Here is a 66,403-nt window from a genome sequence, read left to right as displayed (position 1 = left end):
GGCTTTGGAAAAATCCCCAAAAATAACAGAGATCCTTAATCAACGCGATCATAACTTTTTAAGAGGCTGTTGACTGAAGGCAACCGGATTTGCAGCCCGGAAAGTTGCCCGAGCTGGCAAAGTTTCGCATTCTGGCGGCACTCGAAATGCGCTGCGTTTCCGCTGCAGTTTCACCTGTCCCGTCCCGTCCTATGCCATTCCATCCCATTCTGTCCCAGTTCTGTTCCAATCCTGTCCCGCCTGGCACTACACGTGGCCACAGACTCGGCAGCTCTGCACTTGGCAGTTGCAAGTTGGCCGAAGGAGCTGGAGGATTGGAGGCGTGGGGGCGGAGCCATTGCCGCTCTGGCAAACATTTTGTTGGCCGGAATGTTGCTGCTGCACTGCAACAATATATTATGCGCTAAGCTCCTCAACTATGCAGCCGGCGGATGGGTGGCCATTTGGCTTCGGCTTGGCTTTGGCTTTCGCTGTGGCTATGGCTTTGGCTCTGGTTAACCGACTACCGTTTTGTAATTTATTTAAGTAATAAAATAAATATACGTACGTTATATGGTACGTACGTTGCGCACCTGGCCGTCTGAATTGCCTGTGCTCGGGATGCTGCTGGATGTGGATGTGGATGTGGATGTTGCTGCGTGGATGCCGCTCCATGGACGTGGATATGGATGCGATGCTGACGGTGGGTTTGTTGTCAAGCGAAAGTGCGCTTCAAGTGCACCAAGCACCCACTTGGCCAAAGTGAATTTAGTGTCAAGTGCAGGAAAATGTGAAAAGCAGATGCGAGTTAGTTTTTCATATTTAAGCAGCACTTCACCCGGCAGCAGCAGCAGCAGCAACAACAACAACGCGCCGAGCCACTCACACTGGTCGGTTGTCTATGCAAAATGGATTACTTTTGGCCTTCGGGAGGTCGTACTTCTTATGTCCATTAGCCGCCTTTCTTTCGGGATCGAGGAGGAAGGAGCGGCTAGATGCTTTCGCTTTTTTTCTCTGAGCTAATATAAGTTGGTTTTAATTGCGAATGGCTTGTATCAAGCCAAAAATTTATGCAAGCACTTTGAGAACCAAATTTTGCCTTTAAATTAGAGATTGCTATATGCAGGTGCGTGCCCCGTGCACTGAAACCAGAAATGATATTTCCTTTATTTGCATTTGTGCTTTTTTTTTAAGATTTCGATGTAGTTGGCTATGTATGGAATTCATGTGAATTTCAAATCGTTAGCCAGGTTAACTTCACTTTAACACATTTATTTAAAGCCCGTAGCGTTACAAATTCCGTCTAGAGTTTTCAATTTCGGAATATTGGACTGAAGTAATATCGAAATGGAGGAGTATTCGCGCGAACCGTGTCCTTTTCGCATCGTGGACGATTGTGGCGGCGCATTCACGATGGGCTGCTTCGGAGGCGGTCTCTTCCAGGGACTAAAGGGATTCCGGAATGCACCGCAAGGGCTCAAACGACGGTTCGCCGGCGGATTGGCGGCCGTAAAGGCCAGATCGCCGACCATTGGCGGAAATTTTGCCGCATGGGGCTGCGTCTTCAGCATCGTGGACTGCAGCCTGGTGCACCTGCGCCAGAAGGAGGATCCGTGGAACTCGATCATGAGCGGGGCGATCGCCGGTGGGCTTCTGTCCTCCCGGAACGGAGTAGCCGCCATGTTCGGAAGCGCCATCATCGGCGGAGTTCTGCTCTCAATGATCGAGGGCGTGGGCATTCTGTTCACCCGCATCTCCGCCGAGCAGTTCCGCAATTCTGATCCGCAGAGCGATCTGGAAAGAGCAGGCGCGTTTGCGTCTGGATCCGGAGCGGGATCAGGCGACATCAATTCTGCACCGGGCTTTGAATTCCCCGCCGCGCAGCAGGCCAACGCAACAAGCTAAATTTCTGTTCTCATTCTGCCCCTCAAGCCGGAACCTTAATGAATAATTACAATTACTTTCGCTGTTTGCATTCGCTCTATGACTTTGTGTGCCTCCAACTGCTCGTAGAAATCAAAATTTCAAGCTTAATATATTTTGTATATATATATATTAGGCAACATCCAAAAGCTTCGGTCTTCAATTTTCACTCAAATCTGCTTAGAGCCGGTGATTGTTTTCTGCAGATATTGCACCACTGTGCACCATCTAGCAGCGGCGAGAGGGTGGCAGATCGAGGACCAGGACTTTTGGTTCGGGGCAGGGATTTCAGCCGGCAGCTCCTTCAGAGCAAAACAATGACGCGCCGCATTTAGAAGCCTTTCGCTCTCGCTGCCGCACATGCCTCACCGCACCGCCCTTAACCCCATGGTGCCCTCCGAGCGCCAGGACACCGTGCAGCTCCCTACCCATTCCTGCCCCAAGGTGCTCGTTCCGTTGCGGATGTCGTTGACTTTTCAAGTCGCATTAGAAGCGACACGGCGGCGTCGTCATCGCGGCCGTTGGTTGGGTGTTTGGGTGGGCGTTTGATTGGGTGGGGCATAAAAATACATGTAAGAGGCTTTCAGCTTATTGTTTGGCACTGTCGCGTTTTTATGATTGCACGCAAGACTCTCTGGCCACGCCTCCTCCTTGTTCCTCCTGCTCTCCTCCTCCAGCTCCTCTGTCGTATGGCGTCTGGCTTTGGGCCCTTGTCTCGGCTTAATTTTATTGATATTACACGTACTTGACGTCGACGACCAGGTCGAAAACAGCCATACCCATACCCATGCCCATTCCCATTTCCATTTCCATTCGCATTCGCATTCCCATCGTTTGGCTATTAATTTTTACGGCTTACGACTTACGGCTGCCTCGCATAAGCGGCCGGTAGATGGCGCTCCGCAGTTGATCAATTTTTTATATCTATTGGCACTTACTTGCCGCGATATATTATATATTTATGCCTCGTCCTGCTTGTGCAAATCCAATTACGTTTTCATAATCAGGAATCAAGAGCTCCAAGTGTTCCCACTTTATTCACCTTATCCACATTTAGTGGGTATGTTTTATGGTTTGATATGAACAGTTTTTCTTTTTCGAAACTTCGAACACATTCAATGCGATTCAACACAATTCTTGCGCGTCGAACTGAGAAGAAACTTTTAAAGATTCTTGCAACTTTTCTTCCGTAATTACTAGGAAAATCTTAATGAAATTCTTTTCGGCCACATATTTCTCGCTGGTATTTCCCCGATTGGCTCCTTTATTTTGTATTCTAACAACAACTATTCTTTAACATGTGTATTATGTAGTTGTTGTTCCTGCTCTTATTGTTGTGGGGCAATAAAAATGCTACAACTTAATTAATTAAGTGCAAATGATAAAAATGACCAAACAGCACGAAACACACACACACACACACACAGGCTCACAAACACACACTTGGCAAACAGAGAGAGAAAAAACTAATTAAGTTTTATGTGCAATTTTCGTGGCTGAAAAGTTTCGTTTGTGTGGCAATTGTGTGGTGTCCGAAGGAGGGGCGTGTGGCAAAGGGGGCGTGGCTGGGGCACGGAGCTCCACGTTACGTTGCCGTCACGTTCTGTTATTTATTTTGATAGTTTGTTGTAGCTGCAGCGCCCCCATACTTTCTCCCCAACTCGCCCACTTCCCCCGGCTTTCTCCACTTTCTCCCCATCCCGCGCTCTACGTTTTTCCATCTCTTTCGGCGGGAAATCTGTGCGCTGACATTTGCCGCGATTAATGAAAGTTAAGCTTTTGTCCGAAGTCTTTAATTTGTGGCCATTAGAGGGCGGCCAACGCCAACAAATATACGAGTATATGTACGTGGGATGACGCACACACATAGAGAATAGAATGATCTCATCATGAGACTCCAATTCGACATGTCGTTTTTGCTTACTTTATCTAAAAGTGCAAGAGTTAAGTTTATTAACTCTTATATTAACTTATTAAGTCAGATATATGCTAAACTTGGCTAAAATTTTGAATTTGGTTCCCCATTTTCCCAGTAAGCACTGCAGGACAATTCCACGTGGCGGCGACTCCAGTTGCGAAAAATTGCATTGCCTACTTATGTGGGCAACATCAGAGGATCTCGTTGCCAAATTGAGTAGCGCATTACGGCGAGTGGGTGGTTTTCCGGGATGGCTCTTCCAGCGGCAGTGCTGGAAAAACACATGCCTGCCCCGACGCTTGTTTACATGCGTTTGGCGCACTCGCCAGATAAATCAGAAGCAACAACAGAGCATCAGAGCAGCAACATCGCAGCAGCAACATCACAACAGCAGCAGCGGCAGCAACAACAACTGCAGCTGCAACATCAACAGACCCGCTCTGATTTAGTCAACGCTGATTGTTAGAGTAAGAACTGCAACCACGACATGGGTAAATTTGCAAAACAAACTCTTCCTTTTTCCACATCCCAGTTTTTCCATTTTCCCACAGGTGTGGTCAGCCTAATAGTGGTGGTGAAATGTTTTGGAAAAACTGTACAAATAAATGTCGTGGCTTATTGCAAATAAAAATATTTGCTGGTTGGTTGTGGGAAATTTAAGAAATGCCATTAAATATTTTTGAACAGAATGGTTGTCACCAGTTACTAACTAACTAGTTATACCTCTATATTTTTACAAAGCAACTCCAGGCATTTAGTTGAAAGCTATGAAGCTTACATATCAGCATCTTGAACGCAACATGTGGCATTGCGTAACTTGGAGTCGCTTGGCAAGCCCTGATCCGCACCATTATTATCCTTGGCCCAGCTGTACGTATGTCTGTGTGTTCAGAGTCTCCGATTGCAGCTCGAATTTAGTTGCATTCAAAGCCCACTAGCAACATTGAGAAGTTGTTGAAAAATATTTGTCCTCCGCCATGCAGAACTTGCAGCTTGGGCCCTGCACCCCGCGCTGCACGGATGTGGATGTGTGCTGGAAAACTTTCGACTTCAGTACACAACTTACCTCAACTTCTGCTGTGGCACAAAAAATTTGTTAACTTTGGCCAAAAGGAGGGCGTAAGGACGAAAACTTTTGCATTCGCCGGCAGTTGAAGTTGGCCGGAGAGTAATTGAGGCACTCGAGGGCGAAAGGAGCCGAGTCCACTTCTCGCAAATCGTCCGTTTTTGCAGGTGATAAATTTTGAAAGGCATTTTAATTGATTTCGACAAATGGAATTAAATTCGGGCGCGCAGGAGGTGTGAGACACATCAAATATTAAACGTTCTGCCATTTGAATTATCAAATTTCGCTTGCGCCTTGCCTCCATGTGAGTTTCAATTATAAATTTACCTATTTGCTCGAAAAAGTTTTTGTGTGGCATTTAGCAGGGCAACTATGAATGGGCGGGGGCGGTGGGCGTGGCATCGGGCCGGAACTCAAATACCGAAATGCTCAAATACAAAACGAGATACAAATGAAGACGGAGATGCAGATGGCACAGACGATGGAATGGTAATGAATAAATTTCCAAGCAGTTGAAATGTTGAACCAAGCGAAGTTTCTGCTTTGTTTTGGCGCCGCAGCTCAAGAAACACACAAAATGAGCAGGCGGCTACAACGGGGCACTGAATGAAAATCTTAGCCCAATCTTCCGGAACAAATTTCACTTTTTTACGCAATAAACTAGCAAAGGAGTAACTTTCTGCTATGTCAACATAATCGATGGTAAGCTATAGAGTTGCTCCAAATATCGATTTTATTTGCACCACTCTTCCGTGCACATCTAAGCGTTTCTTTCAGTGCACTCGCATCCGAGAAATATGCAATAGTTGGCAGCAACTGGAGCCGCATGCGGCTTGTGGTGGCATCTTACTTGCTGCACACTTTGTCGACACCGGCGGGGCGGAATTAGAGTGGCAATGGGAGAGGGGAGGGGGGAGTGGCAAGGCGGACAGGGGAGCAGGGTTCCTGTTCAAGTTGTGCAGCGAAAGCCACAAAAATAAGGAACGACGACAAAGTACGGCCCTCTTGTCGGCCGCCTCTGTGCAAAAATTAGAACCGCAAATCATTTTGAAAACAATGCATATGCCATGTCATATAAGTGGGCGAGAGACTTTTCCGGGGCGCTTCCAGGGAACTGCACAGAATCCTCATCTATCTGGGAAACAGCCACAAAACAAGTCGGATATCCGAGATTCTTCCCATGCTAATTAGTCGGGCTGCGGTTTTTAATTGGGATTAGAAACTGCCGAAGGAGCAACTTTCAACTACTTCAGGAATAATCGCGAGAAACGCTCGTTGTCATAAGCTCATTAGGCCAACCAGATGAAAATTATTCACTTTTGTTAAGGCCGATATAATTGAATTCCAAATACCACAAACACAAGAACCCTTAGGCACGCTCTAGGAATGGTTTTAAAAAAATGTATACGAATTTTCCAATATCCTTGCCTTTGTGTGACTTTCAGGAACTTTACCCAAAAAGGTGCCAAAAGAGTATCCTTTGAGTTGTCAGATTCCCCAGTCTTGGCGATAATAATATTCGAATTTGCCACAAAAGCAATGATTAGAAAGATGAACATGTGGACTAGAGAAGCCGCAAAAGAGTTTCTAAGCCAACCCATTGGAGGCATCGGCTCCGGATTCGGTTTGGGATTGGGATTGGGAGTGGGCTTGGTTGGCCATGTTAATGTGGGCTCAGACATGTCTAACACTCTTTTGCCTAGTCGCCCCCTTTCTTTTGCGTCTTTCACCCCACCACTTGCAATTTAATATTCATTTTGTGAAAAGCCCATTTACATTTTGCGTTTGCCCTTTTTCGTTTTTGTCCTGCCACTCCAGCTCCTTTTCCCACTCCGTCGTCAACTGCGACTCCAAGACCTTCCCCACATTCTGTTTCTGCTTCTGTTGCCATGCATGTGTGTTGCACTTTCTTTGCTCGACCCCATTTCCCCGTACCCCAAGGACCCACTGCTCAACACGGCGTATGCGTAATCTAAGCAGGGCAGAGCAGAGCTAAGCTGGGCTCTCCACGTTCCAGTACCCGTTTTTTGCCAGTGCCTTTTGTTTGTCTTAATTCAACCGCAAAGGCACAAGGATGCGGGATGTAGGGATACTGGGACAGGGATTTGCGTCCGTTGACCACTTGAAAAGATTTTTAACCCGCTGCCTGCTGCTGGCCCCCTTGTTGGCCCCCACCGACTACTTCGCCACCACTCCACTCCACTGTGGGTCGGAAAACCTGCTGCAGCTGTTGATTTATACGCACTGGACCATGTCAATGTCGATGCCGAGCGCCCTGAGGGAAGCAATCATCGCCGGGTGCCATAACCAGATGCCCATGGAGTCCCTGCACAGCGCGAAAGTTCGAATCCCGCAAATGCTTTCTGTCCTTTTAAAAACAAGCAAATCCTAGCCTGGGTATCACTTTAAACTCTGTGGTTAGACAACTAAAAGTAGGGATCTGGTGATTACTTTTCGTCAAATGCTAGGATACAGTTCTCAAACTAATGTAGAAAAACCAAATATACTACATACCTCCCAAAATTATGAGAATTTTAAGTCTCTAAGTTTTCTAACCGTGTAAGCCCGAATCCCATTCAAGCTCGTTGTGGCTCTTCGCTTGGTTGGTTTTCGGCTGCTTGGGTCTGGCAAACAACAAGCGATCCCACTAAACACCCACAATTAGCCGATGGGAAATTGTTTTGCGGACTATCTCGGCGATAGTTATTAAAATACTTATGGACAGTTAAATGTTTAATCAATGTCCTGCCATATGTGATAATTGGGGCGTGGCAGGGTGCGCTGCAAATATTTGGCCGCCGGCCACAAAAACCGGTTTTACTGCCGACCAGCGAAAATGCAATTGAAATGCAAATATTAATTACAATCAAATGGGCAGCCAGGTGCAATCGAGCACTTGCTGGCACAAGGGCTTGCTGATGGGTCGCAAGTTGTCGAGCGAACCTCGCATTTGCGCCTCATGAACCGTTCACGCAACGTGTCGCGTTGTAAATAGAATTTGTGCATAATAAAATTATGCATTCATAAAGCAGTTGCATTCGGAGTGCCGAGTGCCGAGCATGGCCATAAAACACTCGCTGAATGCAATTTTAGCCACCTCCACCGCCATCGCCCCTTCCCCTTGGCGCTGCTCTTCTGATCTTCCCTATTTAGTTGTGCCCCCTCTGCGAATGCATGCACACAAAGCAGTGCCATGGAAACCGGTGCATCGTCTGTCCGATTCTCCGCCATCGCCGCCTCGCCATTGAAGCCGGAATAGTGGGGAGTCCTTTTGAAAGGCAGCGTCATCGACCGTGAGTCCATTTGGCCGAGCCGAAGATGCGACCCCCCGGTGGCTTCCAAAGGGGAACCGCACATGCCTTTTGGAATTGAAATAATCATCATCATCATCATCCTCATCGTCATCTTTTCCTAGCCCGGGGCATCTGCCCAATGCTCCACTGCTCTATGGCAACAGCCAACGAATAATGACTTTAACTCCACCGGACCAACTTCAGACTATTTTCCAAGTCTTGATGGAGTTTCGCTGGGCTGGAGGCGCAATTTCATAGCGATTTTGGCTCAGGAAGTCTTAAAAATAGTAAATTGATTAGCAGCGGACTGAGTTCTATCTTTTTCAAAGTTGTTCAAAGAAGCTTCGCACGAACCAGTATACATAACTAGTTGGGTTATATCAATGAAAACTTTAAATGACTTTAAGATATGAGTAAGATTCTCAAGCGTAGCCCGTATCCAGCCCACCTGATTCCTGTTGCTCCCGCCTGCCGTATCCTGGTTGTCCAACATCCTTGACTAATTCCACAACTCTGAGGGACAGCTAAGTCAGGCCCTCTTTCGGAATGGGTTCCGTCCCGTTTACTTGGATTTCCGAAGAGATTTCGGACGGGGGCGACGTCCATAAACGGATTATAATGCGTGAACCCGCCCCCTTTCCGACCACCCAACGCCTACTTATGCCTGCCCATTGCCGGGCAGTTAAACCGCTTACGGAAATTCTGTTCCTTGCTCCCCGGGCTTATTTTTAACGGTGCACTATGCAAAATATTTTATATTAAGGTCGTAGCGTAAGCCACCTTGTTCGAAATACCTTTTTCTTGAATGAGCCGCACACGTTTTTCCAGCGAGTAAATATATATATGGTATATATATTCTCTTTCCATATTTTGTAGATATAGTCAAAAACTGGCGATTGCGACTAAATCACACAGCATAACTTGTCTCGAATGAAATGAATATGGGATTCCCCGAGTGTACCATCCTGCCGCCCATCCGCGGTGCTTTCTGCGCTTTGTCGAGGCAAAAGTCCATTTTGTCACGTTTTATATTGATATTTAAAAAAAACAACATGCGGAGGGGCGGAGGGGCGGAGGGATGGCAAGGAGGGCGGAAAGCCGGAAAGGGCGGACCGCCGCGGCAACAACTAACAACTAAACAAAATGGCAAAACAAATTTCTGCGCGTTTTGCTCCGCTCAGCACGTAGGCAGGGGCGTTGCAGGGGCTCGGCAGAGGGGGAGGTCGATGGCTTTTCACGTGGCAGCCACGTAGCAAATGGCAGCGGCGGACGGAAATTGCAATTGAGTGCAAATTGCAAGAAGAAAAGGGTCCCATCCCCGTCCCACCACCCTCCACTTCCACTCCGCTCCTACTGCCCAATTTTCACCCACTTCCTGTAGCCCTCTTCCTTTGACCCCGCCATCGCCGCCCACTTTCTCCTTCGATTTTCGTGTACTTCCTGCCGAGAGCCCACTACATTTTTAATGCCACCACTGGCCCGCAGTGATTTCCGAGCCCCACACACTCCGCTAATGAATAAATCTGGCCATCTTGAGCCGTTGGGCCGTGGAGGCGGCTTTAATGATTAACCATCGGCAAGGCTGCGTTGCATTCACCGCCCAGTTTCTGCCACTGTAGCACCCCTCCGCCCTCCGCCACCCACCACCCATATTCAACTTTGGTGGGTCGCATGTTTGCTTGCTCTCGGCGCCTTTAACTTCATCGTCCTTTGTCACGTTCTGGGTGCGATTTTTATCGCCCGCAAGTTGCGCGGAAAAACAGGAGGCTTTAATTAATTTCCACACCGAAAATCAAACCGTTTTGACCTCTTCACAGCCTGGTTACTTCCCTCAATAGGCTTACATCGGATAAGTTCGCCTTGTTTATTAAAGTGATTTCCTTTAACCTTTAAATTAAATGAAACAGGGGACAGTTTTCCAGTGTACATCAATTAATTTAAATGAATTTAAGCAATGACAAATTTAAAGTGTAAGGTGCATTTGTGATGTTTTTGATAGATTGTGCGAATTTGGAACTGTAGTTTTATAGAGTATATGGAAACAATTAACAAGTTAAAAACAAAAGTTATCATATAAGTTATCCATAGCCCATAATAATGGGCTATCATCCTCGACGAAGCCATATTTTACTAGATCTCGATATCATCATGAAACTACTCTCGGTTTGGCCAGTCCTCAAAATCGTAATATAACTCCCTCATGGCATAAGCTTCCTGCTTCCACCGCTCAATGATCAATAGATTCACCTCCACGCCCATCTCCGCAAGATTGTCAACGATCGGCAGCACACATTTCTTTATCTTGAACCGTTAATGGGCTCTACCCGTCGCATTATTATCGAACAACCCGAAAAGTCTTGGACAAACGACCGTCACACATAAGACTATAGGAGGGATTGCATTTCTCAATGTATTAAGTCTTTGGTTTTTCTTGCTCGCACTGGAAAACTTACCGATCCTAATTAGCAAAAGGATGTTGGTGTACAAGACGATTTTGCGCACTACCACCTGGGCAAGCAACATCAAAAGAAGATCAATGATTTCAGTTTGAAAGATGATGAACTGCAGCGTGACCAAGCAGCGATGTGCTGCTTTGATGTGCACATTGACATCGGCGCGGATCAGCCACTCGTAAAGCTGGACTCGCACATACGGCCGGATGAATTTGTAGATCAATATGTTGCTCAGGATCGTCATGCCGAGTATGGCCAGATGCTGCAACGGATTGATGTTTTGAAGGGCCTCGATGGCTTCGAGGATCAGGAAGCCTAGGCTCAAAAATATGTAGATCCACTCGTTGCGCACGAGCAAACCAAACAGAATTTGGGGCCAGGTGAGGGCTGTAATCATCTGATAGACCTCATGGAACGTGTATTTTTGTGGGCGAGAACCCGACTCCACCACGTCCGGGATGTTACCCATGGCACTGGGTGCAGCTGGCCTTATCGCATCCTGCTGTTCATTTCCAAATGTGTCGTCTGGTATATCCATTATTCTCATTTGTCGTCTTTCTTGCTTAACAACCTTTTTATGGAAAAACTTGTAAAAAATTAAAACTAATTCGATTTCGATGTTCAGCCAACGGAGCTCTGGCTGTAACTGAATAGAACGTAAACCTGTAATAGATCCCAAATGACATTCTATGGAGTACTTTCTCAAGGCCTATTTATATGTACTACCAATACTTTACACAAAAATGTTACCAGAAATTTATGCAAAATCTTAAATATGTAAGCGGGTAAGTACCTATTAATTGTGCTCCCGACTTTTGATAACTAAAACTATGATGTTTTCTTGGCCAAGCGTAAAGACTTCTGGGCTGGCCAATAAATTTATTCATGGCCCTGGGGAGACGAGGGAGCTCTGGTCCGCTTTTCGACGTCCAAATATTTCTAAATATTTGCTCAGTTCGTCCGAACAAAGGACCCACGAGGACAAAGGAACGCGCTGTGTTTGGACATGCTGCGTATGCGTAATAAATAACTAAAATCCCATTCGAAGCCGAATTGCGAGGAAACAATTGGTTGGAAGTCCGAAATTGTAAAATGCCAGTAGCAAACTAAATGGAAATAGTAAATTGGAAATTGGAATCGCTGTTGCCGCTAATGAAATGCGATAAAATGAACCGAAATCTAACCGAAATGATGCCGACTTTCAAAGGCAAAGGGGCGATGGCCAGCGCGATCTATTGCAAACATTTTGTGCGGAAATTGGTAAAACTCTTTGATGTCAAAATGCGGAGAGGGATTTCAGGGGGCGGCGATTGCCTTTTCCTGGCTAATTTCCAGTGTCAGCTCGAAACGTAAATCAAAACTGCAGCTTCAAGTGGCTCACTAATTAGATTAACTTGCAGCAGCGGCGAAAAACCGACGCACACACAGTGAGTCGCAAAAAGCTGTTGACTATTTCGCAATTTGTTTTTGCAGCCGGATGGTAAAATTCGTACACTTGGATGAAATGCTGTGCAGAAGCTTTAAAAATATTCTGAAAGTAAGCTATGCTTGTAGGATATCAAGTATACGACTGCTTAGATGAGAAATCCGACTGCTCACATTTTTGTACCTTTTTCACATAAATATATGGAAAAGAAGACAAATATTTTATCCGCTGTGCAGCAGAGCTCAGATATTTTTGACTTGGCGCCAGCGAATTATGCTCGAGTTTCTTGCCCGTGTCTCCGTTGCTGCCATCTCTTGCTTAATTATTTCCTTGGCTAGAGCAAACAATCAACATAATTTCTGACACGCCTCCCACGCCCCCCGGCCAGGCGGGCCCCCGTTTTGCAGCTCCTTTTCATTTTCGCCTTGTCTGCGACATAATGAAAAATGTGGAAAGTTGCAAGTTGGCAATACAAAAAGCAGGCGGAGGCCCCTCATTAGCTGCACTTGAAGAACCACCTCCTAAAATCAATGGCCTTTAATCGCCTGCCCATTTTCCATTTTCCTCATAACTGAACTTTTCCCAAAACAAGCACAAACAAAACAAGAGAGAATGCTAGAGTCAGGTTCCCCGACTATCAGATACCCGTTACTCAACTAGTGGAAAGGTGAAAGTGTTATCGATAGATTTTGGGAAATTAAATGAAAATAAATTTAGAAATTGTTCAAAAAGTGTGTTTTAGGCGGTTTGTAGGCTTTAGAGTGGGCGTGGCAGCATGGGTCAACAAACTTGCGCTGCGTCTATGTCTCTAGAGTCTGTATGTATAATCTCAACTTCCTATATAGGTCCTCCTATATTATAGTTCCTGAGCTCTCGAAGCTCATACGGGCGGACAATGGCCAGATCCTGATCAATAATATATATACTTTATATGGTCGGTAACGCTTCCTTCTACCTGTTACATACTTTTCAGCGAATCTAGGTTACCCTTTTACTCTACGTGTAACGGGTATACCAAACACAAGGGGATAACAGGTGGAAAAGGGGTCGTTGTATTGGGTTAGCAAAACGGCCTTTCCCAACACTTTCCCTCGTTTTCATTTACATTTCGGTTTCAATATTACCAAAAGCTGCATAAATTATCTTTACAACCTAAGCTGTTTTTCCGACTTTTCTCGCATGTGACCGCGTGTGGCTGTGGTTGTGTGCGGGTTTCCCAACTATAACTATCGATCTCACTTCAACCTCCTGGGTCCTGACTTTCCGTCTGTCCATCTGTCCGTCTGCTGGCCCATATGCAAACCGGCAATAAAATCTAAATATTTTGCATATAAATCAAATCGATGGAAATTTTCGGGACAAAGCGAAGGTGCCATGTGTGTGTGCTGCAGATAGAGGGGCATCGGGCATCGGGCATGGGTTGGGCAAGGCGAGGGGGCGTTGAAGGACCCCACTAGAGTTGCCAATGCAGCTGAACAAGGGGGTTGCAACGGAGCGTCCAGTGCTGGCGGTCATAAATTAGAAAAGCTATTGAATGAAATCAGTTTTCATATTTTGCAACATAATTTTTAAATAAAGATATTATTTTCGGCGCTAATTAAAATTTTAGCGACGCTCCACCTTTAAAGGAATCCGACGCAAGCTTAATTCCGGCAAACTAAGATTTCATGTATGACTTTTAAATTTTGAAAATGTATGTCTTATCGAAAAAATTTTTCAATAATTTCTTAATATACGAACACTTATGTATGTATATGTATATGTTTATACTCAGGTTATTAAAATATTGAATAAAATCGATAGACTTTTCTGAAAGAGACCCCATTTGACAAAAGGCTACCGTTTTCTTGTTCTCCCATCTAAGTCAGCGGAATGTTCCTAGTTTGGGCAGACGCATTTGGCTAGAACCAGGCCAAGTGCGCATCAGTGGGGTCAGGTCCAGGGGTTGACTGCCTCTGCCGAGTGTTTTGTGGCCGTGGAGCCCAAACTCCTTGGCTGTGGATAAATGCAGATGCAAATGCTCCGGAACAAATTGCGAGGAGTCGCGCCGATACCTCTACCGTATGTGTCCTCCCAGCTGGGCGATCACGTAGCCATAAGCGGGAATAGCTACCAATCAGTCGGGCCGATTCTATGAAATGGGCGCACACACTGCCTGTGGCAGGTCCTTGAAATGTCCTGCGACTACGTTCGGTAATCACGCGTGACGTCTCAGTTTTGTACTGGATTATTTGCTTACATCAGCACGTATTGATTGATTGATGGGGTAGTATTTTATTTCCGAATTAAGTGGGGGATGTTCAGAGAAGGAAGATGAGCTTAATTCCTTAAAGGCTTAAAGCGCGCGAAAGGTGGCTTGCAGTGCTTGCGATGCCTGAAAAAATAAGCACTTCATATAGTTTATCCTTTCGCATACATACAATTCGATCGATCATTCACCTAAAATCATCTTATTTTTATAAATAGCAACGAAAATTAAAATTAAGGTCCTATGCTGGCGTATAAACAGAGTGCAAGTCAAACAGAGTTCTCAGGTTAATACAGATATCTTAGCCACCGAAAATGTCCTGTCATAGTTAGCACGCTGAAAGCCCACATACACGTGCAAAAGGATAATGGATAGTGGTCATTTGGATGCGAATATGTCCAGGCCGTTGGTCCACCTTCATTTGCATCATTTGGCGCCTCCTAATGCAGCGGAGAGCTCTGGAAGCACCACGAGGATGGACTCCTGGAAAAGCGACATGGACATACGAGAGGATGTGGCATGCAACATTTCGTTTACGTCGAGTGCACTTTCGGTCACATTCATTACACAATTCCTATAAATAACATTTCGCAGGGCTTCCTGCCTGCTAGCTGGCTGCTGTTGCTCCTTTTTGGCCAGCTCCTTCCAGATCCAGACAGTGAAACACCCCCTTTCCCTCACACACACGGACGCAGGACATGCAGGACACACAGACACCACACGTCGGCAACGATTTTCTTTATGGTATTTACAACAACATCGTCAGCTCGTCATCGTTTTGCCGCTGGCCAGAAGAGGGGAAAATCAGAGGCTTCGGGAAACTGATGGGAAGAAAGCGAAAAGGGGCGGAGGCAGGGTATTTTATTTACGAGTATTTTACAACGCTCACACACTCGACCGCAAATAAACAACGCCTCATCTCATACCCTAACTAATTTGCATTATCCTACCATGGATTACCCGTCTTATGTTGAGAAATATTACTATTCTTCCGTGTGCATTTAATATTTTACTGATGAGAACTTTTTGTATATTGTCATAAGTTCAATTTACTACCAATATTTTTTTGCAGCGCACTTAAAAAATAAAACAAATTTGCCGACCTGCAGCCAAACGCAAATATCAGTTCTGCAGGGTATTCTCAACTGGGCAGCAGGGTAAGAGAGTCTGCAGTCGGAGGCTCCTGCAGGATGCTCAACTGCTCGCTTTTGCCGTATATGTGTCTGCAATAAATTTGTGTGCTTTATTGATATTTTATATGATTTTATTTTATGCTTATTCCATTCGGCTATCGCAGTACGACGAGTGCCTGGGCCAGTGCACTTTAAGCGCTGTAAATTTCCCATTTAATTGACAGCCGAATCATAATTGCATTGTTCTGCCTTCGCCGCATTGAATCCGACTTTGCTACCGCTGTTTGAATTTAAATTCAGCAGCTTCAACTGCTGCAGTCTGCAGTCTGCACTGCATATTTATGAAGTTATTGCAATGCCAACTGGCATAAACATATTCATCGGGCGATGTGGGGAACTGTTTGATTTGCCACTCTAACGAACAGCCTGTGTGTAGATGGTGTAGTTGGTGCAGCGCATAGCTTGTAGGGTGTAAGATGTAGGGTGTAGAGTGTAGGGTGTGCCTAGGGTGTGTGTGCCAGAAGTGCTCATTGTTTGCTATGCAAACTTTGCCAGTCGCTGCTGCTTCGCCGGCTTCTGCGACTGCTCTTCCCACTCCTGTTCGCACTGAATCCTCCTGCTTTTGGCCAAATATCAATAGCACGCCGGGATGTGGAGAGCCAAATGGCGAGCCGCACTCCACTTGCATATTTATGTTGCACATGATTATGTTTAATTTTCAACCGATTCCCGCCCCGAGGCTAACAAATTCGTCCTAGTCAAGAGTTGAATACCAAACGATCTGTAAAAAGTCAGACGGAAAAAGGCCCCAACTTATATGATTAGATTCAACCCATAACTAGAAAGGCACTTAAAGGCACTCTGGAGTGCAAAAACTAATGTGGTTGGTGCAGCATTGCATACATGACATGCATGACATGTTCATGTATGTCATCATGAAAACATTTCTTAAAAATGAAAGCCGAATAGACATGTAACTGCTAGTTAAAATATGGATAATACTATGGATTTAAAACGTGGTTCCTAATTTGTAAATAACAAAGTCCGCACAGTAAGCAACCAAAAATCAGGGAAGAAAGCTACTTTTGGCAAGCCGATGTTCATATACCCTTGCAATAATTAAAAATGAAAGAAGCAACTGATGTATTTCAAATAACAACGCTATGATAGTATGGTTTTATTTATATGATATGTATATTGGTATACTAAATTCGTTTAAAATCGTAGTGTATATTAATCATTTATGATAAAAAAGAAAGAAGGTACAAAAGTGTTCGACCTGCAAGTATATCTTTGAATATGTTTCAAGCAAAGCTCCTTAGAACTGAGGGACTAAACAAGTCTCTCGTAGAAACGGATGGACATGGGTATACATATCTATTCTGCTGTTTCAGTACCAGTATCAAGAATATACGTACTTTTAACCGATGTAAATCTGCACTTTAATGCGTTGCAAACTTTTGAGTGAAATCGATGCAATCGATGCATCCTGCAAGGGTATAAAAAGGTGTATGCATTTCGAGGAGCGAGAACTGCACAAAAATCGACTGCGAGTACACTACAGAATTGCAATCAAGAACCGAACCGATTTCCCTGGCAGTTAAGTAATTGACCAATTCCAGAGCACCACTCGATTGTCAGCCATTCGAGTTTGCGACAATATCGATAACCTGTCACAATATCGTTAGCCTTGATGGCAGTTGCTGTGCTCCCTCCGTTTCGTTTTTATGTCCTTTTGTTAACTGACCAGTCCATCCTCCAGGCCATCGCATTGAATCGTTCAATCCATTTTCCCGTTCTCGCCAGCCCCATGGCCAATGTCACAAATTAAAATTTATTTTCTGACCATTTTTATTTAAAGGTTTGCCTCGCCGGCCACCCAATCCCATCCAGACCAAGTTTGAATGTTTGAAACGGTTCTCTGGGCAGCAGATGGCATTCTGGACCAAAATAACAAATGCAAGCACTCCATTGCAGCCAACGTGCAACATTTGAGCCTGGAAAAATGTTTTCGCTATTTAAACGCATTTATTACTCTTGTTTAGCACTACACTTTTTTAGCAAGCAAATTATTGTTCTTAGAGTACGGTTAACATTATGCAATTTTGTCCACGGCAATGTCTAACGGCATTAGAAATTGTGTCTCTTATTCCCATCAGATGTTTGCTCATTTATAAACCATATTTCACTTAATATTAATCAGAGTTAATAACGCTCGTAGTGATATTGTGACCTGTTTTCAACCATCTAGTAAAAAATGAAGGCTCAATAAAAAGTGACAAATCACGCGAATCGCATAGTAAAAACGTGATTTTAAGCGTTTGTTTAGTTTTCAAAATGTTCAAGTATTTTTCCAAAAGGTGAGGGCGTGCCAAATTCGACCTGACAGTGACCCAATAGCCATACCCGTTGTTATCCTTTTTATTGTTGTTATTGTCACATTTATGCACACTTAATGGCAGCGACAATCGACCTATGAATGTTCTTAGCTTTGACTCTCTGTGGGCGGGCGGTTGTGGGTAGCTGTGTGTGGGCGTGGGGGTAGGGTAGAAGCATGAACGGAAAAGTCGTCGGAAGGAGGAACAGGATCTGGCAGAAGCTGCTGCAGCTCCACAATGCTTCATAATGGCAAGTGCAGGAGCTATCCGAATCAGGAATACCCTTTAGTACATCCCAGAGGAAATAATTGTAAGATGTGTATATTAATCACATTTAGTACAATTAAAATAAAAAGTACAATTTTGTGCTAGGCACTATGTTTAAAATTATTTTTTATTTTTTAAATGACTAATAATTAACTTAAGCAAGTTGCAAAATCTTAATCCACTTAATTATCCACTTAATCCACTATTTATTAATGTGTGTCCATTCTTCAATGCACATAGTTAAAAATATTTTTTATATATATTGGTTTGTGTTATGAAAGCTTTTTCAATTTAATTGAAATCGAACTATTTTTGAAAGTGAACCTGCCAAATCTCATAACAATACCCTGCAATCCTTTCTCCATCTACTGGGTAGGCAAACAACGACGAAGAATTGTGCTATCCCCCAATACCGATGTGCTCCCCTTTTTCCGGGAATTTTTGGGCTCGGTTTTCAGTTCGGGCGGCTCTTTTGGTCATTTTGGTTGGAGCATATTGAAAAATTGTTGTTGTAGGAAAAACCCATTTGGCTATTGTTTGTCATACGTTGGAAGGCAGCCGGTGCCGTCGCTTTTCCTGCCGTTCCTGTTTTCCAGCTTCGGTGGATTTTTAATAAATGACTTATGTGTATACACCGCGGGGCTAACTGCTTTCCACGTTCGGATGTGTGTGAGCGTGGAATGTGGTTCTCGAAAACCCCCATACCCACCCATGCTCATGTATTTCCACCCCTTTCAGCCATCTTTCCGTTGTTTGTGCTTTTAACGAGCCCAGCTGCGTGCCGGTTGCGAAAATCGCTTTTAAAAATAATAACAATGTTGTTCGCCACCACGAACAGTTTACCTCCTCGTCCCCACTACGAAGTTTTAGAGAAATTCAAGAGGGGTTAATATAACTGGTCAAGCAATTTAGTGGAGTCCAATCAAGTCATTTGGTTACTGACTTCAACGCACTCCGCATTAATATATCAACGTTATCCGATTTTTCTAGTGTAGTATATGCATATGCAAGACGATTTCATGATTTCCTAACAAAGTGAAATCAAATTAGCCAAAATCCTTGCTTTTATTTTGTTAGCGATTTCCCATACTTGTGTAAAGGCCCTGCCCTGTATTTTAAAGTTATAAATAAAAATGTTTGCTGTTCTTGAATAATATATTTTTAAAACAGCTGATCTACTAATGTAGTACCAAAATCGTGGTTAAATAATAAAATTTTAAGCTTACTTGCCCAGGTTAGACCACAATACTATATATTTCCTACGTATATATGCACATCTACGAAATATAGACGCTCCTCAAATAAAGGGAGTGCAAGATGGATGAAAATACCCAATTAGGGAAGCGATTGTTTTCCAGATTTGCCACTCCAGATCGACTGTGCTAATTATAGTGATCAAGATGGTATATAATTTGTAGGGTTGAAAACGCTTCCTTTTACCTGTTACGTACTTCACATTCACATATTTGTTTGGCAAATCGATCAAAATGAGCCATAAAAAAAGAAAATTAAATAATTTCTTGTGTGTGGGAGTATTGAGCTTTTTAAGTCCCCTGAGACGACCGGGGCACATAAGCAGGTGGCAACACTCACCGACATTCCGACGATCAATCGAGGAACCTCGTTAGGCAACATCCATGCTTCGACGCATCTTGAAATGAAGTGGTATAAGTGTTGGTAGATCCGTAGGAGCACAGCTTGACATCGACTCAGGACCTAAAGAGGATCTTCGACGCACGGCTTAGTTTCCCAACCAGGTTATAATCACTGAGCCCGGCGGTTTCCGATTGCAGTCCCATTCCAGTGTTGTCTAACAAGGTCTTAAGTTTAACTAAAGTCCCCGAGATTATTTTTGCCGACTGGACGAATCACGACCCACCCACAGCGTCGAACCACAGGAAACATCACCCACAAAGCACGGGCACCCACAGCACCTACATATGACGAAAAGCCAAATAGCCCTTACATCATGAAATAGTAATGCCCTAAAATAGTGGAGTAGCTCTGTTTACATACTAGAATGAATTCTCTTATGTTAAAGGTGATCACCCGGTTACCAGTAACAACACTTAGCAGATCTTGTTTCCATGATCTTTATTTGTCTCGTTTTACACTTTCCCGAACGTCTCGACGTACTGATCTTGCGTCTTGTTGACTTTCATGGCTGTAGCTTCCATGCTGCTTGCGTTGCTTAGCGTTGTTTACTCATATTCTCGTTCTCCTCGACTGTCTCGCTTCCAACGCTCAGCCTGCTTATATAGGACTCCTTTAACCGTTATTCCTAGATATTTTCAGTCTCCAGATCCAAAGTCCACAGTGTTGCCGTAAGCCTGGTCCAAAGTCCAGCTTGGTACCGTTTCTCTCCAAAAATCGGCACGCCGACACTATCGGTTCTACTCTTGTTCTGCTCTAATTCATGCCTTCCCACACTTGCTCTCCACACTCTCTTTTGCCATGATCTGTTCTTTGACTTTGTTCTCCAAACTCTCTTTCCGCAGATTACATTTCTCCATACTTCCTTTTTACAGACTCTGTCTCTCCAAACTCTCTTTTTCGCACTGCGAACGCTCTTATTTGTTGCGTAACTGTCAATAATCAGGCCCTTCTTCCGCAGTTGACATATGCATGAGTGCGAAGTTTTAACTTCTCTCTTTTACCGTTTACAGATGAAAATAGAATTAATACTTTTACTTTAAACAACAGTGTTCCTTTAAGCTTTCGAGTCCAGCATTTTGAATTGCCAAAGCTGTCGTCTGGCTTTACAGCACCCCGGAGATCAATGGGTTTTTCTTGGCCTTAAAGTCGTGCCAATATTTGCGAACTACTCGAGAACCTCGCTCCGACTTAATTGACTGGCTTTGCCAGAACTTTCCATTCATTTGGCTTTTGTTTTCCTTTGGTCTCTAATTCTCGTCGCTGCTCTTTCAAACATTTCTCCGTTTTTCTGTTTTTCCAGCTAATGAAAACATTTGCCGGAGCAGAACGAATACGAGTAGTTATTAAAATATTTTCGTCTGTGTCAGCCAATGACATTTACAGGTTTTGCAACTAGCAGTCCGTGCAGGACACTCGAACACATACACACAGACATATGTGTGTGTACCGGGGACAGCAGCCATTTTGTTTGGCTGATGCTGTTGATGCTGATGTCGGTACGTCGGTTTGTCGGTTAGTCGGTACGTCGGCTTGTCGGTTTGTGAGGGCGATGGCAATGGAGATGGGACTCACAGAGGCGTCGGCTGGAAATGGTTGTGGCGGGGGGAGTGGCCGTTGCTTTGGGGGCTTGTTTGCTTTAAAGTGCAACATATTTACCTGAGCAGTACCAACTGAAATGTCGCTTGGTCCTCCCTCCAAAAATCCGGCTCGTGGGCCCGCATGAATGACGCACCGCATGGATCCTTTTGGCCGAATGCCCTGCAGCAACCTTTCACCTCCCACTGCCCACGCCCAATCCTCTGCTGTTTAGCATACCCCTTGATTCACAAAACATATGGACTGTGAACCAAAGTGATAAATGCAAACTATTTGTATATTTACTTATTATAAATTAAGCATTCTGGCTAACAGAGAGTTTCGAAACCGGTTGCAATATAAATATAGAGATAGAGCGGATATTATTTAAAATCAATTACTTTCTTTAGAATTTGTTCTATAGAGACGATTCGCACTTTTAAATAAATCATAAATTATGATAAATAAATAGAAAAATGTATTAGCGCCACGTTCGAAGGTGAGAATAGTTATAGCTTTGTTATACTCTAAATGAAAGCATATGAAAACTAAAAAATAAACATTTCTATTAACATTTAGCAGTTACAATTCCCATCCATCTTGAGCCATTTTTCGAGGGTGTCCCCATGTCGATTGGCTAGACTTTGTTGGCCACAAGTCTGGCCGCATTCCCCGCCTTGGGCGCCTATTGCCATTTCAGCCTTTGTCCTGTGTGTGTTTATGCTGATTTTAATCAACGATTTTAACGTGCGCATTTGTTTGTCATTTACAGTTATTGCTGCATAAACACACACACACACAGAGGTAGACCTTTATTGGTTGGCATAAACAGGTGAGAAGAGCGCGCGACTTTCGTTTGCATATTGCATATTTTCACACAGGCACTTTTTCGATAGAAATTTTTATTGCTCAATATTAAAGCGAAAAACATGAGGAAGTGGTAAGTGGTGCACTATTTTTTCATCGTCTGTTTCCCGCCAAATTAAATAGAATTATTAAACAAATAAAGCGAAAACAAATTAAAATGCATTTAAAATGGGTTTTGCCAAATGAAATTAAGTACAAATTTAATAATAACTGAATATTTAATTGAAACGAAATTGGAAGGAGTTAATTCTGTTTTCCAACCGATCCCTATGATTCTCGATTCCGGGCATCATAAACATAATTTACATGGACTGCCATAAAACGCAGACCCGGTTTTTCACGATTTCCATTTTCCAATAGTAAAATTTAAGCTTTTCCTTTGGCAAGGGGATGGGTAGAACAAATGACTGCCGGCACAAGTAAATCAATTGGCTGCCATTTGTATGCGTAACATGGGCGGGGGCCGCACCCCCCCTCTCATTTTGGCCCGTATATTTTTTTCAACCTTTTACCGAACAGCTGCTGCCATAAATATGACTGGGAAAAACGTTGGAAAAACGGAAAAGCGGAACGAAGGAGACAGACACACAGGGGGTCCTTAAGGTGTAAGTCAAACTAGCGGGCGTGGCTTCCGCACAGACCCCCATTCTACCCACGCCCATGGTAGCTGGTGATATAGCAGCGTTTTATGCGCAAATGCAAATTAAATTTTCACCGAATCGCAAACGGGAAAATCGCTGGAAACAAGTCTCGCAAGAATGTGGGCGTAAGAAAAGTCCTGGCAACCAGTATTTAAAGGTACCCTGTTTTACAGTAGCTATATTATATTATGTCAAGCCCGACACAACGAACACCCTGGATGACCATGATAAATACGTGGAACTGCGAAACACATTGTTACATAAACAATGATCATAAACACCTTTATGATCGATTTAGTGCCACTTTTGCTTTCGCATGGCGCATGTACAGGAACATTTCCAATACGACAGGGTATTCGATAGTCCCCATATAGACCCAATTTTGTCCAACTTATTATTCTTGCCGGATTCGCTGTTTTTACCCGTTACTCGCAGAGTAAAAGGGTATACTAGATTCGTTGAAAAGTATGTAACAGGCAGAAGGAACAGTTTTTATTTATATAAAGTATCAATAGCCGAGTCTAACTGCCCATGTCCGTCTGTCCGTCCGTATAAACGCCTCGATCTCTGGAACTATAAAAGATTGGGCATACAGCTTCCAGAGACATAGACGCAGCATAAGTTTGTTGCCACGCCCACAAGGCGCCAAAACTGCCACGCCCACACTTTTAAAAAATGTCTTGATTTTTCTTCGTTTTCTTGTTCGTCTTGCCAATTTCCATCGGCATACCAAAAACATATTGTCAACGCCCACACTCTTGAACAATTTGAAACAATTTTGTTTCCCATTTTGTTTCCCAATATCTATCGATATATCAGAAAAGTTACGAAATTTCGCGTTCGTATTTCCACTAGGTGAGTAACGGGTATCTGATAGTCGGGGAACTCGACTTTATCATTCTCTCTTGTTTTTGTTTTGATATGCTATTGGGACTAGCTCACGTTTTGTGGCTGTGTTTTTGTCGGCCGGTTCTTATACGTTTTATTGTTGCTTAAAATTTACGCCATGAGCAATAAAATATTTTAATGGCCACATAAAATGCTGCAGCATTTGTAAATAAACCGAGGAGGCCAAAAAAGGGGGACAGAGTCTTGTCTTTGTAACAGATTTCACATTCCCTTCTACATTTTTTATAGCCTCGCGAGCAATTTGCCAAATGAAAATCGCACACGCGCTTATAAACGCACTGGGCTCTGGATTCCCCTTCAAACACTTTGCATCAGTTTTTGTTGTTGCTTGCTTAATTGTTTGCTTTGTTGCAGCAACAATGGGATGTAATTAAAAAGTTTCCTCAAGAAATTCAATCAGCCAAACTCTAGCCCCCCCGGAGGACACGCCCACAATGTAAACAATGAAGCCAATTAAACGCTCATTAAGTGCGCAGTTCCAAGGATAAAAACTCTTGGAGAAGGGCCACATCCGCGTGCTCATCCGCATCCTTAGCGCCGCCATCATCAGCGTCTCAAGTTAATTTTTTAAAGCACAGCTTTGGGCGCTCAGGTGGATGAAACACAAAAACAACAGGTGAAAATCGGGGGAAGTGGGTGATAAAGGCAGCAGCCATAGCGCACTGAAGGGCAAAAGTTTCGCCGAAAACTTGCTCGTACTCCGCTTTCTCTTCCGTCCCGTAAATTCGCCTCCCACACACCGAATTTTCCTGCATTTTCCAGCCGACTGCTCAGTGAAAAATGCAAACCGTTTTTGCTGCTTGAGCCCAAATGAAGGTAATAAACACACTTGCAGGCCAACAACAGCGACGGGACAGGGAAATCGCAGCTCCCAAGACCGAACACCGAAACTGGATTGAAATCTAATTTTGGCTGTTGTTAATTTCTGGGATCGATTCAAGCAAACTACCAAAAATAGTGTTTTGCTTGCCACTCACGGTCACTTACGTAATCTGCTTTCTACATCATGTTTGAACATATAGAAACTGCGTAGCAATATTTAAATGACTAAGCATTTTTCAAGATGTCACCCCTCCATTCACATTAGTTGATGGAAAATGCTCATGCATTAAAGACAAAGGAATTTTCCACCCATTTGGGTACCGCCATTACCATCCATTGTCGGCGCTCTCCTTCGATGAAGATTAGCATATGTCTTCATCGCTATCCTCATCCACGAACAGCACCCGGCACACAGCATCCACATCTCCATCCGAATCCATCGCCAGCGGCTTCTGTCAGCCATCCATTCGCACTCCGTCCCAAGTGCCACGCCCCCTTTGTGTCGCCCTGTTTGGCATTTAAAGGTAAGCAGCTAAGTGCCAAGTCACCCGGCTCTAACTTCTCCTATGGGCTTGCACACGCTCAAAAAATATTGGCTACATTCAGATCAACATATCCGGAAATTGTATCCTAAATTGTTCCATACGCATTGCGCGGAAATGCTGGGATGCTTATTTTAAATTTGAAATTTGTAGTTGCGAAATGTTAGTGAACAAAGCGTCTAATGAAGTGGAAGTAATTTTAAAAGCGTTTTTAGTTATTGAATGGCTGCATAATTTTATTTCTTCCTTATAGGTGATACATTTTATGAGTGCACTCCCCGAAGCGACTTGTCGATGACTACTGTGATGTACACACTGTGAGTGAAGAAACTGGCTTAAAGGAGGTTGCAGCAAGGGGGCTTCCGGGGGGTTAAGGGTCGCAAAAAGGGGCTCGCGGGGGAAGGGGGTAACAACTTACAAAGCGACGTCGTCGGCGTTGTCAAGTTGCATTTGGCTCAATTGAAATCGAAGTTGCATCTTCCAGCATTTCTTTTGTCTACGCAAGCATTCTATGACTAGAAGCCCCTTTAAAAAGGGGGGGGATCACAAAATGGTGGAAATGGGGGCGTGGCCGCGTGTGTGCACACATTTTGACGGCAACATCGCACGGATATCTGCTGGCATCAATGCGCATATGGCGGACGGAAGACGAGAGAAATTTTGGGGGGAAGGAGGTAGGAGCGGATTAGGATGGGGTGGGAACGGGAGCGGAAGGGGAGGAGCCAAAGGATGCTTCCTTTATGTTTAAAAGTCGCAGCGCGTAAAACGAAATTGACAAAATCGTATGGAAGTGGCTGAGGCGAAAAGGGGGAGTTTCTGGGTAACGTATGTATGTACAATGGCAGTCACTTAAATTTAACTGTAACTGTTCCTTATGATAAGTAAGCAAGCTTACGACACGCCAACATGCTATAGCGACCAAAAAAAAATATTTCAAATATTCTGGGGGATTTCCGGATATTGGGAGTGTGGTTGAGTGGCGTCTTAGGCCCGCCAAAGGAGGTGATACGACAGGAGGCGTGGCCGGGGGTAAGGAGATTTCAAAGTCCCCTAGTTGACATTGATTGCTCAGCATCCGTGAAAGCAGAACAACGGTGGGCTGCTGTAATAGCGACAAAAAAAGAAATGAAAAATCAATGAAATCAGGAAAGGATGCTAACGGCAAGCCGAAGTTCATATACCCTTTAAGTAATAAAATATAATTCCTATCGCTGTTATTTGATATGGTCTTTCGATGTGGGTTACCTTCAAACCGACATTATATGTTTTGATATAACTGGTATACAGCAAGTTGTAATGGTTGACTAAGAAAGAGAAGCAGAGGTATGTCCAATTCTCGACACTCGGGGTACCCAAAAAACTGGAGATTCGGGATCTCACTTATCTACTATGTTAGGAATATTGGCGGGTGGAATCCTCTGGTGCTTTTGATTTTTCGACGATGGGATGGGTCGGATTGCCTTCCAATATATAAAATATATTATAAATGAATAAAATGAGAAAAAATGTAAAAATTGTTCCAAAGTGTGGGCGTGATCGGTTCGGCGGCTTAAACGTTTTTTTGCAAATCGATGGAAATGTACAAGACTAATAAAATAAAACAAAAAAATATCGAAAAATGGTTCAAAAATGTGGGCGTGGGAGTTTTGGGCGCTTTTAGGGCGTTCGAGTGGGCGTGGCAAAAAGTTTTTGGCAAATCGATAAAAATTTACAAGACGTATACAAATGTGAAAAAATATTAACACGTTTTTCTAAAATGTGGGAGTTTCAGTTACGCTGCCTCTTTGTCTATAGAATCTGTATGCTTAATATCAACCTTCTAGCTTTTATAGTTCCTGAGATCTTGACTTCAGCCGGACAAACGGACATGGCTAGATCGACTCGACTATTGATCCTAATCAAAAATATATATATTCTTTATATATAAAGTCTATAGTCGGAAACGCTTGCTTCTGCCTGTTACATACTTTTCAACGAATCAACGAATTACTCTACGAGTAACGGGTACTAAAAACAAAAAGTTTTTAAAGACGGCGGCAAGACTAAAGGGTAGCAAGTCCTGTTTTGTTATTGGAAATTCGCTTTCTCTACCTAACCAGACCATAATCTTCACGATAGCATATTCGAAGATTCCCTAGAGAGACTTCCGATCTAATTAAAGTTGCCATGTCAATTCATGATTTCTCCTTGTTCACCAAAAGAGGCTGGGTGCCTTAACAAACACTATTTAGTTTTAATTAATTTTACTTTTTTTTTGCACGGGTCCCATGAACACAACACCCGCCCAACCGACCGAGGGGCGCTGCCGTGTATCGTACGGCTCGATTCGCGAGAAGATATAGACGCGATATAAAAAATAGAATAGGAACGAGGAAATGAATATAATGTAAAATAGCTCTAATAAATATTAGTTTTAGTAGGATCTAATTATGTATTACAAAAACTTAAAATTGATTGTTTTAAGAGCGGCTCTATGCCAAGATTACAGATAATAGGATAAAGTCTATTATAGTCAGAACATAATACTCTGTAAGGGTCATGCAACTCATAGTTAGAGGGTATATAGTTTCTAGTGAACCTACTTGGAACCGAGAAGTTAAGCCGACTAATCAAGTCGGGACTCTCAACATCCCCACGAATAAGCTTACAAATAAAAACTGTTCCAAGCACTAGGTTAACTAGGGATGGTAAATTAATTAAAAGTAGTCTACTGGAATAAGGAGGTAATATATGGTTTGCATCCCAATTTAGGCGATTCAATGCGGTCCGAGTGGACTGCGTATTGTGGACTCCAAAAAGGTGATCCGTACTCGAGAATCGGACGGACTAACGAAATAAATAAGGTTTTAGTCAAGTAAGGGTCATCAAATTCCTTAGACCACCTTTTTATAAAACCAAGCACACCCCTGGCCTTATTGACAATAGACGAAATATGGTCAGAAAATTTTAGTTTTGGGTCCAGAAGAACACCAAGATCATCAACTCGTGTTATTCTGTCCAGAGAGCACCCACTTAGAGTGTAAGTAGTGCGTATTGGGTTGGCACGACAAAAGGTCATAACTTTACACTTGGAGCCATTTAAGTCTAATATGTTATCACGGCACCATATTTGAAAGCTCTCTAGATCGGATTGTAAGTCCAAATGGCGCGAAATGTCCTTGTGCTGGAGGCATAATTTAACATCGTCTGCGTACATAAGTACACGCGAATGTTTTATTACTAAAGTGAGGTCGTTAATAAATAAGGTAAAAAGAAGCGGACCAAGATGGCTCCCTTGTGGGTCACCGGATGTGACTCGGAGAATACAAGATAGAGAATTTTTAAAGAGGACTTGTTGTGTCCTGCCATTCAGATAGCTTGACATCCAATTTAGAAGATCAACAGGGAAAGCTTATAGATCAAGTTTCCTTACTAGAAGGTAATGATTAACAGAGTCAAATGCTTTACTAAAGTCAGTGTACATGACATCTGTTTAAAGATTATTTTTGAAACCATGTATTACGAAAGAAGTTAGCTCCAAGAGGTTCGTGGTTGTAGATCTGCGTTTCATAAAACCGTGTTGACACGGTGATATGATTGCTCTACAAAGGTGCTGCAAATGGGAGTGATAACATTTTCAAAAAGTTTTGGGATAGCCGACAATTTAGAGATTCCTCTGTAATTGCTTGCATCCAGTTTGCTACCTTTTTTATGAAGAGGAATCACAAAGGACTCCTTCCATATATAAGGGACTGTGAAGATTCCAGAGATAAGGTAATCGGTTTCAGTAGAGGCTTGCACAAGGCTTCCGCACAGAATCTGAGCACACAGCCAGGGATTCCATCGGGACCTGGCGAATAGACCGGTTTAACACGCTGAAGATCGTTAAGCAGTGAGCTTTCGTTTATAGTGGGGCAAAATATTAGATTCGACTTAGATACCGCATAAGAGTATGGCTGTTCGGAATGAGGTAAAGTTGAATATGTTGTTTGAAAAAACTTGACGAATAGATCGGCTATTGCCTGATCCGATGTAACCGTAGTGTTTTCAAAAATTAGCGAGGAAGGGTAAGAACTTGTTTTTCGCTTAGTGCTAACGAAATTATAAAACTGTTTCGGATCCTGTGCAAACTGGAACTTACAACGGTTTAAATAATTTTTGTAGCACTGAGCATTAAGCACGGTAAAGTTTAACCGAGCGCTTAAATATTTAGAAAAGATGGACTGAGAACCGGTATTTTTAAATTTTGTATAAAGTCTGGACTTTACATTTCTTAGGTGTGTCAACTTTTTATTAAACCAAGGAGGTTTAGAGATTGACGGATAGTACATCGGAACACAAGAGTCAAAAAATGATTTAATTGCGGTATAAAACATATTAATCGCATCCGCCATTATGTTGCAGGAGTAAAGATCGGACCAATTAAAGCCAGCTATAAAATTGTTTAACCTCCGAAAATTTGCCTTTCGAAAACAGTGAATTCGCTTGTTGACTTCTCTGATTTTACTTTTACTACGGTACCTATGTCGATTGTCACCTCGAAAGAAGGATGATATGGAGCTTCAGGTTGAGTAAGAGGTGCTCTGGACAGAAACACACTTTCAGGACTTGATTCAAGACATAGATCCAACAGTCGACCAAGAGAGTTTCGAATATAATTAAATTGCGAAGGATAAGTCGAGCAAGCCGTCAATAAAGTCATGTTGTGCTAAAGGGAGAAGGATATTCGATTGTTTTTCTGGGGACCACGTTGTGCCAGGTATTTTAAAATCACCTAGAACTACCAATTGGTCCCTGTCAGAAAGTTTATTCAAGATGGACTGGATAGCGGACAGATGATTCTGATATTCCGAGAATTCAGAAGATGGCGGAATATAGGAGCACGTAATATAAACTGATCTGTCGGAAAAAGACAGCTTTACATATACGAATTCCGAGTTACGGGAATCGTCCAAAAGTAGCTCCTCCGACGCGAGGGTAGATCTAACCGCAATTAAGACTCCTCCTCCCCGTCTGGAGGGACGGTCAAACCTATATATAGTGTACATACCTGGGAAGACTTCGGAGTTCAGTATCTCCGGCTTTAACCAAGTCTCTGTGAGCACTATAATATGGGATGCAAATGAAAGACTATCACAAAACAATTTGATTAATTTGCTACGCAAGCCTCTAACATTTTGATAGGAGATAGTAAGATTTGTTGTTAGTTTTTTGAAGAGGCGGATGGTGCAGTTGTCTGGCCACGTGAGGGAAGTTTAATTCCCACGGGCACCTTTTTCTTATTTTTGATCTTAGCTTCAAACTCTTTTACCACCATACTATCCGGCCAAAAATCACCCGAACATATGGTCGAAAAGAGCTCGTTTGGGACAGTTATCTTGAAAGATGATATGTCCCTAGCGTAAGAGAAATTAAATTTTTCCACTTTTATATTATCGGCTTTTGTTTTGTCTTGTATATAAGACAATACATCCGACGATGTTTGATCAGGGGAAAGCCGAGAAACAAAAATTTGTTTCTTTAGTGGAACCACCGCGAGGGGTTTTGGCGCTGCAGATTGTATTTCTGAAGCGCCAACTTGTGCCGGTAGTCCGGACTCAATGTTCCCTTGTGGTGGTAAACTAATCGAGACAGGTGGAATCACTGGTTGAGAAATCAGTGCAGACAATTCTCCTGTGTACAGCGACCGGAGCTGATCCGATCCAAGGATGACATCGACTGGTGGGCAGAACGTTGGGTCTGCCCAAGGGAGCTCGCAGATATGCTTCCACGTCGAAGATGATGGGAGTGAGGATGTCGCGAGTTGAGATAAACGAGACGAAATTCGAGAGCTTGGCCCGAATGTCGAGAGCGCAGCTTGATATGTTCGCTGATGGCAAGTATTGCAGATCCAGTGTCCAAGGGCAGCCTGCACATTGTAGTCGTCGATGACGTCAGCAAGGATGGATTTTTTAGATTATATTTAGCAACTAGTCATCTTAGCATTTAATTATAACTTTTTCATTGCATTTACAAAAAAAAAAACATTCAAATTTTTCTTTAACTCAGCTACAGACGAGTGGGATAAATATAACTTAAATATAATTAATATAATATAATAATTATATAATATAATGTACCTTTGTATATTTATTGAATGCAACCCTGCATTCGGTAGCCCTGCCTACTTTTGACATTTGGCTTTGCTCTGTCCCTATAGAATTCAGTGCAAATCTAGAAGCCGTACCGGAGAAACCATTTTCATCAGGGTATGCGCAATCAGTCTACCCAGACTAAGACTTCGCCATCCAAGACAGCGAATAAGTCTACCCAGACGGAACCTGTCACTGATGACAACGTGCAAGCTAGGGTGATCGCAATGCTGACAGGATTGGACTCGATCTTGGACTTGCAGCTGCGTAGCAGAAGTCCTTCGTCCGAAGAGCACCAGCGCCTAAATGAGATGTTGACCGGCCACAACTGCGTTTTGCTGCGCGAGTGAGTTCAAGTGATTAGTGGTGAGAGTTCTGACCTAAAGTTTATGGTTTCATCAGAGTCCTGGAGTCAAGGAAGCGAAGGCTTCCCGCGGACGACCTAACCGGGCTTCTAACTACAATACTAGAGCGAAATCCAGATGGGAAACCGCTGCCTAAGCGGCAGAAGCTGGAGCGCCAGGAAGAAGCGTCCTCAGAGGAGGTAAACAAGTCTCACGATCAATCATGTTCATTCTACACAGATTCAATCATACATACTACGTATCTTTTCAGACAACAGAAGATTGGGAATCTGAACCATTCTAACTTGGAAAAGTCGATGAGTTAACGACAAAATGATTGGACAGTCAACTGAGCAGGTCAGATTCAACATTTGCAGGCAACATGCAAAAGAAAGAAAAACATTTAAAAATGCAGATAGCTTTGAATTTGTAAGACTTGTATCGAAACAGCTGTATACTAATTGCTTACAAATAAAAACCGCCAGTTACTGTTTAGTTTATGTTGTTGGTTAATTTCAGCCGCTTGAAATGATTATTTATGTACGTATTTATTGAGAGGCAAAATGTGACTAAACTAAAGCTTCGGCTCTGCACACGCCATACGATTATGCTAGCTTAAGATGTTAAGTGACAGTTAGGACAGTTAGGGTCAAAGCAATGTAATGTAAACAAAAGATAAAGGGTGCCTTGTCCGCGCGCATACAGGGTGTTTTGTTCCCTTAAACAGTTATTCGGCACAGAGACAGCGCAGCAATTTTGGCAATAGGGCGTTTATATGAGAAGTCTTCAACGTTCCGACCCGGCTCCTTGAGTACTTCCAGTGTGTCGATCCTCAGATTGCCGGTTTCCAAACGCCATTTTGTATGTTCCTGAAGAGATGTCAGCTATTCCATGTGCCACCGTTTCCAGAAACCTTGGACCATGGCTTGCAGCTGAGTCCACATCTCCAATCGATTGACTTGCATATCCAGGCGACAGGAATAATGCAATGCAGTGTACGGAGCTTATTGTTAGGTCCTCCTCAAACGTTAGAGCCTTGGATCCAAGTATCCGTGTTATATGGAGCTTAAGTGAGCGAACACCACCTTCCCACATCCCTCCAAAATGGGAAGCAGATGGGGGTATAAAGTAGAAGAAGAATCCTGCTAATTCCTTATCTTTGGCTTGCTGAATGGCCAGGCGTCTTCCAGGGTTTGCTTGCCTCCATGAAATGTGGTTCCGTTGTCCGAATAAAGGTCAGTAGGCTTCGTTTGGCGGGCGAGGAATCGTTGTTGGGCTGCTTTGGAAGTCTTTGTAGTTAGATCACTAACATCCTCGATATGGAGTGCCTTTGTGGTAAGACACACGGAAATATAAAACCATGCCTTTCCGGTGCGTGGAGTTCGTCCTCGGGATTCCTTGAGGGCGATCGTATAAGCGTAATCCAACCCTGTATGTTGAAGGCCTAGCCGCTGCTTTCTCGAGAAATAGCTAGCTCTGATCTGGTAGCCATGATCTGGTTACTGGCGCCTTTGCGTTAAAGAAAGCAGCGTTTGCATTAGAAGACAGATTTTCTGATGAGATTGCGGCTCCCCGAGTCCAGTACTGTTGACGGAGATTAGTAAGCTTTGCATCAACTCCAGTGTGAAGATGGGAGACATGAAAATGTAGAACGAGTAGTCCAGCTAGTAACGAATCCTCGGGTATCCGAATAGGGTGCTTGGCATTGTAGTTTAGCGTAGATTGATCGATTCTTCCACCGATTCGCATTATTCCAAAATCAACCTGGAAGGGAGAGAACCGGATTAGATGCGATTTAGGGTTAAGATGGCGTCGATTCTTTAGCTGGGAATATTCTCTGGCAACGAATTTATTTTACACATGTCGAATGAGTCGGCGTTGTGCGGCCAGCAGCTCTTCAGAAGTGAGGAATGGTGAAGAATTCCTTTGGTGCAATCGAAGAGTGTGAATGAAGCGATAACAATAACTAGATATCCTTATAAGACGCGTCCAGGTTGAGTATTTGTGTACGAGTAACTCGTTGATACTTTCGCCAGGAAAGTTATGTAGAGTTGTGGGCTTTACTGTTCGATCCTACGTGTTGACATCGAAACTTGGAGATACGTTGGCCACTCGGTGTACCCAGCCAAGACGGACCTTTCCACCACAGTCGCTGCTCCAGAAGCTTTGACGGATGAAGTCCTCGAGAATCACAATCAGCAAGATTGTCTTCCGTGCGAACATGGTTCCAGCAGTTGCGGGGAAAGTCGCTCAGCATCTCAGCCGTTCGGTTGCAGACGTAGGTGTTCCAACGTCGTGAGGGAACTGAAAGCCAGTGTAGCACATTTTCTGAATCTGTCCAGCAGCTGAAAAGAGGAATTGTTAGTGAATTGTTTGGACAAGAGTAAGCAATCGAGAGAGCAGTAAGGCAGCATTTAGCTCCAAACCTGGAATCGATACGGGCTTGATCGGAACCACCCGAGTTTTGGAGGCAACAAGGGTGACTCGAAAACTGCATCCAACTGCAACTCGAGCGTAGACCGGTAGTCGCCATAGGCGTGTGTGGATGCGTCGGCGAATCCGTGCAGCTGATCGTCTCGAAATGGTGACGCAATATACCGTGGGACTTGGCATTGCCATCTATCTTCTTTAGGCAATGATTTCAGGAGACGCCAAATTTTGGATCTCCATTTGCGTAGTTTGAATTTGCCTTTGTCCAAGAGTCCAATAAGCTCATCCTTTACAATCATAAGGTCCTCGAAGGTGTTGTACCCTGTTGGAATATCGTCCACATAGGCATCGTGCAGAAGTGCGTGGACTGCTGCAGGGTACTCTTGGCGAGTTGCTTAAGAACTCGAACAGCCAAAAAAGGAAACGGTGCCAATCCGTAAGTCACCGTCATTAGGCGAAAATTAAGCAGAGGTTCATTCTCAGTCTTGTGCCAAACAATGCGTTGAAAATTGGTGTTCGGCTTGAAGATTTGAATTCCGCGAAACATCTTCTCTATATCTACGCACAGAACATATTGGTGCTGCTGGAAAAGTAGACAAACGCCAAGAAGATCGCCTTGAATCGGTTGACCAATATGAAGTCTTTCATTGAGCGGTATTCCAGAGCTTTCCTTTCCAGATCCATCAAAAACTACAAGACATTTGGTAGTCAGGCTGTCCAGTATCTGGGAACACATCAACCAGAGCCGATGTCAGTTGCTCCATGTGTCCACGTTGGAAGAAGTCGTCCAGGAAAGCTTCGTACTGCTGCTTCAATTCTGGATACCGACGAAAATAGCGTTCCAGCGAGAACAGGCGATTGATGGCCTGTGGCAAGGTCGATTCAATAGGCGGTGCCGTCTCTTAGAAAGGGCACTCGACGACATAAACCCCGACCGTCGAGCGCTTATGGGTGGCAGCAAAATGACGCTCTGTAGGATCGTTAGCGTCCAAGAGAGCCTGGTTGGATTGAATGCTGTCCATCCAACCGACCGAGGGGCGCTGCCGTGTATCGTACGGCTCGATTCGCGAGGGTCATGCAACTCATAATTAGATCTACAATGATTTAAGATAAGGGGTATATAGTTTCTAGTGAACCTACTTGGAACCGAGAAGTTAAGCCGACTAATCAAGTCGGGACTCTCAACATCCCCACGAATAAGCTTACAAATAAAAACTGTTCCAAGCACTAGGTTAACTAGGGATGGTAAATTAATTAAAAGTAGTCTAATGGAATAAGGAGGTAATATATGGTTTGCATCCCAATTTAGGCGATTCAATGCGGTCCGAGTGGACTGCGTATTGTGGACTCCAAACAGGTGATCCGTACTCGAGAATCGGACGGACTAACGAAATAAATAAGGTTTTAGTCAAGTAAGGGTCATCAAATTCCTTAGACCACCTTTTTATAAAACCAAGCACACCCCTGGCCTTATTGACAATAGACGAAATATGGTCAGAAAATTTTAGTTTTGGGTCCAGAAGAACACCAAGATCATCAACTCGTGTTATTCTGTCCAGAGAGCACCCACTTAGAGTGTAAGTAGTGCGTATTGGGTTGGCACGACAAAAGGTCATAACTTTACACTTGGAGCCATTTAAGTCTAATATGTTATCACGGCACCATATTTGAAAGCTCTCTAGATCGGATTGTAAGTCCAAATGGCGCGAAATGTCCTTGTGCTGGAGGCATAATTTAACATCGTCTGCGTACATAAGTACACGCGAATGTTTTATTACTAAAGTGAGGTCGTTAATAAATAAGGTAAAAAGAAGCGGACCAAGATGGCTCCCTTGTGGGTCACCGGATGTGACTCGGAGAATACAAGATAGAGAATTTTTAAAGAGGACTTGTTGTGTCCTGCCATTCAGATAGCTTGACATCCAATTTAGAAGATCAACAGGGAAAGCTTATAGATCAAGTTTCCTTACTAGAAGGTAATGATTAACAGAGTCAAATGCTTTACTAAAGTCAGTGTACATGACATCTGTTTAAAGATTATTTTTGAAACCTAATACATGAAAGAAGTTAGCTCCAAGAGGTTCGTGGTTGTAGATCTGCGTTTCATAAAACCGTGTTGACACGGTGATATGATTGCTCTACAAAGGTGCTGCAAATGGGAGTGATAACATTTTCAAAAAGTTTTGGGATAGCCGACAATTTAGAGATTCCTCTGTAATTGCTTGCATCCAGTTTGCTACCTTTTTTATGAAGAGGAATCACAAAGGACTCCTTCCATATATGAGGGAATTGTGAAGATTCCAAAGATAAGGTAAACAGTTTCAGTAGAGGCTTGCACAAGGCTTCCGCACAGAATCTGAGCACACAGCCAGGGATTCCATCGGGACCTGGCGAATAGACCGGTTTAACACGCTGAAGATCGTTAAGCAGTGAGCTTTCGTTTATAGTGGGGCAAAATATTAGATTCGACTTAGATACCGCATAAGAGTATGGCTGTTCGGAATGAGGTAAAGTTGAATATGTTGTTTGAAAAAACTTGACGAATAGATCGGCTATTGCCTGATCCGATGTAACCGTAGTGTTTTCAAAAATTAGCGAGGAAGGGTAAGAACTTGTTTTTCGCTTAGTGCTAACGAAATTATAAAACTGTTTCGGATCCTGTGCAAACTGGAACTTACAACGGTTTAAATAATTTTTGTAGCACTGAGCATTAAGCACGGTAAAGTTTAACCGAGCGCTTAAATATTTACAAAGGATGGACTGAGAACCGGTATTTTTAAATTTTGTATAAAGTCTGGACTTTACATTTCTTAGGTGTGTCAACTTTTTATTAAACCAAGGAGGTTTAGAGATTGACGGATAGAGTCAAAAAATGATTTAATTGCGGTATAAAACATATTAATCGCATCCGCCATTATGTTGCAGGAGTAAAGATCGGACCAATTAAAGCCAGCTATAAAATTGCTTAACCTCCGAAAATTTGCCTTGCGAAAACAGGGAATTCGCTTTGTTGACTTCTCTGAATTTACTTTTAATACGGTACCTATGTCGATTGTCACCTCGAAAGAAGGATGATATGGAGCTTCAGGTTGAGTAAGAGGTGCTACCCTGGACAGAAACACACTTTCAGGACTTGTTTCAAGACATAGATCCAACAGTCGACCAAGAGAGTATATAATTAAGAGAGAATATAATTAAATTGCAAGGGATACCATAAGTCGAGCAAGCCGTCAATAAAGTCATGGTGTGCTAAAGGGAGAAGGATATTCGATTGTTTTTCTGGGGACCACGTTGTGCCAGGTATTTTAAAATCACCTAGAACTACCAATTGGTCCCTGTCAGAAAGTTTATTCAAGATGGACTGGATAGCGGACAGATGATTCTGATATTCCGAGAATTCAGAAGATGGCGGAATATAGGAGCACGTAATATAAACTGATCTGTCGGAAAAAGACAGCTTTACATATACGAATTCCGAGTTACGGGAATCGTCCAAAAGTAGCTCCTCCGACGCGAGGGTAGATCTAACCGCAATTAAGACTCCTCCTCCCCGTCTGGAGGGACGGTCAAACCTATATATAGTGTACATACCTGGGAAGACTTCGGAGTTCAGTATCTCCGGCTTTAACCAAGTCTCTGTGAGCACTATAATATGGGATGCAAATGAAAGACTATCACAAAACAATTTGATTAATTTGCTACGCAAGCCTCTAACATTTTGATAGGAGATAGTAAGATTTGTTGTTAGTTTTTTGAAGAGGCGGATGGTGCAGTTGTCTGGCCACGTGAGGGAAGTTTAATTCCCACGGGCACCTTTTTCTTATTTTTGATCTTAGCTTCAAACTCTTTTACCACCATACTATCCGGCCAAAAATCACCCGAACATATGGTCGAAAAGAGCTCGTTTGGGACAGTTATCTTGAAAGATGATATGTCCCTAGCGTAAGAGAAATTAAATTTTTCCACTTTTATATTATCGGCTTTTGTTTTGTCTTGTATATAAGACAATACATCCGACGATGTTTGATCAGGGGAAAGCCGAGAAACAAAAATTTGTTTCTTTAGTGGAACCACCGCGAGGGGTTTTGGCGCTGCAGATTGTATTTCTGAAGCGCCAACTTGTGCCGGTAGTCCGGACTCAATGTTCCCTTGTGGTGGTAAACTAATCGAGACAGGTGGAATCACTGGTTGAGAAATCAGTGCAGACAATTCTCCTGTGTACAGCGACCGGAGCTGATCCGATCCAAGGATGACATCGACTGGTGGGCAGAACGTTGGGTCTGCCCAAGGAAGCTCGCAGATATGCTTCCACGTCGAAGATGATGGGAGTGAGGATGTCGCGAGTTGAGATAAACGAGACGAAATTCGAGAGGTTGGCCCGAATGTCGAGAGCGCAGCTTGATATGTTCGCTGATGGCAAGTATTGTAGATCCAGTGTCCAAGGGCAGCCTGCACATTGTAGTCGTCGATGACGTCAGCAAGGATGGATTTTTTAGATTATATTTAGCAACTAGTCATCTTAGCATTTAATTATAACTTTTTCATTGCATTTACAAAAAAAAATCATTCAAATTTTTCTTTAACTCAGCTACAGATGAGTGGGATAAATATAACTTAAATATAATTAATATAATATAATAATTATATAATATAATGTACTTTTGTATATTTATTGAATGCAACCCTGCATTCGGTAGCCCTGCCTACTTTTGACATTTGGCTTTGCTCTGTCCCTATAGAATTCAGTGCAAATCTAGAAGCCGTACCGGAGAAACCATTTTCATGTCACAACGGAACTTCAAGATGTCGAATCCGAACAACGAAACCGATTCCTATTTTCTCCGTGAATTCCCGCATTTGGTGCAGCCTCAGATTCCGCGTGGATTTAATCAGGGGATGCGCAATCAGTCTACCCAGACTAAGACTTCGCCATCCAAGACAGCGAATAAGTCTACCCAGACGGAACCTGTCACTGATGACAACGTGCAAGCTAGGGTGATCGCAATGCTGACAGGATTGGACTCGATCTTGGACTTGCAGCTGCGTAGCAGAAGTCCTTCGTCCGAAGAGCACCAGCGCCTAAATGAGATGTTGACCGGCCACAACTGCGTTTTGCTGCGCGAGTGAGTTCAAGTGATTAGTGGTGAGAGTTCTGACCTAAAGTTTATGGTTTCATCAGAGTCCTGGAGTCAAGGAAGCGAAGGCTTCCCGCGGACGACCTAACCGGGCTTCTAACTACAATACTAGAGCGAAATCCAGATGGGAAACCGCTGCCTAAGCGGCAGAAGCTGGAGCGCCAGGAAGAAGCGTCCTCAGAGGAGGTAAACAAGTCTCACGATCAATCATGTTCATTCTACACAGATTCAATCATACATACTACGTATCTTTTCAGACAACAGAAGATTGGGAATCTGAACCATTCTAACTTGGAAAAGTCGATGAGTTAACGACAAAATGATTGGACAGTCAACTGAGCAGGTCAGATTCAACATTTGCAGGCAACATGCTAAAGAAAGAAAAACATTTAAAAATGCAGATAGCTTTGAATTTGTAAGACTTGTATCGAAACAGCTGTATACTAATTGCTTACAAATAAAAACCGCCAGTTACTGTTTAGTTTATGTTGTTGGTTAATTTCAGCCGCTTGAAATGATTATTTATGTACGTATTTATTGAGAGGCAAAATGTGACTAAACTAAAGCTTCGGCTCTGCACACGCCATACGATTATGCTAGCTTAAGGCCACGCGCGCAATCAAAAGGCGTTGCACGAGGAAGGCGCCTCTAGTCGATAGCAACGGGACATGGTGTCGGACCGACTTGGGACAAGCGGAGGTATTCGCTGCGCACCTCGCCGAGCGATTTCAACCATTCAAGCTTGCCAGCTTGCAACAGGTTGAAGAAACTCAGGACCAGCTGAACCAAGCGCTTCAAATGGATATGCCAATCACGCCGTTTGAACCCTGCGAGGTAGCCGAAGTCATGGTGCGCCAGAGTAACAACAAAGCACCTGGACATGACGTCATCTGCAACGCCACATAGAAGGCCCTGCCCAGACAAGCGATCCTCTACATAACGTTGGTTTTCAACGCTATTGTGAGGTTGCAATACTTCCCTTATCAGTGGAAGCTCGGGATAATCACCATGATCCACAAACCTGGCAAGCCGGAAAGGGAGCCCGCCTCCTACCGGCCGATCAGTCTCCTCCCTTCAATTTCGAAGGTGTTTGAGAGACTGATTGCTGTCCGGATTGTAAGGATTATGGAAGCCCAGGGGATTACCCCTGAGCACCAGTTCGGTTTCCGCGCTGGCCACTGTACTGTCGAGCAGCTCCATCGAGTCGTCGAGCAAATTCTGACGGCCTACGACAGTAAGGAATATTGTAACAGCCTCTTCTTGGACATTCGAGAAGCGTTTGATCGAGTGTGGCACATTGGACTCCAACTGAAAATCAAGCAGACGCTGCCTGCTCCATATTTTGGGCTGCTAAAATCGTACCTGGAAGGAAGGAGGTTCGCTGTGCGCTTTCATTCAGCAATTTCCACCGAGCACAACGTGGCAGCTGATGTTCCACAAGGTAGTGTCCTCGGCCCCCTGCTCTACTGCCTGTATAGCCACGACATGCCGCAGCCGGATGTAAGCCTTTACGGGAAATCTATGTTGGCCGCATTTGCCGATGACGTGTGCGTCACCTACAGGTCCCGATGCGAGCACGACGCAGCCGATGGTATCCAGGACTTTGCATACCGGTTCTCGGAATGGGCAAGACGTTGGAACATTGGCATCAATAGCAGTAAATCCAACAACGTCTGCTTTACTTTAAAGCGGAGAACGCCACCGCCCGTCTACATCGAGGAAACCCCCGTACCACAGCCGAACGCAGCAAAGTACCGAAAGGAGTGCTTCTGGATCGCAGACTCACATTTTCCAAGCATGTGACCGACATCAGAACGCGCCTACGTGCTAAGGTGGCGAAGCACTACTGGCTTCTTTGTTCGCGCAGTAAATTGTCGCTATCCAACAAGCTGACAATTTACAAACAGATCTTAGCACCAAACTGGAAGTATGGGTGCCAAATCTGGGGCTTGGCATGCGACAGCCAAATCAAAAGAATCCAGGCTATTCAAAATAAGGTAGCAAGACTTATCACCGGCTGCGAGTGGTTTGTTCGAAACACCACTCTGCACAGAGACCTGAAACTAGCAACGGTTTTTGACGAAATAAACCAGCACTCGAGCAGATACCATGACAGGCTGGAGCGCCACAGAAATCGGCTGGCCAGCGCTCTAAATAGATCTCGCCCACCAAGGAGGCTCAATAGAAGGCAACCGAGGGATCTCATTACCCGATCTCCTTTGACAAGGGTCCGCAGAAGCTGACGCTTATCTTAAATCTTATTTGTTATATGTGATTGTTATGTAATTCTAGTTAAATTACTGTAAATTTGAAAAAGCTAACTATAGTTAGCCGGCGAGCCCAAAATGGGCTGAATTAATAGATAAGAAGGACACAAAGGGGCTTCATGACTTCCCCGTATGCCTTAATAAATAAATTAATTAAAAAAAAAAAAAAAAAAAAAAAAAAAAAAACTTTCGCCAGGAAAGTTATGTAGAGTTGTGGGCTTTACTGTTCGATCCTACGTGTTGACATCGAAACTTGGAGATACGTTGGCCAGTCGGTGTACCCAGCCAAGACGGACCTTTCCACCACAGTCGCTGCTCCAGAAGCTTTGACGGATGAAGTCCTCGAGAATCACAATCAGCAAGATTGTCTTCCGTGCGAACATGGTTCCAGCAGTTGCGGGGAAAGTCGCTCAGCATCTCAGCCGTTCGGTTGCAGACGTAGGTGTTCCAACGTCGTGAGGGAACTGAAAGCCAGTGTAGCACATTTTCTGAATCTGTCCAGCAGCTGAAAAGAAGAATTGTTAGTGAATTGTTTGGACAAGAGTAAGCAATCGAGAGAGCAGTAAGGCAGCATTTAGCTCCAAACCTGGAATCGATACGGGCTTGATCGGAACCACCCGAGTTTTGGAGGCAACAAGGGTGACTCGAAAACTGCATCCAACTGCAACTCGAGCGTAGACCGGTAGTCGCCATAGGCGTGTGTGGATGCGTCGGCGAATCCGTGCAGCTGATCGTCTCGAAATGGTGACGCAATATACCGTGGGACTTGGCATTGCCATCTATCTTCTTTAGGCAATGATTTCAGAAGACGCCAAATTTTGGATCTCCATTTGCGTAGTTTGAATTTGCCTTTGTCCAAGAGTCCAATAAGCTCATCCTTTACAATCATAAGATCCTCGAAGGTGTTGTACCCTGTTGGAATATCGTCCACATAGGCATCGTGCAGAAGTGCGTGGACTGCTGCAGGGTACTCTTGGCGAGTTGCTTAAGAACTCGAACAGCCAAAAAAGGAAACGGTGCCAATCCGTAAGTCACCGTCATTAGGCGAAAATTAAGCAGAGGTTCATTCTCAGTCTTGTGCCAAACAATGCGTTGAAAATTGGTGTTCGGCTTGAAGATTTGAATTCCGCGAAACATCTTCTCTATATCTACGCACAGAACATATTGGTGCTGCTGGAAACGTAGACAAACGCCAAGAAGATCGCCTTGAATCGGTTGACCAATATGAAGTCTTTCATTGAGCGGTATTCCAGAGCTTTCCTTTCCAGATCCATCAAAAACTACAAGACATTTGGTAGTCAGGCTGTCCAGTATCTGGGAACACATCAACCAGAGCCGATGTCAGTTGCTCCATGTGTCCACGTTGGAAGTAGTCGTCCAGGAAAGCTTCGTACTGCTGCTTCAATTCTGGATACCGACGAAAATAGCGTTCCAGCGAGAACAGGCGATTGATGGCCTGTGGCAAGGTCGATTCAATAGGCGGTGCCGTCTCTTAGAAAGGGCACTCGACGACATAAACCCCGACCGTCGAGCGCTTATGGGTGGCAGCAAAATGACGCTCTGTAGGATCGTTAGCGTCCAACCGACCGAGGGGCGCTGCCGTGTATCGTACGGCTCGATTCGCGAGAAGATATAGACGCGATATAAAAAATAGAATAGGAACGAGGAAATGAATATAATGTGGAATAACTATGTTAAATATTAGTGTTAGTAGGATCTAATTATGTAATAGAAAAGATAAAATCGATTGCTTTAATAGCGGCAGAGAGTCAAGATTACAGATAATAGGATAAAGTCTATTATAGTCAGAACATAAAACTCTGTAAGGGTCATGCAACTCATAATTAGATCTACAATGATTTAAGATAAGGGGTATATAGTTTCTAGTGAACCTACTTGGAACCGAGAAGTTAAGCCGACTAATCAAGTCGGGACTCTCAACATCCCCACGAATAAGCTTACAAATAAAAACTGTTCCAAGCACTAGGTTAACTAGGGATGGTAAATTAATTAAAAGTAGTCTAATGGAATAAGGAGGTAATATATGGTTTGCATCCCAATTTAGGCGATTCAATGCGGTCCGAGTGGACTGCGTAATGTGGACTCCAAACAGGTGATCCGTACTCGAGAATCGGACGGACTAACGAAATAAATAAGGTTTTAGTCAAGTAAGGGTCATCAAATTCCTTAGACCACCTTTTTATAAAACCAAGCACACCCCTGGCCTTATTGACAATAGACGAAATATGGTCAGAAAATTTTAGTTTTGGGTCCAGAAGAACACCAAGATCATCAACTCGTGTTATTCTGTCCAGAGAGCACCCACTTAGAGTGTAAGTAGTGCGTATTGGGTTGGCACGACAAAAGGTCATAACTTTACACTTGGAGCCATTTAAGTCTAATATGTTATCACGGCACCATATTTGAAAGCTCTCTAGATCGGATTGTAAGTCCAAATGGCGCGAAATGTCCTTGTGCTGGAGGCATAATTTAACATCGTCTGCGTACATAAGTACACGCGAATGTTTTATTACTAAAGTGAGGTCGTTAATAAATAAGGTAAAAAGAAGCGGACCAAGATGGCTCCCTTGTGGGTCACCGGATGTGACTCGGAGAATACAAGATAGAGAATTTTTAAAGAGGACTTGTTGTGTCCTGCCATTCAGATAGCTTGACATCCAATTTAGAAGATCAACAGGGAAAGCTTATAGATCAAGTTTCCTTACTAGAAGGTAATGATTAACAGAGTCAAATGCTTTACTAAAGTCAGTGTACATGACATCTGTTTAAAGATTATTTTTGAAACCATGTATTACGAAAGAAGTTAGCTCCAAGAGGTTCGTGGTTGTAGATCTGCGTTTCATAAAACCGTGTTGACACGGTGATATGATTGCTCTACAAAGGTGCTGCAAATGGGAGTGATAACATTTTCAAAAAGTTTTGGGATAGCCGACAATTTAGAGATTCCTCTGTAATTGCTTGCATCCAGTTTGCTACCTTTTTTATGAAGAGGAATCACAAAGGACTCCTTCCATATATGAGGGAATTGTGAAGATTCCAAAGATAAGGTAAACAGTTTCAGTAGAGGCTTGCACAAGGCTTCCGCACAGAATCTGAGCACACAGCCAGGGATTCCATCGGGACCTGGCGAATAGACCGGTTTAACACGCTGAAGATCGTTAAGCAGTGAGCTTTCGTTTATAGTGGGGCAAAATATTAGATTCGACTTAGATACCGCATAAGAGTATGGCTGTTCGGAATGAGGTAAAGTTGAATATGTTGTTTGAAAAAACTTGACGAATAGATCGGCTATTGCCTGATCCGATGTAACCGTAGTGTTTTCAAAAATTAGCGAGGAAGGGTAAGAACTTGTTTTTCGCTTAGTGCTAACGAAATTATAAAACTGTTTCGGATCCTGTGCAAACTGGAACTTACAACGGTTTAAATAATTTTTGTAGCACTGAGCATTAAGCACGGTAAAGTTTAACCGAGCGCTTAAATATTTACAAAGGATGGACTGAGAACCGGTATTTTTAAATTTTGTATAAAGTCTGGACTTTACATTTCTTAGGTGTGTCAACTCTTTATTAAACCAAGGAGGTTTAGAGATTGACGGATAGTACATCGGAACACAAGAGTCAAAAAATGATTTAATTGCGGTATAAAACATATTAATCGCATCCGCCATTATGTTGCAGGAGTAAAGATCGGACCAATTAAAGCCAGCTATAAAATTGTTTAACCTCCGAAAATTTGCCTTTCGAAAACAGTGAATTCGCTTGTTGACTTCTCTGATTTTACTTTTACTACGGTACCTATGTCGATTGTCACCTCGAAAGAAGGATGATATGGAGCTTCAGGTTGAGTAAGAGGTGCTACCCTGGACAGAAACACACTTTCAGGACTTGTTTCAAGACATAGATCCAACAGTCGACCAAGAGAGTATATAATTAAGAGAGAATATAATTAAATTGCAAGGGATACCATAAGTCGAGCAAGCCGTCAATAAAGTCATGGTGTGCTAAAGGGAGAAGGATATTCGATTGTTTTTCTGGGGACCACGTTGTGCCAGGTATTTTAAAATCACCTAGAACTACCAATTGGTCCCTGTCAGAAAGTTTATTCAAGATGGACTGGATAACGGACAGATGATTCTGATATTCCGGGAATTCAGAAGATGGCGGAATATAGGAGCACGTAATATAAACTGATCTGTCGGAAAAAGACAGCTTTACACATACGAATTCCGAGTTACGGGAATCGTCCAAAAGTAACTCCTCCGACGCGAGGGTAGATCTAACCGCAATTAAGACTCCTCCTCCCCGTCTGGAGGGACGGTCAAACCTATATATAGTGTACATACCTGGGAAGACTTCGGAGTTCAGTATCTCCGGCTTTAACCAAGTCTCTGTGAGCACTATAATATGGGATGCAAATGAAAGACTATCACAAAACAATTTGATTAATTTGCTACGCAAGCCTCTAACATTTTGATAGGAGATAGTAAGATTTGTTGTTAGTTTTTTGAAGAGGCGGATGGTGCAGTTGTCTGGCCACGTGAGGGAAGTTTAATTCCCACGGGCACCTTTTTCTTATTTTTGATCTTAGCTTCAAACTCTTTTACCACCATACTATCCGGCCAAAAATCACCCGAACATATGGTCGAAAAGAGCTCGTTTGGGACAGTTATCTTGAAAGATGATATGTCCCTAGCGTAAGAGAAATTAAATTTTTCCACTTTTATATTATCGGCTTTTGTTTTGTCTTGTATATAAGACAATACATCCGACGATGTTTGATCAGGGGAAAGCCGAGAAACAAAAATTTGTTTCTTTAGTGGAACCACCGCGAGGGGTTTTGGCGCTGCAGATTGTATTTCTGAAGCGCCAACTTGTGCCGGTAGTCCGGACTCAATGTTCCCTTGTGGTGGTAAACTAATCGAGACAGGTGGAATCACTGGTTGAGAAATCAGTGCAGACAATTCTCCTGTGTACAGCGACCGGAGCTGATCCGATCCAAGGATGACATCGACTGGTGGGCAGAACGTTGGGTCTGCCCAAGGAAGCTCGCAGATATGCTTCCACGTCGAAGATGATGGGAGTGAGGATGTCGCGAGTTGAGATAAACGAGACGAAATTCGAGAGGTTGGCCCGAATGTCGAGAGCGCAGCTTGATATGTTCGCTGATGGCAAGTATTGTAGATCCAGTGTCCAAGGGCAGCCTGCACATTGTAGTCGTCGATGACGTCAGCAAGGATGGATTTTTTAGATTATATTTAGCAACTAGTCATCTTAGCATTTAATTATAACTTTTTCATTGCATTTACAAAAAAAAATCATTCAAATTTTTCTTTAACTCAGCTACAGATGAGTGGGATAAATATAACTTAAATATAATTAATATAATATAATAATTATATAATATAATGTACTTTTGTATATTTATTGAATGCAACCCTGCATTCGGTAGCCCTGCCTACTTTTGACATTTGGCTTTGCTCTGTCCCTATAGAATTCAGTGCAAATCTAGAAGCCGTACCGGAGAAACCATTTTCATGTCACAACGGAACTTCAAGATGTCGAATCCGAACAACGAAACCGATTCCTATTTTCTCCGTGAATTCCCGCATTTGGTGCAGCCTCAGATTCCGCGTGGATTTAATCAGGGGATGCGCAATCAGTCTACCCAGACTAAGACTTCGCCATCCAAGACAGCGAATAAGTCTACCCAGACGGAACCTGTCACTGATGACAACGTGCAAGCTAGGGTGATCGCAATGCTGACAGGATTGGACTCGATCTTGGACTTGCAGCTGCGTAGCAGAAGTCCTTCGTCCGAAGAGCACCAGCGCCTAAATGAGATGTTGACCGGCCACAACTGCGTTTTGCTGCGCGAGTGAGTTCAAGTGATTAGTGGTGAGAGTTCTGACCTAAAGTTTATGGTTTCATCAGAGTCCTGGAGTCAAGGAAGCGAAGGCTTCCCGCGGACGACCTAACCGGGCTTCTAACTACAATACTAGAGCGAAATCCAGATGGGAAACCGCTGCCTAAGCGGCAGAAGCTGGAGCGCCAGGAAGAAGCGTCCTCAGAGGAGGTAAACAAGTCTCACGATCAATCATGTTCATTCTACACAGATTCAATCATACATACTACGTATCTTTTCAGACAACAGAAGATTGGGAATCTGAACCATTCTAACTTGGAAAAGTCGATGAGTTAACGACAAAATGATTGGACAGTCAACTGAGCAGGTCAGATTCAACATTTGCAGGCAACATGCTAAAGAAAGAAAAACATTTAAAAATGCAGATAGCTTTGAATTTGTAAGACTTGTATCGAAACAGCTGTATACTAATTGCTTACAAATAAAAACCGCCAGTTACTGTTTAGTTTATGTTGTTGGTTAATTTCAGCCGCTTGAAATGATTATTTATGTACGTATTTATTGAGAGGCAAAATGTGACTAAACTAAAGCTTCGGCTCTGCACACGCCATACGATTATGCTAGCTTAAGGCCACGCGCGCAATCAAAAGGCGTTGCACGAGGAAGGCGCCTCTAGTCGATAGCAACGGGACATGGTGTCGGACCGACTTGGGACAAGCGGAGGTATTCGCTGCGCACCTCGCCGAGCGATTTCAACCATTCAAGCTTGCCAGCTTGCAACAGGTTGAAGAAACTCAGGACCAGCTGAACCAAGCGCTTCAAATGGATATGCCAATCACGCCGTTTGAACCCTGCGAGGTAGCCGAAGTCATGGTGCGCCAGAGTAACAACAAAGCACCTGGACATGACGTCATCTGCAACGCCACATAGAAGGCCCTGCCCAGACAAGCGATCCTCTACATAACGTTGGTTTTCAACGCTATTGTGAGGTTGCAATACTTCCCTTATCAGTGGAAGCTCGGGATAATCACCATGATCCACAAACCTGGCAAGCCGGAAAGGGAGCCCGCCTCCTACCGGCCGATCAGTCTCCTCCCTTCAATTTCGAAGGTGTTTGAGAGACTGATTGCTGTCCGGATTGTAAGGATTATGGAAGCCCAGGGGATTACCCCTGAGCACCAGTTCGGTTTCCGCGCTGGCCACTGTACTGTCGAGCAGCTCCATCGAGTCGTCGAGCAAATTCTGACGGCCTACGACAGTAAGGAATATTGTAACAGCCTCTTCTTGGACATTCGAGAAGCGTTTGATCGAGTGTGGCACATTGGACTCCAACTGAAAATCAAGCAGACGCTGCCTGCTCCATATTTTGGGCTGCTAAAATCGTACCTGGAAGGAAGGAGGTTCGCTGTGCGCTTTCATTCAGCAATTTCCACCGAGCACAACGTGGCAGCTGGTGTTCCACAAGGTAGTGTCCTCGGCCCCCTGCTCTACTGCCTGTATAGCCACGACATGCCGCAGCCGGATGTAAGCCTTTACGGGAAATCTATGTTGGCCGCATTTGCCGATGACGTGTGCGTCACCTACAGGTCCCGATGCGAGCACGACGCAGCCGATGGTATCCAGGACTTTGCATACCGGTTCTCGGAATGGGCAAGACGTTGGAACATTGGCATCAATAGCAGTAAATCCAACAACGTCTGCTTTACTTTAAAGCGGAGAACGCCACCGCCCGTCTACATCGAGGAAGCCCCCGTACCACAGCCGAACGCAGCAAAGTACCGAAAGGAGTGCTTCTGGATCGCAGACTCACATTTTCCAAGCATGTGACCGACATCAGAACGCGCCTACGTGCTAAGGTGGCGAAGCACTACTGGCTACTTTGTTCGCGCAGTAAATTGTCGCTATCCAACAAGCTGACAATTTACAAACAGATCTTAGCACCAAACTGGAAGTATGGGTGCCAAATCTGGGGCTTGGCATGCGACAGCCAAATCAAAAGAATCCAGGCTATTCAAAATAAGGTAGCAAGACTTATCACCGGCTGCGAGTGGTTTGTTCGAAACACCACTCTGCACAGAGACCTGAAACTAGCAACGGTTTTTGACGAAATAAACCAGCACTCGAGCAGATACCATGACAGGCTGGAGCGCCACAGAAATCGGCTGGCCAGCGCTCTAAATAGATCTCGCCCACCAAGGAGGCTCAATAGAAGGCAACCGAGGGATCTCATTACCCGATCTCCTTTGACAAGGGTCCGCAGAAGCTGACGCTTATCTTAAATCCTATTTGTTATATGTGATTGTTATGTAATTCTAGTTAAATTACTGTAAATTTGAAAAAGCTAACTATAGTTAGCCGGCGAGCCCAAAATGGGCTGAATTAATAGATAAGAAGGACACAAAGGGGCTTCATGACTTCCCCGTATGCCTTAATAAATAAATTAATTAAAAAAAAAAAAAAAAAAAAAAAAAAAAACTTTCGCCAGGAAAGTTATGTAGAGTTGTGGGCTTTACTGTTCGATCCTACGTGTTGACATCGAAACTTGGAGATACGTTGGCCAGTCGGTGTACCCAGCCAAGACGGACCTTTCCACCACAGTCGCTGCTCCAGAAGCTTTGACGGATGAAGTCCTCGAGAATCACAATCAGCAAGATTGTCTTCCGTGCGAACATGGTTCCAGCAGTTGCGGGGAAAGTCGCTCAGCATCTCAGCCGTTCGGTTGCAGACGTAGGTGTTCCAACGTCGTGAGGGAACTGAAAGCCAGTGTAGCACATTTTCTGAATCTGTCCAGCAGCTGAAAAGAGGAATTGTTAGTGAATTATTTGGACAAGAGTAAGCAATCGAGAGAGCAGTAAGGCAGCATTTAGCTCCAAACCTGGAATCGATACGGGCTTGATCGGAACCACCCGAGTTTTGGAGGCAACAAGGGTGACTCGAAAACTGCATCCAACTGCAACTCGAGCGTAGACCGGTAGTCGCCATAGGCGTGTGTGGATGCGTCGGCGAATCCGTGCAGCTGATCGTCTCGAAATGGTGACGCAATATACCGTGGGACTTGGCATTGCCATCTATCTTCTTTAGGCAATGATTTCAGGAGACGCCAAATTTTGGATCTCCATTTGCGTAGTTTGAATTTGCCTTTGTCCAAGAGTCCAATAAGCTCATCCTTTACAATCATAAGGTCCTCGAAGGTGTTGTACCCTGTTGGAATATCGTCCACATAGGCATCGTGCAGAAGTGCGTGGACTGCTGCAGGGTACTCTTGGCGAGTTGCTTAAGAACTCGAACAGCCAAAAAAGGAAACGGTGCCAATCCGTAAGTCACCGTCATTAGGCGAAAATTAAGCAGAGGTTCATTCTCAGTCTTGTGCCAAACAATGCGTTGAAAATTGGTGTTCGGCTTGAAGATTTGAATTCCGCGAAACATCTTCTCTATATCTACGCACAGAACATATTGGTGCTGCTGGAAACGTAGACAAACGCCAAGAAGATCGCCTTGAATCGGTTGACCAATATGAAGTCTTTCATTGAGCGGTATTCCAGAGCTTTCCTTTCCAGATCCATCAAAAACTACAAGACATTTGGTAGTCAGGCTGTCCAGTATCTGGGAACACATCAACCAGAGCCGATGTCAGTTGCTCCATGTGTCCACGTTGGAAGTAGTCGTCCAGGAAAGCTTCGTACTGCTGCTTCAATTCTGGATACCGACGAAAATAGCGTTCCAGCGAGAACAGGCGATTGATGGCCTGTGGCAAGGTCGATTCAATAGGCGGTGCCGTCTCTTAGAAAGGGCACTCGACGACATAAACCCCGACCGTCGAGCGCTTATGGGTGGCAGCAAAATGACGCTCTGTAGGATCGTTAGCGTCCAAGAGAGCCTGGTTGGATTGAATGCTGTCCATCCAACCGACCGAGGGGCGCTGCCGTGTATCGTACGGCTCGATTCGCGAGAAGATATAGACGCGATATAAAAAATAGAATAGGAACGAGGAAATGAATATAATGTGGAATAACTATGTTAAATATTAGTGTTAGTAGGATCTAATTATGTAATAGAAAAGATAAAATCGATTGCTTTAATAGCGGCAGAGAGTCAAGATTACAGATAATAGGATAAAGTCTATTATAGTCAGAACATAAAACTCTGTAAGGGTCATGCAACTCATAATTAGATCTACAATGATTTAAGATAAGGGGTATATAGTTTCTAGTGAACCTACTTGGAACCGAGAAGTTAAGCCGACTAATCAAGTCGGGACTCTCAACATCCCCACGAATAAGCTTACAAATAAAAACTGTTCCAAGCACTAGGTTAACTAGGGATGGTAAATTAATTAAAAGTAGTCTAATGGAATAAGGAGGTAATATATGGTTTGCATCCCAATTTAGGCGATTCAATGCGGTCCGAGTGGACTGCGTATTGTGGACTCCAAACAGGTGATCCGTACTCGAGAATCGGACGGACTAACGAAATAAATAAGGTTTTAGTCAAGTAAGGGTCATCAAATTCCTTAGACCACCTTTTTATAAAACCAAGCACACCCCTGGCCTTATTGACAATAGACGAAATATGGTCAGAAAATTTTAGTTTTGGGTCCAGAAGAACACCAAGATCATCAACTCGTGTTATTCTGTCCAGAGAGCACCCACTTAGAGTGTAAGTAGTGCGTATTGGGTTGGCACGACAAAAGGTCATAACTTTACACTTGGAGCCATTTAAGTCTAATATGTTATCACGGCACCATATTTGAAAGCTCTCTAGATCGGATTGTAAGTCCAAATGGCGCGAAATGTCCTTGTGCTGGAGGCATAATTTAACATCGTCTGCGTACATAAGTACACGCGAATGTTTTATTACTAAAGTGAGGTCGTTAATAAATAAGGTAAAAAGAAGCGGACCAAGATGGCTCCCTTGTGGGTCACCGGATGTGACTCGGAGAATACAAGATAGAGAATTTTTAAAGAGGACTTGTTGTGTCCTGCCATTCAGATAGCTTGACATCCAATTTAGAAGATCAACAGGGAAAGCTTATAGATCAAGTTTCCTTACTAGAAGGTAATGATTAACAGAGTCAAATGCTTTACTAAAGTCAGTGTACATGACATCTGTTTAAAGATTATTTTTGAAACCATGTATTACGAAAGAAGTTAGCTCCAAGAGGTTCGTGGTTGTAGATCTGCGTTTCATAAAACCGTGTTGACACGGTGATATGATTGCTCTACAAAGGTGCTGCAAATGGGAGTGATAACATTTTCAAAAAGTTTTGGGATAGCCGACAATTTAGAGATTCCTCTGTAATTGCTTGCATCCAGTTTGCTACCTTTTTTATGAAGAGGAATCACAAAGGACTCCTTCCATATATGAGGGAATTGTGAAGATTCCAAAGATAAGGTAAACAGTTTCAGTAGAGGCTTGCACAAGGCTTCCGCACAGAATCTGAGCACACAGCCAGGGATTCCATCGGGACCTGGCGAATAGACCGGTTTAACACGCTGAAGATCGTTAAGCAGTGAGCTTTCGTTTATAGTGGGGCAAAATATTAGATTCGACTTAGATACCGCATAAGAGTATGGCTGTTCGGAATGAGGTAAAGTTGAATATGTTGTTTGAAAAAACTTGACGAATAGATCGGCTATTGCCTGATCCGATGTAACCGTAGTGTTTTCAAAAATTAGCGAGGAAGGGTAAGAACTTGTTTTTCGCTTAGTGCTAACGAAATTATAAAACTGTTTCGGATCCTGTGCAAACTGGAACTTACAACGGTTTAAATAATTTTTGTAGCACTGAGCATTAAGCACGGTAAAGTTTAACCGAGCGCTTAAATATTTACAAAGGATGGACTGAGAACCGGTATTTTTAAATTTTGTATAAAGTCTGGACTTTACGTTTCTTAGGTGTGTCAACTCTTTATTAAACCAAGGAGGTTTAGAGATTGACGGATAGTACATCGGAACACAAGAGTCAAAAAATGATTTAATTGCGGTATAAAACATATTAATCGCATCCGCCATTATGTTGCAGGAGTAAAGATCGGACCAATTAAAGCCAGCTATAAAATTGTTTAACCTCCGAAAATTTGCCTTGCGAAAACAGGGAATTCGCTTTGTTGACTTCTCTGAATTTACTTTTAATACGGTACCTATGTCGATTGTCACCTCGAAAGAAGGATGATATGGAGCTTCAGGTTGAGTAAGAGGTGCTCTGGACAGAAACACACTTTCAGGACTTGATTCAAGACATAGATCCAACAGTCGACCAAGAGAGTATATAATTAAGAGAGAATATAATTAAATTGCAAGGGATAAGTCGAGCAAGCCGTCAATAAAGTCATGGTGTGCTAAAGGGAGAAGGATATTCGATTTTCTTCTGGGGACCACGTTGTGCCAGGTATTTTAAAATCACCTAGAACTACCAATTGGTCCCTGTCAGAAAGTTTATTCAAGATGGACTGGATAGCGGACAGATGATTCTGATATTCCGGGAATTCAGAAGATGGCGGAATATAGGAGCACGTAATATAAACTGATCTGTCGGAAAAAGACAGCTTTACATATACGAATTCCGAGTTACGGGAATCGTCCAAAAGTAGCTCCTCCGACGCGAGGGTAGATCTAACCGCAATTAAGACTCCTCCTCCCCGTCTGGAGGGACGGTCAAACCTATATATAGTGTACATACCTGGGAAGACTTCGGAGTTGAGTATCTCCGGCTTTAACCAAGTCTCTGTGAGCACTATAATATGGGATGCAAATGAAAGACTATCACAAAACAATTTGATTAATTTGCTACGCAAGCCTCTAACATTTTGATAGGAGATAGTAAGATTTGTTGTTAGTTTTTTGAAGAGGCGGATGGTGCAGTTGTCTGGCCACGTGAGGGAAGTTTAATTCCCACAGGCACCTTTTTCTTATTTTTGATCTTAGCTTCAAACTCTTTTACCACCATACTATCCGGCCAAAAATCACCCGAACATATGGTCGAAAAGAGCTCGTTTGGGACAGTTATCTTGAAAGATGATATGTCCCTAGCGTAAGAGAAATTAAATTTTTCCACTTTTATATTATCGGCTTTTGTTTTGTCTTGTATATAAGACAATACATCCGACGATGTTTGATCAGGGGAAAGCCGAGAAACAAAAATTTGTTTCTTTAGTGGAACCACCGCGAGGGGTTTTGGCGCTGCAGATTGTATTTCTGAAGCGCCAACTTGTGCCGGTAGTCCGGACTCAATGTTCCCTTGTGGTGGTAAACTTATCGAGACAGGTGGAATCACTGGTTGAGAAATCAGTGCAGACAATTCTCCTGTGTACAGAGACCGGAGCTGATCCGATCCAAGGATGACATCGACTGGTGGGCAGAACGTTGGGTCTGCCCAAGGAAGCTCGCAGATATGCTTCCACGTCGAAGATGATGGGAGTGAGGATGTCGCGAGTTGAGATAAACGAGACGAAATTCGAGAGGTTGGCCCGAATGTCGAGAGCGCAGCTTGATATGTTCGCTGATGGCAAGTATTGTAGATCCAGTGTCCAAGGGCAGCCTGCACATTGTAGTCGTCGATGACGTCAGCAAGGATGGATTTTTTAGATTATATTTAGCAACTAGTCATCTTAGCATTTAATTATAACTTTTTCATTGCATTTACAAAAAAAAAACATTCAAATTTTTCTTTAACTCAGCTACAGATGAGTGGGATAAATATAACTTAAATATAATTAATATAATATAATAATTATATAATATAATGTACTTTTGTATATTTATTGAATGCAACCCTGCATTCGGTAGCCCTGCCTACTTTTGACATTTGGCTTTGCTCTGTCCCTATAGAATTCAGTGCAAATCTAGAAGCCGTACCGGAGAAACCATTTTCATGTCACAACGGAACTTCAAGATGTCGAATCCGAACAACGAAACCGATTCCTATTTTCTCCGTGAATTCCCGCATTTGGTGCAGCCTCAGATTCCGCGTGGATTTAATCAGGGGATGCGCAATCAGTCTACCCAGACTAAGACTTCGCCATCCAAGACAGCGAATAAGTCTATCCAGACGGAACCTGTCACTGATGACAACGTGCAAGCTAGGGTGATCGCAATGCTGACAGGATTGGACTCGATCTTGGACTTGCAGCTGCGTAGCAGAAGTCCTTCGTCCGAAGAGCACCAGCGCCTAAATGAGATGTTGACCGGCCACAACTGCGTTTTGCTGCGCGAGTGAGTTCAAGTGATTAGTGGTGAGAGTTCTGACCTAAAGTTTATGGTTTCATCAGAGTCCTGGAGTCAAGGAAGCGAAGGCTTCCCGCGGACGACCTAACCGGGCTTCTAACTACAATACTAGAGCGAAATCCAGATGGGAAACCGCTGCCTAAGCGGCAGAAGCTGGAGCGCCAGGAAGAAGCGTCCTCAGAGGAGGTAAACAAGTCTCACGATCAATCATGTTCATTCTACACAGATTCAATCATACATACTACGTATCTTTTCAGACAACAGAAGATTGGGAATCTGAACCATTCTAACTTGGAAAAGTCGATGAGTTAACGACAAAATGATTGGACAGTCAACTGAGCAGGTCAGATTCAACATTTGCAGGCAACATGCTAAAGAAAGAAAAACATTTAAAAATGCAGATAGCTTTGAATTTGTAAGACTTGTATCGAAACAGCTGTATACTAATTGCTTACAAATAAAAACCGCCAGTTACTGTTTAGTTTATGTTGTTGGTTAATTTCAGCCGCTTGAAATGATTATTTATGTACGTATTTATTGAGAGGCAAAATGTGACTAAACTAAAGCTTCGGCTCTGCACACGCCATACGATTATGCTAGCTTAAGGCCACGCGCGCAATCAAAAGGCGTTGCACGAGGAAGGCGCCTCTAGTCGATAGCAACGGGACATGGTGTCGGACCGACTTGGGACAAGCGGAGGTATTCGCTGCGCACCTCGCCGAGCGATTTCAACCATTCAAGCTTGCCAGCTTGCAACAGGTTGAAGAAACTCAGGACCAGCTGAACCAAGCGCTTCAAATGGATATGCCAATCACGCCGTTTGAACCCTGCGAGGTAGCCGAAGTCATGGTGCGCCAGAGTAACAACAAAGCACCTGGACATGACGTCATCTGCAACGCCACATAGAAGGCCCTGCCCAGACAAGCGATCCTCTACATAACGTTGGTTTTCAACGCTATTGTGAGGTTGCAATACTTCCCTTATCAGTGGAAGCTCGGGATAATCACCATGATCCACAAACCTGGCAAGCCGGAAAGGGAGCCCGCCTCCTACCGGCCGATCAGTCTCCTCCCTTCAATTTCGAAGGTGTTTGAGAGACTGATTGCTGTCCGGATTGTAAGGATTATGGAAGCCCAGGGGATTACCCCTGAGCACCAGTTCGGTTTCCGCGCTGGCCACTGTACTGTCGAGCAGCTCCATCGAGTCGTCGAGCAAATTCTGACGGCCTACGACAGTAAGGAATATTGTAACAGCCTCTTCTTGGACATTCGAGAAGCGTTTGATCGAGTGTGGCACATTGGACTCCAACTGAAAATCAAGCAGACGCTGCCTGCTCCATATTTTGGGCTGCTAAAATCGTACCTGGAAGGAAGGAGGTTCGCTGTGCGCTTTCATTCAGCAATTTCCACCGAGCACAACGTGGCAGCTGGTGTTCCACAAGGTAGTGTCCTCGGCCCCCTGCTCTACTGCCTGTATAGCCACGACATGCCGCAGCCGGATGTAAGCCTTTACGGGAAATCTATGTTGGCCGCATTTGCCGATGACGTGTGCGTCACCTACAGGTCCCGATGCGAGCACGACGCAGCCGATGGTATCCAGGACTTTGCATACCGGTTCTCGGAATGGGCAAGACGTTGGAACATTGGCATCAATAGCAGTAAATCCAACAACGTCTGCTTTACTTTAAAGCGGAGAACGCCACCGCCCGTCTACATCGAGGAAGCCCCCGTACCACAGCCGAACGCAGCAAAGTACCGAAAGGAGTGCTTCTGGATCGCAGACTCACATTTTCCAAGCATGTGACCGACATCAGAACGCGCCTACGTGCTAAGGTGGCGAAGCACTACTGGCTACTTTGTTCGCGCAGTAAATTGTCGCTATCCAACAAGCTGACAATTTACAAACAGATCTTAGCACCAAACTGGAAGTATGGGTGCCAAATCTGGGGCTTGGCATGCGACAGCCAAATCAAAAGAATCCAGGCTATTCAAAATAAGGTAGCAAGACTTATCACCGGCTGCGAGTGGTTTGTTCGAAACACCACTCTGCACAGAGACCTGAAACTAGCAACGGTTTTTGACGAAATAAACCAGCACTCGAGCAGATACCATGACAGGCTGGAGCGCCACAGAAATCGGCTGGCCAGCGCTCTAAATAGATCTCGCCCACCAAGGAGGCTCAATAGAAGGCAACCGAGGGATCTCATTACCCGATCTCCTTTGACAAGGGTCCGCAGAAGCTGACGCTTATCTTAAATCCTATTTGTTATATGTGATTGTTATGTAATTCTAGTTAAATTACTGTAAATTTGAAAAAGCTAAAAGGGCCGGCGAGCCCAAAATGGGCTGAATTAATAGATAAGAAGGACACAAAGGGGCTTCATGACTTCCCCGTATGCCTTAATAAATAAATTAATTAAAAAAAAAAAAAAAAAAAAAAAAAAAAAAAAAAAAAAAAAAAAACTTTCGCCAGGAAAGTTATGTAGAGTTGTGGGCTTTACTGTTCGATCCTACGTGTTGACATCGAAACTTGGAGATACGTTGGCCAGTCGGTGTACCCAGCCAAGACGGACCTTTCCACCACAGTCGCTGCTCCAGAAGCTTTGACGGATGAAGTCCTCGAGAATCACAATCAGCAAGATTGTCTTCCGTGCGAACATGGTTCCAGCAGTTGCGGGGAAAGTCGCTCAGCATCTCAGCCGTTCGTTGCAGACGTAGGTGTTCCAACGTCGTGAGGGAACTGAAAGCCAGTGTAGCACATTTTCTGAATCTGTCCAGCAGCTGAAAAGAGGAATTGTTAGTGAATTATTTGGACAAGAGTAAGCAATCGAGAGAGCAGTAAGGCAGCATTTAGCTCCAAACCTGGAATCGATACGGGCTTGATCGGAACCACCCGAGTTTTGGAGGCAACAAGGGTGACTCGAAAACTGCATCCAACTGCAACTCGAGCGTAGACCGGTAGTCGCCATAGGCGTGTGTGGATGCGTCGGCGAATCCGTGCAGCTGATCGTCTCGAAATGGTGACGCAATATACCGTGGGACTTGGCATTGCCATCTATCTTCTTTAGGCAATGATTTCAGGAGACGCCAAATTTTGGATCTCCATTTGCGTAGTTTGAATTTGCCTTTGTCCAAGAGTCCAATAAGCTCATCCTTTACAATCATAAGGTCCTCGAAGGTGTTGTACCCTGTTGGAATATCGTCCACATAGGCATCGTGCAGAAGTGCGTGGACTGCTGCAGGGTACTCTTGGCGAGTTGCTTAAGAACTCGAACAGCCAAAAAAGGAAACGGTGCCAATCCGTAAGTCACCGTCATTAGGCGAAAATTAAGCAGAGGTTCATTCTCAGTCTTGTGCCAAACAATGCGTTGAAAATTGGTGTTCGGCTTGAAGATTTGAATTCCGCGAAACATCTTCTCTATATCTACGCACAGAACATATTGGTGCTGCTGGAAACGTAGACAAACGCCAAGAAGATCGCCTTGAATCGGTTGACCAATATGAAGTCTTTCATTGAGCGGTATTCCAGAGCTTTCCTTTCCAGATCCATCAAAAACTACAAGACATTTGGTAGTCAGGCTGTCCAGTATCTGGGAACACATCAACCAGAGCCGATGTCAGTTGCTCCATGTGTCCACGTTGGAAGTAGTCGTCCAGGAAAGCTTCGTACTGCTGCTTCAATTCTGGATACCGACGAAAATAGCGTTCCAGCGAGAACAGGCGATTGATGGCCTGTGGCAAGGTCGATTCAATAGGCGGTGCCGTCTCTTAGAAAGGGCACTCGACGACATAAACCCCGACCGTCGAGCGCTTATGGGTGGCAGCAAAATGACGCTCTGTAGGATCGTTAGCGTCCAAGAGAGCCTGGTTGGATTGAATGCTGTCCATCCAACCGACCGAGGGGCGCTGCCGTGTATCGTACGGCTCGATTCGCGAGAAGATATAGACGCGATATAAAAAATAGAATAGGAACGAGGAAATGAATATAATGTGGAATAACTATGTTAAATATTAGTGTTAGTAGGATCTAATTATGTAATAGAAAAGATAAAATCGATTGCTTTAATAGCGGCAGAGAGTCAAGATTACAGATAATAGGATAAAGTCTATTATAGTCAGAACATAAAACTCTGTAAGGGTCATGCAACTCATAATTAGATCTACAATGATTTAAGATAAGGGGTATATAGTTTCTAGTGAACCTACTTGGAACCGAGAAGTTAAGCCGACTAATCAAGTCGGGACTCTCAACATCCCCACGAATAAGCTTACAAATAAAAACTGTTCCAAGCACTAGGTTAACTAGGGATGGTAAATTAATTAAAAGTAGTCTACTGGAATAAGGAGGTAATATATGGTTTGCATCCCAATTTAGGCGATTCAATGCGGTCCGAGTGGACTGCGTATTGTGGACTCCAAACAGGAGTCCGGAGTAAATAAGGTTTTAGTCAAGTAAGGGTCATCAAATTCCTTAGACCACCTTTTTATAAAACCAAGCACACCCCTGGCCTTATTGACAATAGACGAAATATGGTCAGAAAATTTTAGTTTTGGGTCCAGAAGAACACCAAGATCATCAACTCGTGTTATTCTGTCCAGAGAGCACCCACTTAGAGTGTAAGTCGTGCGTATTGGGTTGGCACGACAAAAGGTCATAACTTTACACTTGGAGCCATTTAAGTTTAATATGTTATCACGGCACCATATTTGAAAGCTCTCTAGATCGGATTGTAAGTCCAAATGGCGCGAAATGTCCTTGTGCTGGAGGCATAATTTAACATCGTCTGCGTACATAAGTACACGCGAATGTTTTATTACTAAAGTGAGGTCGTTAATAAATAAGGTAAAAAGAAGCGGACCAAGATGGCTCCCTGGTCACCGGATGTGACTCGGAGAATACAAGATAGAGAATTTTTAAAGAGGACTTGTTGTGTCCTGCCATTCAGATAGCTTGACATCCAATTTAGAAGATCAACAGGGAAAGCTTATAGATCAAGTTTCCTTACTAGAAGGTAATGATTAACAGAGTCAAATGCTTTACTAAAGTCAGTGTACATGACATCTGTTTAAAGATTATTTTTGAAACCATGTATTACGAAAGAAGTTAGCTCCAAGAGGTTCGTGGTTGTAGATCTGCGTTTCATAAAACCGTGTTGACACGGTGATATGATTGCTCTACAAAGGTGCTGCAAATGGGAGTGATAACATTTTCAAAAAGTTTTGGGATAGCCGACAATTTAGAGATTCCTCTGTAATTGCTTGCATCCAGTTTGCTACCTTTTTTATGAAGAGGAATCACAAAGGACTCCTTCCATATATGAGGGAATTGTGAAGATTCCAAAGATAAGGTAAACAGTTTCAGTAGAGGCTTGCACAAGGCTTCCGCACAGAATCTGAGCACACAGCCAGGGATTCCATCGGGACCTGGCGAATAGACCGGTTTAACACGCTGAAGATCGTTAAGCAGTGAGCTTTCGTTTATAGTGGGGCAAAATATTAGATTCGACTTAGATACCGCATAAGAGTATGGCTGTTCGGAATGAGGTAAAGTTGAATATGTTGTTTGAAAAAACTTGACGAATAGATCGGCTATTGCCTGATCCGATGTAACCGTAGTGTTTTCAAAAATTAGCGAGGAAGGGTAAGAACTTGTTTTTCGCTTAGTGCTAACGAAATTATAAAACTGTTTCGGATCCTGTGCAAACTGGAACTTACAACGGTTTAAATAATTTTTGTAGCACTGAGCATTAAGCACGGTAAAGTTTAACCGAGCGCTTAAATATTTACAAAGGATGGACTGAGAACCGGTATTTTTAAATTTTGTATAAAGTCTGGACTTTACGTTTCTTAGGTGTGTCAACTCTTTATTAAACCAAGGAGGTTTAGAGATTGACGGATAGTACATCGGAACACAAGAGTCAAAAAATGATTTAATTGCGGTATAAAACATATTAATCGCATCCGCCATTATGTTGCAGGAGTAAAGATCGGACCAATTAAAGCCAGCTATAAAATTGTTTAACCTCCGAAAATTTGCCTTTCGAAAACAGTGAATTCGCTTGTTGACTTCTCTGATTTTACTTTTACTACGGTACCTATGTCGATTGTCACCTCGAAAGAAGGATGATATGGAGCTTCAGGTTGAGTAAGAGGTGCTCTGGACAGAAACACACTTTCAGGACTTGATTCAAGACATAGATCCAACAGTCGACCAAGAGAGTATATAATTAAGAGAGAATATAATTAAATTGCAAGGGATAAGTCGAGCAAGCCGTCAATAAAGTCATGGTGTGCTAAAGGGAGAAGGATATTCGATTTTCTTCTGGGGACCACGTTGTGCCAGGTATTTTAAAATCACCTAGAACTACCAATTGGTCCCTGTCAGAAAGTTTATTCAAGATGGACTGGATAGCGGACAGATGATTCTGATATTCCGGGAATTCAGAAGATGGCGGAATATAGGAGCACGTAATATAAACTGATCTGTCGGAAAAAGACAGCTTTACATATACGAATTCCGAGTTACGGGAATCGTCCAAAAGTAGCTCCTCCGACGCGAGGGTAGATCTAACCGCAATTAAGACTCCTCCTCCCCGTCTGGAGGGACGGTCAAACCTATATATAGTGTACATACCTGGGAAGACTTCGGAGTTGAGTATCTCCGGCTTTAACCAAGTCTCTGTGAGCACTATAATATGGGATGCAAATGAAAGACTATCACAAAACAATTTGATTAATTTGCTACGCAAGCCTCTAACATTTTGATAGGAGATAGTAAGATTTGTTGTTAGTTTTTTGAAGAGGCGGATGGTGCAGTTGTCTGGCCACGTGAGGGAAGTTTAATTCCCACAGGCACCTTTTTCTTATTTTTGATCTTAGCTTCAAACTCTTTTACCACCATACTATCCGGCCAAAAATCACCCGAACATATGGTCGAAAAGAGCTCGTTTGGGACAGTTATCTTGAAAGATATGTCCCTAGCGTAAGAGAAATTAAATTTTTCCACTTTTATATTATCGGCTTTTGTTTTGTCTTGTATATAAGACAATACATCCGACGATGTTTGATCAGGGGAAAGCCGAGAAACAAAAATTTGTTTCTTTAGTGGAACCACCGCGAGGGGTTTTGGCGCTGCAGATTGTATTTCTGAAGCGCCAACTTGTGCCGGTAGTCCGGACTCAATGTTCCCTTGTGGTGGTAAACTAATCGAGACAGGTGGAATCACTGGTTGAGAAATCAGTGCAGACAATTCTCCTGTGTACAGCGACCGGAGCTGATCCGATCCAAGGATGACATCGACTGGTGGGCAGAACGTTGGGTCTGCCCAAGGAAGCTCGCAGATATGCTTCCACGTCGAAGATGATGGGAGTGAGGATGTCGCGAGTTGAGATAAACGAGACGAAATTCGAGAGGTTGGCCCGAATGTCGAGAGCGCAGCTTGATATGTTCGCTGATGGCAAGTATTGTAGATCCAGTGTCCAAGGGCAGCCTGCACATTGTAGTCGTCGATGACGTCAGCAAGGATGGATTTTTTAGATTATATTTAGCAACTAGTCATCTTAGCATTTAATTATAACTTTTTCATTGCATTTACAAAAAAAAAACATTCAAATTTTTCTTTAACTCAGCTACAGATGAGTGGGATAAATATAACTTAAATATAATTAATATAATATAATAATTATATAATATAATGTACTTTTGTATATTTATTGAATGCAACCCTGCATTCGGTAGCCCTGCCTACTTTTGACATTTGGCTTTGCTCTGTCCCTATAGAATTCAGTGCAAATCTAGAAGCCGTACCGGAGAAACCATTTTCATGTCACAACGGAACTTCAAGATGTCGAATCCGAACAACGAAACCGATTCCTATTTTCTCCGTGAATTCCCGCATTTGGTGCAGCCTCAGATTCCGCGTGGATTTAATCAGGGGATGCGCAATCAGTCTACCCAGACTAAGACTTCGCCATCCAAGACAGCGAATAAGTCTACCCAGACGGAACCTGTCACTGATGACAACGTGCAAGCTAGGGTGATCGCAATGCTGACAGGATTGGACTCGATCTTGGACTTGCAGCTGCGTAGCAGAAGTCCTTCGTCCGAAGAGCACCAGCGCCTAAATGAGATGTTGACCGGCCACAACTGCGTTTTGCTGCGCGAGTGAGTTCAAGTGATTAGTGGTGAGAGTTCTGACCTAAAGTTTATGGTTTCATCAGAGTCCTGGAGTCAAGGAAGCGAAGGCTTCCCGCGGACGACCTAACCGGGCTTCTAACTACAATACTAGAGCGAAATCCAGATGGGAAACCGCTGCCTAAGCGGCAGAAGCCGGAGCGCCAGGAAGAAGCGTCCTCAGAGGAGGTAAACAAGTCTCACGATCAATCATGTTCATTCTACACAGATTCAATCATACATACTACGTATCTTTTCAGACAACAGAAGATTGGGAATCTGAACCATTCTAACTTGGAAAAGTCGATGAGTTAACGACAAAATGATTGGACAGTCAACTGAGCAGGTCAGATTCAACATTTGCAGGCAACATGCAAAAGAAAGAAAAACATTTAAAAATGCAGAAAGCTTTGAATTTGTAAGACTTGTATCGAAACAGCTGTATACTAATTGCTTACAAATAAAAACCGCCAGTTACTGTTTAGTTTATGTTGTTGGTTAATTTCAGCCGCTTGAAATGATTATTTATGTACGTATTTATTGAGAGGCAAAATGTGACTAAACTAAAGCTTCGGCTCTGCACACGCCATACGATTATGCTAGCTTAAGATGTTAAGTGACAGTTAGGACAGTTAGGGTCAAAGCAATGTAATGTAAACAAAAGATAAAGGGTGCCTTGTCCGCGCGCATACAGGGTGTTTTGTTCCCTTAAACAGTTATTCGGCACAGAGACAGCGCAGCAATTTTGGCAATAGGGCGTTTATATGAGAAGTCTTCAACGTTCCGACCCGGCTCCTTGAGTACTTCCAGTGTGTCGATCCTCAGATTGCCGGTTTCCAAACGCCATTTTGTACGTTCCTGAAGAGATGTCAGCTATTCCATGTGCCACCGTTTCCAGAAACCTTGGACCATGGCTTGCAGCTGAGTCCACATCTCCAATCGATTGACTTGCATATCCAGGCGACAGGAATAATGCAATGCAGTGTTCGGAGATCCAGTCCAAAAAATGAGCAGGCGGATCCAAAGAATTATCTCGGGAATTCAGGAGAGCTTATTGTTAGGTCCTCCTCAAACGTTAGAGCCTTGGATCCAAGTATCCGTGTTATATGGAGCTTAAGTGAGCGAACACCACCTTCCCACATCCCTCCAAAATGGGAAGCAGATGGGGGTATAAAGTAGAAGAAGAATCCTGCTAATTCCTTATCTTTGGCTTGCTGAATGGCCAGGCGTCTTCCAGGGTTTGCTTGCCTCCATGAAATGTGGTTCCGTTGTCCGAATAAAGGTCAGTAGGCTTCGTTTGGCGGGCGAGGAATCGTTGTTGGGCTGCTTTGGAAGTCTTTGTAGTTAGATCACTAACATCCTCGATATGGACTGCCTTTGTGGTAAGACACACGGAAATATAAAACCATGCCTTTCCGGTGCGTGGAGTTCGTCCTCGGGATTCCTTGAGGGCGATCGTATAAGCGTAATCCAACCCTGTATGTTGAAGGCCTAGCCGCTGCTTTCTCGAGAAATAGCTAGCTCTGATCTGGTAGCCATGATCTGGTTACTGGCGCCTTTGCGTTAAAGAAAGCAGCGTTTGCATTAGAAGACAGATTTTCTGATGAGATTGCGGCTCCCCGAGTCCAGTACTGTTGACGGAGATTAGTAAGCTTTGCATCAACTCCAGTGTGAAGATGGGAGACATGAAAATGTAGAACGAGTAGTCCAGCTAGTAACGAATCCTCGGGTATCCGAATAGGGTGCTTGGCATTGTAGTTTAGCGTAGATTGATCGATTCTTCCACCGATTCGCATTATTCCAAAATCAACCTGGAAGGGAGAGAACCGGATTAGATGCGATTTAGGGTTAAGATGGCGTCGATTCTTTAGCTGGGAATATTCTCTGGCAACGAATTTATTTTACACATGTCGAATGAGTCGGCGTTGTGCGGCCAGCAGCTCTTCAGAAGTGAGGAATGGTGAAGAATTCCTTTGGTGCAATCGAAGAGTGTGAATGAAGCGATAACAATAACTAGATATCCTTATAAGACGCGTCCAGGTTGAGTATTTGTGTACGAGTAACTCGTTGATACTTTCGCCAGGAAAGTTATGTAGAGTTGTGGGCTTTACTGTTCGATCCTACGTGTTGACATCGAAACTTGGAGATACGTTGGCCACTCGGTGTACCCAGCCAAGACGGACCTTTCCACCACAGTCGCTGCTCCAGAAGCTTTGACGGATGAAGTCCTCGAGAATCACAATCAGCAAGATTGTCTTCCGTGCGAACATGGTTCCAGCAGTTGCGGGGAAAGTCGCTCAGCATCTCAGCCGTTCGGTTGCAGACGTAGGTGTTCCAACGTCGTGAGGGAACTGAAAGCCAGTGTAGCACATTTTCTGAATCTGTCCAGCAGCTGAAAAGAGGAATTGTTAGTGAATTATTTGGACAAGAGTAAGCAATCGAGAGAGCAGTAAGGCAGCATTTAGCTCCAAACCTGGAATCGATACGGGCTTGATCGGAACCACCCGAGTTTTGGAGGCAACAAGGGTGACTCGAAAACTGCATCCAACTGCAACTCGAGCGTAGACCGGTAGTCGCCATAGGCGTGTGTGGATGCGTCGGCGAATCCGTGCAGCTGATCGTCTCGAAATGGTGACGCAATATACCGTGGGACTTGGCATTGCCATCTATCTTCTTTAGGCAATGATTTCAGGAGACGCCAAATTTTGGATCTCCATTTGCGTAGTTTGAATTTGCCTTTGTCCA

At 43.7% G+C, this 66,403-nt stretch overlaps 7 protein-coding genes across 7 annotated transcripts; 6 read left to right on the top strand and 1 right to left on the bottom strand.

Annotated features, from left to right (window-relative positions):
* The first annotated feature begins 1,230 nt into the window (after positions 1 to 1,230).
* Positions 1,231 to 2,008, top strand: LOC117147937 (mitochondrial import inner membrane translocase subunit Tim17-B). The gene has a single exon (XM_033315082.1). The coding sequence runs from the start codon at positions 1,327 to 1,329 to the stop codon at positions 1,882 to 1,884; it is 558 nt and encodes a 185-aa protein (XP_033170973.1). The 5' UTR covers positions 1,231 to 1,326; the 3' UTR covers positions 1,885 to 2,008.
* Positions 2,009 to 10,050: 8,042 nt separating this feature from the next.
* Positions 10,051 to 11,289, bottom strand: LOC117147935. Its single transcript, XM_033315080.1, is given in 2 exon segments — positions 10,051 to 10,563; positions 10,633 to 11,289. Coding segments are annotated over 2 exon segments (777 nt in total). The 5' UTR covers positions 11,180 to 11,289; the 3' UTR covers positions 10,051 to 10,333.
* A 3,384-nt stretch (positions 11,290 to 14,673) lies between these two features.
* Positions 14,674 to 32,033, top strand: LOC117147228. The gene is made up of 4 exons (XM_033314040.1): positions 14,674 to 14,820; positions 31,293 to 31,552; positions 31,609 to 31,750; positions 31,822 to 32,033. Exons 1-4 carry the CDS (start codon positions 14,674 to 14,676, stop codon positions 31,852 to 31,854), a joined length of 582 nt encoding a protein of 193 aa, XP_033169931.1. The 3' UTR covers positions 31,855 to 32,033.
* Positions 32,034 to 38,724: 6,691 nt separating this feature from the next.
* LOC117147941 lies at positions 38,725 to 39,584 on the top strand. The gene is made up of 3 exons (XM_033315086.1): positions 38,725 to 39,103; positions 39,160 to 39,301; positions 39,373 to 39,584. Exons 1-3 carry the CDS (start codon positions 38,763 to 38,765, stop codon positions 39,403 to 39,405), a joined length of 516 nt encoding a protein of 171 aa, XP_033170977.1. The 5' UTR covers positions 38,725 to 38,762; the 3' UTR covers positions 39,406 to 39,584.
* A 7,314-nt stretch (positions 39,585 to 46,898) lies between these two features.
* Positions 46,899 to 47,758, top strand: LOC117147938. The gene is made up of 3 exons (XM_033315083.1): positions 46,899 to 47,277; positions 47,334 to 47,475; positions 47,547 to 47,758. The coding sequence occupies exons 1-3, from the start codon at positions 46,937 to 46,939 to the stop codon at positions 47,577 to 47,579; spliced, it is 516 nt and encodes a 171-aa protein (XP_033170974.1). The 5' UTR covers positions 46,899 to 46,936; the 3' UTR covers positions 47,580 to 47,758.
* A 7,338-nt stretch (positions 47,759 to 55,096) lies between these two features.
* LOC117147939 lies at positions 55,097 to 55,956 on the top strand. The gene is made up of 3 exons (XM_033315084.1): positions 55,097 to 55,475; positions 55,532 to 55,673; positions 55,745 to 55,956. The coding sequence occupies exons 1-3, from the start codon at positions 55,135 to 55,137 to the stop codon at positions 55,775 to 55,777; spliced, it is 516 nt and encodes a 171-aa protein (XP_033170975.1). The 5' UTR covers positions 55,097 to 55,134; the 3' UTR covers positions 55,778 to 55,956.
* A 7,314-nt stretch (positions 55,957 to 63,270) lies between these two features.
* LOC117147942 lies at positions 63,271 to 64,129 on the top strand. The gene is made up of 3 exons (XM_033315087.1): positions 63,271 to 63,649; positions 63,706 to 63,847; positions 63,919 to 64,129. Exons 1-3 carry the CDS (start codon positions 63,309 to 63,311, stop codon positions 63,949 to 63,951), a joined length of 516 nt encoding a protein of 171 aa, XP_033170978.1. The 5' UTR covers positions 63,271 to 63,308; the 3' UTR covers positions 63,952 to 64,129.
* Positions 64,130 to 66,403: the final 2,274 nt, after the last annotated feature.

The sequence above is a fragment of the Drosophila mauritiana genome, chromosome X, assembly GCF_004382145.1.
Source record: "Drosophila mauritiana strain mau12 chromosome X, ASM438214v1, whole genome shotgun sequence".
In the NCBI taxonomy this organism is placed as follows: domain Eukaryota; kingdom Metazoa; phylum Arthropoda; class Insecta; order Diptera; family Drosophilidae; genus Drosophila; species Drosophila mauritiana.
This window is presented reverse-complemented; position numbering and strand designations above follow the sequence as displayed.

Coding starts and splice junctions, on each gene's coding strand:
- LOC117147941 (XM_033315086.1), top strand. CDS start 38,763: ATGTCACAACGGAACTTCAAGATGTCGAATCCGAACAACGAAACCGAT. Junction 39,104..39,159: donor AACTGCGTTTTGCTGCGCGA/GTGAGTTCAAGT, acceptor TGGTTTCATCAG/AGTCCTGGAGTCAAGGAAGC. Junction 39,302..39,372: donor AAGAAGCGTCCTCAGAGGAG/GTAAACAAGTCT, acceptor GTATCTTTTCAG/ACAACAGAAGATTGGGAATC.
- LOC117147938 (XM_033315083.1), top strand. CDS start 46,937: ATGTCACAACGGAACTTCAAGATGTCGAATCCGAACAACGAAACCGAT. Junction 47,278..47,333: donor AACTGCGTTTTGCTGCGCGA/GTGAGTTCAAGT, acceptor TGGTTTCATCAG/AGTCCTGGAGTCAAGGAAGC. Junction 47,476..47,546: donor AAGAAGCGTCCTCAGAGGAG/GTAAACAAGTCT, acceptor GTATCTTTTCAG/ACAACAGAAGATTGGGAATC.
- LOC117147937 (XM_033315082.1), top strand. CDS start 1,327: ATGGAGGAGTATTCGCGCGAACCGTGTCCTTTTCGCATCGTGGACGAT.
- LOC117147942 (XM_033315087.1), top strand. CDS start 63,309: ATGTCACAACGGAACTTCAAGATGTCGAATCCGAACAACGAAACCGAT. Junction 63,650..63,705: donor AACTGCGTTTTGCTGCGCGA/GTGAGTTCAAGT, acceptor TGGTTTCATCAG/AGTCCTGGAGTCAAGGAAGC. Junction 63,848..63,918: donor AAGAAGCGTCCTCAGAGGAG/GTAAACAAGTCT, acceptor GTATCTTTTCAG/ACAACAGAAGATTGGGAATC.
- LOC117147228 (XM_033314040.1), top strand. CDS start 14,674: ATGGATAGTGGTCATTTGGATGCGAATATGTCCAGGCCGTTGGTCCAC. Junction 14,821..31,292: donor ACATGGACATACGAGAGGAT/GTGGCATGCAAC, acceptor GTGCAAATCTAG/AAGCCGTACCGGAGAAACCA. Junction 31,553..31,608: donor AACTGCGTTTTGCTGCGCGA/GTGAGTTCAAGT, acceptor TGGTTTCATCAG/AGTCCTGGAGTCAAGGAAGC.
- LOC117147939 (XM_033315084.1), top strand. CDS start 55,135: ATGTCACAACGGAACTTCAAGATGTCGAATCCGAACAACGAAACCGAT. Junction 55,476..55,531: donor AACTGCGTTTTGCTGCGCGA/GTGAGTTCAAGT, acceptor TGGTTTCATCAG/AGTCCTGGAGTCAAGGAAGC. Junction 55,674..55,744: donor AAGAAGCGTCCTCAGAGGAG/GTAAACAAGTCT, acceptor GTATCTTTTCAG/ACAACAGAAGATTGGGAATC.